This window comes from Triticum aestivum, chromosome 6A (genome assembly GCF_018294505.1).
Source record: "Triticum aestivum cultivar Chinese Spring chromosome 6A, IWGSC CS RefSeq v2.1, whole genome shotgun sequence".
Taxonomy (NCBI): domain Eukaryota; kingdom Viridiplantae; phylum Streptophyta; class Magnoliopsida; order Poales; family Poaceae; genus Triticum; species Triticum aestivum.
In genome coordinates this window covers 296,324,900-296,396,988 of record NC_057809.1, presented here as the reverse complement: position 1 = coordinate 296,396,988, position 72,089 = coordinate 296,324,900, and positions in this window count along the sequence as shown.

Genomic DNA, 72,089 nt, shown 5'->3' with positions numbered 1-72,089 from the left:
GACCAAGTTCTAACCGGTGGAGCGTACCGACTACGGGATGCATCGACTAGTCGACTCGAGCCGAACCCATGGAACGCGGCCAGGCTCCGAAGATTCTACGCCTAGCATCGGACTCTATGTTAGTCCCCTCCCTTTGTCCATTTTCTGCATATACATCACCTGTCTTGTTTCTCTTTATTTCCTTCTTTTACTATTTCTCTAGGCCTTCATGGGTCACCTTGTGCCTCGCTTGTATATTACAGATGCTCCAGCCGCACTCTTCATACATGTGGGCTTCTTTGACAGAAGCTTAAATTATTTATCTGGGCCTCATGCCCAACACATGTGTTATACTTCTGCATGTGCCTTTTTTCACCATTATATGCATCAATATGACATAAGTTTTGGCCAAGATGGGTTGCCTGGCTCTTGTATTTATGCCCTACATTCCCGTTAATTAGGCTAGGGCATAAGGGGAGCACCTCTGCGATTGTTACTGTCGGGTCAGCCGGATGTGTACCTCGGACTGGGTGAAGCCGAAAGCTAGCGTTCTTAAGGGAATATTCGGTTGGTGAACAAAAGATGATTTTTATTTATTGTCCATATCTGCCCCCAGATGTTTTTTTCTACATTTCCTATCGCAGTCCGGCCATGCACTTTAGGGCATGCTTATCCAGGGAAAGGAACCCGTAACGGAACTATTCTCCCTGGAAGAAGTTTCTTACTACCCATGTAATATAACATAACTAGTTGGGAACTTGTCTGATAAAGCACTAATGACCCCTACTCCTGGTCTCCATGCATACCCCGGTTTTATATAACTCAGCGGGTATTCGGATTCACTCCGGCCTATTGGGCCCGGATGATGTAGCGAAAAGGTCCGCAACGACAAATGATCTGCAATCCGGCTAGAAGACTGACTAAACTCCTCCTCTATACCATCCAACAGGCGGTCTAGCTTACAATCCTGTAGGGAATACTTTGCGGCTAATTCTACTTGCCCATAAACTAAGCTAACGGGGATCTCGTTTCCGTCAGGCCCCACACGTCCGACCTCGGCCATGTGATTTGGGTCTGCCTTGGTATACCGCGTCTTCGCCATGCCCGAGGCTTCTCTGGCACCCTGTCGGCAGGCTGATATCTTCCATAATCGGAAGCACCGCTGTGCTCCCTTCAGCTTCTCCGCAAGCTCTGCAATGCCTTCTGGCTGGGAGACGGATGGCCACAAGGCCTGGGCAACACCCTGCATCACCTGCCGAACTTGTTCATGCAGATGTGACAGCTCGGACAGAAGATCACCCGTAGACCCAGGCATTTCCTTCGCGGGACGGCCCGTCAGCATACCTACAGACATAACACTGTTAGTCGACTTCTTCGCCGAACTCCTTTAACAGGATTCGTTCAAGCACTTACTGAAAATGCCGCGCCGAAGCCGCTTATTCTCCTTCTCGAAGTCCGCAAGCTGGCCCCGAAAGTCTTTTAGTTCAACGCTCAGCTTAACATTGGCATCTTGGAGATTGTTTTTCTCCCGCCTAACCTCAGTCAGCACGCGTTTGCCAGCTTCTAGCTTTCGTATAACATGCTGGTCCTCCAGATTTTCCCCGAATTCATCTGCAACATCTGTTGTTAGAACCGCAGCTATGCTGATGCGGAGCATCCCAAGGACATCCCCATGGACCTACCATCGTCTCATCTAGTGCCTAGTGGACCCATGACTCGATCACATGCAAGAGCTCTTGAAACCGAGGTGACATCTCTCCTCTCACAATTCCACCTCGATGCACATGAAGCATGGCTACTGCCTCATATGGACACTTTGTCCATACTCAGGTACCATGGAGAAGGTAAGGAGCAAGGACAAGAAGAAGAGTAAGATGGACGAGAAGACGGAGAAGAAGGATGGCTGAAGGAAAAGTCCCAGCCGCCGGACGACCGGCCGGGACCGGACGTCCGGCGCCAGAAGCCTCAGCCGAACCCCAGCGAGCGGACTTCCGGTCCAGACCGGACGACCAGTGCCCTACACCCGAAGCAAACGAGCGGACGTCCGGTCTGGACCGGACGACCGGCGCACCTGCATCCGAGCCGACATCAGCGGAAGTCCGACGTTTCCGGATGTCCGGCACCCCCATCACAGAGCAGAACCAGCGGACATCCGGAGGACACCGGACGACCGGCCGCTCCTGAGACACCGGACGACCGGCCAACAGCGGACGTGCGGTACCTGGCTGCGTCCAGATTCGGGCCTGAGGCCCATGTACCCCTACTTTCGCCCCCATTTGCACTTAGACTATAAATAGACCTCTCCCACCTCCTTTCTAGGGTTAGCAAATGTTTAGCTCATATTTGTGAGAGAGAGCTTTGCTCATCCACTTGGTTACCTTCTCCTCGGAGATTCGAGCCTCCACCAGAGAAGATCCCCCAAGCGGATTCAAGCCCCATTTACGGGAAGATCCCCTTGTGGATTCAAGACCTCCTCACGGAGAAGAACCTGTTACCGTGTATCGTCCTTAGTTGACCGTGGATTCGTGTATCTCTACCTATGTACTCGAGGATCTAGCCCATGTGTGACTTATTCGTGTTGGTTTAGTGATTTCCTCTTGTGTTTTCACTCAGTTCTTCCCCGTGTTCTTCGTGATTTCCCCGGGATCCGCTCCTTTCGTGAAAGATCGGGTGATTAGGGTCTCTACCCTACATCATCTTGGTATCTAGAGCAAGGTTGATCACGATTTCAGAGCCCCCTCTTCGTTTTCTAGCTTGATTTTGTTGTTTTTCGTCCTAATCCAAAAATCCCCACAAAAATAGCCCCAAAATTTTTTCTTGTGTTTTGTGAGTTTTGATGATGTTTTGTTGGTTTTGATCCGTGACTTTGTTGTGTTGCAAGTGGATCTATCCATCCCCCACCATGTCCACCTCGAAATCCATACAAAATCCAAGAAATCCTATCAATTTTGACCCCGACCCACCGGACGACCACAACTTACCGGATGTCCGGAGCCGCAGGAACCACAGGACGTCCGACCTTACCGGACGACCAGAACCTCTAACCCGAGGTGAAATTAGAGAATTTCCGACCCGACCGGACATCCGGCGACCAGACATCCGTCCATTTCCGGACGATTGCTACTCTAAAAACTGATTTCGCTCAAATTTTGTTTAGGCTTCCACCACATCATCCGCTACACCACCACCAACTTCCGCAAACCTTTCCAATACCCCAACCCACACCACCACTTACCCACTACCTATAGCGACGCTTTTTGTCGCACTTGGTTTTGAGAATTTGAGTTGTGGTACCGTATCCTTTTGTGTTTCGGCTATCTAGGTATGGTTCGACATCGACATCAGGGCCGCTCATTTTCGTCATGGACGCGTCATCAACAATGACCACCTCGACTACGACTCGGTATTCATGCCACCATTTTGACACCATACCGGAAGCAAGACCGGTAACCTTATCTTGGTGTTGGACATATCACTCTTGCCATTACATTGATAGCCATCATAGCCTTACTCCTTTGCATTGCTTACCCATCAAGACTAGCCATTGAGTATTGCTGACAACGAGACTTGTGCACATTAGTGATCATACTTCCCATAGCATACATACATACATCATTGTTGCCTATATTGGTATCATCTCTTGTGTCAGAAAGTTGTCACCGCATACTCACTTGCTATCTTGGTTCGTCAAGCATTGCATGAGAATAGAGCTCAAACATCAAACACCCAAACAAGCTTTTAAGCAAAGAGGAAAGATAAGCAAAGAGCTTTCAAGAAATAACCATAGCATCATACAACATTAAGATTGTCATACTCGAGCATCTTGGATCATATCATAGCAACACCTTGCATAAAGCATATTTGGGATAGAAGTCGTTACATTTTTGCTAAGTAGGTTGTGCACAAGTTCTTGTATCCGCCTATCGTGCAATCGTGCTAGCTTCTCTCTAGTGTTGTGCAACAAGAGCATTTTTGTGGCTTCCACATTTTGGCTCACCCTTGGTTGCACAACCCCACTTATCTTTTTGCGCTTGTGTTTCCGTGTACTGTATATGCTTGGTCTACTTGTTACATTGCATATTGTGAATCTTTTCCAACATTATTGAATCTTGCTTACATTCACATTAAAAATTGTGCCACCATCCTAACCAACCTCCACCATAAGCTTTTACTTTTGTAGGTGTGAGAAACCGATGAGAATTCGTACCAATTGGGCTATTTGCTTGTCCTACATTGGAGTGATCATCGATTCAGTTTCAACTTCGGTCATGGTACATTTGGTATTCGTTCTTCTCTTTCTACCACACACATTTGTCATGGAATAGTGGATAGGCCAAGTACTTCTACCAACCCTCTCTTCATGGAGCAAGACGATGATATGAACTCCTTCGTCACCAAGAGTCACCTCTTTGGTGCACAACGTGCTTTGCATCAAGAGCAACAAGCTATGAGTGAACGCATCGACAACCTTGCCGTCGACTTGCAACTTTCCGAGCAACGTACAAGGGACTACTTTGACCACAAGCTCGACGATCACAAGCAAGAGAATGACGCAAGGATGTTCGAGATCCGCGCTTTGTTGCTCAACCGCTCTTCTTCCACTTCAAGAAGGAGTCGTTCAAGTCTCCATTCCGACTTTACCCTCTCCGGCTCAAGTACACCGACATCGAACACTCTTTGTCGAGCCGCGTGCATCGACCGTCAAGCAAACCTCAATCCGCTTCGAGACACCGACTCTCAAGAGCACTGACAACGTCAAACTCAAGAGGCCTTTGTGCTAGCTCGTGAATGGCAACAACAACGCCAACATGAAGACGAAGAACGTGCGCGTCTCCACCAACTTGCACAAGATGCCGAGACACAACGTCAAGAACAACAACTCCGTGACGCTCAAGCTCTTGTGGCACAACAAGCTCTACACGATTCGAGTTGAGCCATTGCCGACCGAGGCCGACAAGCCCGTGAACAAGAGGAAGCACTTTGCGAAGAAATTCAGGAACGACGATGTCAAGCTCGCATGCATCATCTAGTTCCTCCTCGAGCTCGACGCGCTCCTCCACAAGCTCGCCAAGACCATCAAGTTCATCAAGAGCAGGAAGACAATTGATGCGGAGCATCCCAAGGTCATCCCCATGGACGTACCATTGTCTCATCAAGTGCCTAGTGGACCCATGACTCGATCACGTGCAAGAGCTCTTGAAACTGAGGTGACGTCTCTCCTCTCACAATTCCACCTCGATGCACATGAAGCATGGCTACTACCTCATATGGACACTATGTGCATACTCAGATACCATGGAGAAGCTAAGGAGCATGGACAAGAAGAAGAGGAAGATGGACGAGAAGACGAACAAGAAGGAGGGCTGAAGGAAAAGTCCCTGCCACCGGACGACCGGCCGGGACCGGACGTCCGGCGCCTGAAGCCTCAGCCGAGCCCCAGCGAGCGGACGTCCGGTCCGGCCCGGACAACCGGTGCCCCTGCACCCGAAGCAAACGAACGGACGTCCGGTCCGGACCGGACGACCGGTGCCCCTGCACCCGAAGCAAACGAGCGGACGTCCGGTCCGAACTGGACGACCGGGGCACCTGCATCCGAGCAGACATCAGCGAAAGTCTGATGTTTTCGGACGTCCGGCACCCCCATCACAGAGCAGAACCAGCGGACGTACGGAGGACACCGGACGACCGGCCACCAGCGGACGTCCGGTGCCTAGCCGCGTCCAGATTCGGGCCCGAGGCCCATGTACCCCTACTTTCGCCCCCATTTGCACTTAGACTATAAATAGACCTCTCCCACCTCCTTTCTAGGGTTAGCAAATGTTTAACTCATATTTGTGAGAGAGCTTTGCTCATCCACTGGGTTACCTTCTCCTCGGAGATTCGAGCCTCCACCGGAGAAGATCCCCCAAGCGGATTCAAGCCCCCTTTACGAGAAGATCCCCTTGTGGATTCAAGACCTCCTCACGGAGAAGAACCGTACCGTGTATCGTCCTTAGTTGTCTGTGGATTCGTGTATCCCTACCTATGTACTCGAGGATCTAGCCCATGTGTGACTTATTCATGTCGGTTTAGTGATTTCCTCTTGTGTTTTCCCTCTGTTCTTCCCCGTGTTCTTCGTGTTTTCCCCGGGATCCGCTCCTTTCGTGAAATATCGGGCGATTAGGGTCTCTACCCTACATCATCTTGGTATCAGAGTAAGGTTGATCACGATTTCAGAGCCCCCTCTTCATTTTCTAGCCTTCTTTTGTTGTTTTTCGTCCTAATCCAAAAATCCCCACAAAAATAGCCCCAAAATTTTTTATTGTGTTTTGTGAGTTTTGATGATGTTTTCTTGGTTTTGATCCGTGACTTTGTTGTGTTGCAAGTGGATCTAGCCATCCCCCACCATCTCCACCTCGAAATCCATCCAAAATCCACGAAATCCTATCAATTTTGACCCCCAACACACCGGACAACCGCAACTTACCGGACGTCCGGAGCCGCAGGAACCACCGGACGTCCGACCTTACCGGACGACCGGAACCTCTAAACCGAGTAGAAATTAGCAGATTTCCGACCCTACCGGACGTCCGGCGACTGGACATCCATCCATTTCCGGACGACCGCTACTCTAAAAACTGATTTTGCTCAAATTTTGTTTAGGCTTCCACCACATCATCCGCTACACCACCACCGACTTATGCAAAACCTTTCCAGTATCCCAACCCACACCACCACTTACCCACGACCTACTCCGACGCTTTTTGTCGCACTTGGTTTTGAGAATTTGAGTTGCGGTACCGTATCCTTTGTGTTTGGGCTATCTAGGTACGGTTCGACATCGACATCACCGCCGCTCATTTTCGCCATGGAGGCGTCATCAGCAACGACCACCACGACTATGACTTGGTATTCGTGCCACCATTTTGACACCACACCGGAAGCAAGACCGGTAACCTCATCTTGGTATTGGACATATCACTTTGCCATTACATTGATAGCCATCATAGCCTTACTCCTTTGCGTTGCTTACCCATCGAGACTAGCCATTGAGTATTGCCGGGAACGAGACTTGTGCACATTAGTGATCATACTTCCCATAGCATACATACATACATCATTGTTGCCTATATTGGTATCATCTCTTGTGTGACAAAGTTGTCACCGCATACTCACTTGCTATCTTGGTTCGTCAAGCATTGCATGAGAAAAGAGCTCAAACATCAAAGAGCCAAACAAGCTTTTAAGCAAAGAGGAAAGATAAGCAAAGAGCTTTCAAGCAAGAACCATAGCATCATACAACATTAAGATTGTCATACTCGATCATCTTGGATCATATCATAGCAACACCTTGCATAAAACATATTTGGGATAGAAGTTGTTGCATTTTTGCTAAGTAGGTTGTGCACAAGTTCTTGTATCCGCCTATCATGCAATCGTGCTAGCGTCTCTCTAGTGTTGTGCAACAAGAGCATTTTGTGGCTTCCACATTTTGGCTCAACCTTGGTTGCACAACCCCACTTATCTTTTTGCGTGTGTGTTTCCGTGTACCGTATATGCTTGGTCTACTTGTTACATTGCATCTTGCGAATCTTTTCCAACATTATTGAATCTTGCTTACATTCACATTAAAAATTGTGCCACCATCCTAACCAAGCTCCACCTTAAGCTTTTACTTTTGTAGGTGTGAGAAACGGACGAGAATTCGTACCAATTGGGCTATTTCCTCGTCCTACATTGGAGTGATCATCGATTCACTTTCAACTTCGGTCAAGGTACATTTGGTATTCGTTCTTCTCTTTCTACCACTCACATTTGTCTTGGAATGATGGATAGGCCAAGTACTTCTACCAACCCACTCTTCATGGAGCAAGACGACGACATGAACTCCTTCGTCACCAAGAGTCACCTCTTTGGTGCACGACGTGCTTTGCATCAAGAGCAGCAAGCTATGATTGAACGCATCGACAACCTTGCCGCCGACTTGCGACTTTCTGAGCAACGTACAAAAGACTACTTCGACCACAAGCTCGACGATCAAAAGCAAGAGAATCACACAAGGATGGACGAGATTCACGCTTTGTTGCTCAACCGCTCTTCTTCCACTTCAAGAAGGAGCCGTTCAAGTCGCCACTCCGACTTCACCCTCTTCGGCTCAAGTACACCGACATTGAACACTCTTCGCCGAGCCGCGCACACCGACCGTCAAGCAAACCTCAATCCACTTCGAGACACCAACTCTCAAGAGCGCCGACAACGTCACACTCAAGAGGCCTTTGCGCTAGCTCGTGAACAGCAACAACAACGCCAACATGAAGAGGAAGAATGTGCGTGTCTCCACCAACTTGCACAAGATGCCGAGACACAACGTCAAGAACAACAACTCCGTGATGCTCAAGCTCTTGAGGCGCAACAAGCTCTACGCGATTCGAGTCGAGCCGTTGCCGACCGAGGCCGACAAGCCCGTGAACAAGAGGAAGCACTTCACGAAGAAATTCAAGAACATCGATTTCAAGCTCGCATGCATCGTCTAGTTGCTCCTCGAGCTCGACATGCTCCTCCACAGGCTCACCAAGACAATCAAGTTCATCAAGAGCATGAAGACAGTAGGAATCGTCCGCGATAAGCGCAACATGAGGCTGACAAACCTCCGCATCAAGAGCACCACGAGTTGAACAATCATCTACAACATGGGCGTCATCATCCCCGACCCCAAAACAATGAAGAGCAACGCTACAACAAGCTCAAGTTCACCATGCCCAAGTTCACGCGAAGCAACGATACCGAAGAATACCTTTCATGGGCATTGAATGTTGACAAGATCTTCTATTTGCACAATTATGAAGAAGAGAAGAAGATCGCGATGGCATCCCTTGAGTTCCAAGACTATGTCCTCATTTGGTGGGAACAAATCATAGAGCGCCGCGAGGCAAGAGGTGAACCACCCATCACTACTTCGGCACAAATGAAGGATGTCATGAGAGCACGCTTCGTGCCTAACTACTACAACCGCGACCTCTTCAAGAAACTCCAACAACTCAAGCAAGGAACCAAGAGCGTTGAAGAATACTACAAGGAGATGGAGATTGCAATGATAAGAGCCAATGTGACGGAAGATGATGAGCAAACAATGGCACGTTTCTTGAATGGACTCAATCATCCTATCAAGAAGATCGCCGACTTCCAACCATACTCAAATCTCATCGAGCTCGTGCACCAAGCTACCAAAGCGGAACTCCAAGTGCAAGATGATTTCAAGTATGCCAAGTTCTCATCCAAGTCCGACGGCTTCTCCAATAACGAAGCTTCAACGACTCCAACACCGACTACAAGACCCTCTACTTCCAACATCGACAAGTCGACTTCCAAGCAAGCTTCGCCAACTACAACCAATCCTAGTACGAGCAACTTCAAACCGAGAGCTTCAGCATCATCAACCCCTACCAATGAGACCGTCATGTCGAGTTCCTTCAAGTGTTTCACTTGCGGCGGCCGAGGCCACAAGTCCTATGAGTGCACCAACAAGCGCACCATGATCTTCAACGACGATGGCACTTATGATTCCATGAGCGAAGGAGAAATGGAAGCCCTTGAGCAAGTTGCCATGCACCGCCAAGTGAACAATGAAGACGGACAAGTCTTTTGTGATGAAGACTCAAGTCCAGCACTTGTTGTCTCCAAAGTCTCGACTCTCCAACATCACCAAGAAGAAGACCAACGATGCCACATATTCCACACCAAGGTCAGCATCAATGTACGATCCGTCAAGGTCGTCATCGATGGAGGGAGTTGCCACAATCTCGCAAGTGAAGAACTTTGCTCCAAGCTCCAATTCCCCAAGATGAAGCACCCACATCCATACAAAGTACAATGGCTTAGTGACTCCCGCACTATCCAAGTCGAGCACCGAGTGCAAGTATCCTTCAAAATCAGCGCCTTCGAGGGATAGAGGCCAACCCCGAAAATATCAAGGCAATCGAGCAGATTCAAGCACCCAAGACAGTCAAAGATGTGAGGCGTTTGACTGGATGTCTTGCTGCGCTGAGCAGGCTCATTACCAAGTCTGCCAAGCGTGCCTTGAGGTTCTTCGAAATCTTGAAGAAGGCAGGGCCCGTGGAGTGGACCCTGGAGGCGGACGCTGGGCTGCAAGATTTGAAGACCTACCATTCCTCTGTTCCCACCCTAGTCGCTCCTAAACCACAAAAGCCATTGCTGCTGTACCTGGCGGCAACCAATCAAGTGATTATTACAGCACTAGTGGCTCAGTGGGAAGTAGATGGAGGAGCAGCTGCAACTACCGTCCCCTTTGGAGCGGAAAGTGAACTCATCCCAACAAGATCAAATGCAGATCAGAACAAAGAGGAGTTGTGCAACGGAGACAATTCCAGGGCCACGGCAAGGAACAAGGTGGTGCAGCAGCTAGTGTACTTTGTCAGCTCCCTACTACAGGGGGCTAGATCAAGGTACTCTGGCGTGCAAAAGTTGATCTGTGGCCTCATCACGGCCTCAAGGAAACTGCGCCACTACTTCCAAGCCTACGAGATCAAAATTGTTACCCGCTTCCCCTTGTAACGCATATTGAGGAACCCTGAGGCCACTAGCAGAATAGTGGAATGGGCTTTGGAGCTATCAAGCTTTGGTTTGAAGTTTGATAGCACATAAACTATTCAGAGCAGGGCATTGGGGAGTTTATTGCAGAATGGACACCATCTCCAGATAAAGAGACGCCGGAGAGAATTATCCCCGGCAAGGAAGCACCCCAAGAATGGATCATGTACTTTGATGGTGCCTTCTCCCTACAAGGTGCAGGAGCTATCGTGCTTCTTGTTGCTCCCACTGGGGAGAACCTGAAGTACGTGGTTCAAATGCATTTCCCTCGGGAGAAGGCTAACAACAACATAGCAGAATATGAAGGACTCCTTGCCGGGATGAGGATTGCAACAAAACTGGAAATCAAGAAGTTGATCATTCATGGAGACTCACAGCTTGTGGTGAGGCAAGTAAACAAGGATTAACAAATCCCATTGATAGAGGCATACATAGAGGAAGTGAAAAAGTTGGAGGAGCGCTTTGAAGGAATACAAACAGAGCATGTGCCACGTGTGGAAAATAGCATTGTTGATCATCTGTCAAAGTGCACTGCGCAAAAACTTCCTATGGAACTAGGGACTTTTGTTCTCCATCCGACTCAGTCCTCTGTATCCCCGGCAACAATGGCTAGAAAGAGGAGGAAACTGGACTCCAGCAAGCCTCTCCCGGCAGAGCTTCCAAAAGCTCCCGGTAGAGAGCTTGGCGGGAACAACTCCCCTTCGATCAGTGAGCAGCACCCTCCCGCCTAACTACCAGTCTTTGCGGTTGAGGCATGTGCTCCCGTGAACGAGGAGGTGCCGCTGATCCTTGTTGCTGAGCCTCAGGCTCCAACTTGGGCGCGACTTATAGTCCATTTTCTCCAAATAGGAGAACTTCCCGAAGAGAAAGAAGAAGCTGAAAGAGTAGCCCGGAGGCCCAGTATGTATCAGTTCATTGACGACACACTATACAGAAGAAGGCCCAATGGTGTGAAATTGAAGTGCATTTGCCGGGAAGAAGGAAAGGAAATATTGGCACAGTTACACAAAGACATGTGCAACTCCCATATTGGATCAAGGGCCCTAGTCGGAAAAGGTTTCTAGCAAGATTTCTACTGGCTCGCGGCCCCCCAAGATGCAATTGAGCTAGTCACTAGATGTGAAGCCTGCCAGTTCCACTCCAAGAATATTCATCTGCCTGATCAAGCTCTCCAGACGATCCCTCTAACATGGCCAATTTTGGTCTAGGGGCTCGACATCTTGGGCCCCTTCCCCGTGCTACCGGGGGCTTTGAATTCTTGTATGTTGCTATCGACAAGTTTACAAAGTGGCCGGAAGTGGAGCCCGTGAGGAAGGTGACCGCGTAGCCAGCTATCATGTTCTTGAAAGGATTGGTGTGCCATTTCAGAGTACCCACCAGAGTCAGCACTGACAACGGCAACCAATTCACAAGCCGCGCCTTCATGCAATACGTTCATGCCCTCATAAGAAAGGTAGCATTCGCCTCTGTTGCCCATCCCAGAAGCAATGGGCTAGCTGAGAGGGCGAACACTGAAGTGCTGCGAGGACTCAAGACAAGAACATTTGAAGGGCTGCAGAAATGTGGCAGGCGATGGATCGACGAGCTGCTGGTGGTTCTCGGTCCCTCCCTACGACACTAAATTGAGCTACCGGCCAGACTCCATTCTCCCTAGTCTATGGGGCGGAAGCAGTGATCCCCACGGAACTCATATACAGGTCACCTTCAGCACTTGCCTATGATGAAGTAGCGCAAGAATAGCACAGAAGTGACGACACCGTGCTACTTGAGGAGAACTGTCTCCGGGCTGCTACGCGTGCTGCACGCTAACAGCAAGGTCGCTATCATAGCCGCATGGTTCATGCCCGGAGTCTTGAGGAAGGCGACCTTGTCCTTAGGCGTGTTTGGTATGCCAAGGGTGCAAACAAGTTGACGCCGAAGTGGGAAGGCCCTTACCGGGTAGTACGAGTCACCAGACCTGGCGCAGTCCGTCTCGAGATCGGAGATGGAATTCAGTTGGAAAACTCACGAAATATTGAGCTTCTCCGTAAGTTCTAGCCATAAGGCGCGGCTGTCGGGCCCTTCCCGACAGCCGCCCTTTTGTACAAGCCTTGCCGATGTTGCATGTAACCCTTTGTACAAAGCCAGGCACAGACCCTCACTAACAGATAAATAAATGAAGCGCTGCCCCCCCCCCCCAAACTGGCATGCATGCATAAGCATAACATGAGCATCGCATGATCAGGTAGATAAGGGAAAATGTAGCAAATTTTCCTCTACATTTAACTGCAGGGCTCTTGTCATGGACCCATTCCCGAAGAGAAGAAATGAAGACAAGTCTACATATGGGTCCTCGACAAGCCAAACAGATAAGTTCTTTCTTATCCATACATGTTCTGTAAGGTGAAAACTTGTGCATATGAGAACCTCGTCACCTTAGAAGCATAGGTGCTCCCATCCTGTGTCCCGAACATTGTTTCGGTCAAGGTGGTTGCAGTGGACTTTGATAGAGGAGGTTCAACAGGGAGATGGTTCCTTTCCATAGTTTTGTGCCGAGCATGGCAAGATAGCTTGCCGAAAAATACTTGTTTACTTAAACGTATAGAGGCATCTCACCTCCGCATGGACATGGTACATGCACAAGTACCCGACAAGGTTGTCTTTTTTTTCATTAATATGCGAATAAGCAACTACAGATCTTACATGACACAAACATGGATAAAGCAGATTACACATTTTAGACTGAAAAAGATAAGTTCCCCGTAATCTCTTTCTTGTCCCTCTCCTCCTAGGAACTACAGTGGGAGGTGAAGAGGGCAAAAGGAGTGCCTAAGCAGAAGCCCAGCTCGATCCCATCAAGACCTGCCGGGTGCAGCCTGATAAGATCGGGAGTGGCGAGGCTGCGAAGGAGGGGGGCGGAGGGAGCAGCTCGACGGTGCCCTGGTCACCACGCCGAGGGCCAGCAAGAAGCCCCAGCACAGGCGCCGGCGAGGAGAGCCACCGGAGCTCAGTTGGAAGACTACTCGAGGAGGTGAAGGCACCAAGAGAGCGTCCCCTCCCCAGCAACCGTCCGGAAGAGGCCGGTGATCATGGTGCCCGGGAAGGAGGGGAAGAGCGGCAAGATGAGGCAATGGGCCAGCAATATAAGACGAAGGCGTCGGTGCCATCGTACTCTGATCTGATGGCTACCCACCCGCCTTCTCTGTCTTCCCTTGTTTTTTCGTCATCACCATCACTCCAGGAGGACGCCGACCAATCAGCCCCTCCGGAGAAGCGGTAGAAGCCGGCAGCATCCAAGGCACCTGAAGAGTGTCGCTCCCCACCTTGGTGAGCAGGAAGATACCGCCATCTTTAGCATCAATCCTGACCTTGTTGGAAGGAGCAGTGATGGGATTACCAAGTATCCCGAGAACGGCACCACAGGCGGGTGCCGAAGTCCCAGAGGCCTTGCCGACGGCATGACAAGCCCCAACGGTTTGCGGCGAAGGCAAGTGCTCCCCTACGGGCAGCTGGCTTGCTTGGGGGAACCGAGCGGTCCACTATTTTGAAGAAGCGCAGCGCTGATACGTCTCCAACGTATTTACCTTTTCTCACGCTTTCCCCCTTGTTTTGGACTCTAATTGGCTTGATTTGAATGAAACTAACCCCAGACTAACGTTGTTTTCGGCAGAACTACCATGGTGTTGTTTTTGTGCAAAAATAAAAGTTCTCAGAATGGAACGAAACTTTGCGAGGATTTTCTATATCAATAATAAGAATTTCTTGAGCTAAGAGCTACCGGAGAATGGCCCCTGGGTGGGCACAACCCACCAGGGCGCGCCCCCCTCTCCTGGCGTGCCCAGGTGGGTTGTACCCACCTGGTGGCCCCGCACACCTCAACCATAAATTCCTATTTTTGAAGAAAAAAATAGAGGAGAAAGTATTATCGCGATCCACGAGACGGAGCCACCGCCAAGCCCTGTTCTTCCTCGGGAGGGAAGATCTGGAGTCCATTTGGGGCTCCGGAGAGGGGCGGTCTTCGTTCTTCGTCATCACCAACCCTTCTCCATCGCCAATTCCATGATGCTCCCCACCGGGAGTGAGTAATTCCTTCGTATGCTCGCTAGTCAGTGAGCAGTTGTGATAGAGGCAAAGGTGTCCCATCTTTCGATGAGATGATGGATATCGCTTTGGTGGAAGTCAAATTTGACGATCCGACTACGAACGTGCGAGGACGTCGCACCTTAGCAATTGCTAAACCAACTCTGAGAGGTTATTGACCACGCTAGAGCACGATCAACCTGACCACGAAGGTCTATTTCCTGAAAGCAAATGAAGAACGAGCAAGAAACTAAGATTGCAATCTGGATATTGTGAATATAAGATGAAAGCTTTATTGATCAAGGTGAGGTTCTGTGACGTCTTGGTCTAGTCATTGAACACAAACGATGTACGCAAAGTTGCAGCTACGACAAACTTTTAATCTAAACAAAACCCAAAGTCTAAACGATGCCCTAAGGGCTGTATATATGGAGGAAGAGGGGGAAATTTCGTGGCCCTTGGAGGAGGGGTACGAAACCAACCCTAACTCCTGTTTCCCCACACATAAGGACTCTAAAAACAACCTATACTTAAGTATTTTGAAATTACATGGGCCTGGCCCAATAATAAAGTGACGCAGCACCTAGAATATCCTTTGGACGAAATTTATGAAGTGGCATCTTGTATATTTTGTCCAAGGCTTCATGCACTCCTTATGGTGGCTTCAAAGTCCTAAAATCATCACTTGCAACTCCATTCTTGTCCCCCTTGCGCATGCCATCATCTCCATGCTTGGTTTTGCTCCAGTGTTCATTCCCCTTATCCATGCCAGGCCCTTCACTTGTAAGAAAAACAAATGTATCCAATTTAGGCAGCATCATATTGTCACGAACATTAGAATCATTACCAAGAAACGAAAGTACCTGATAATTTAATTGGCGTGTGCGAGCTCTAGTAATTGGTCCAGTATATGTAGAAGTAGGGGCTGTGGGTGTAACAATGGTATTGATGTCATCATCAAGTTGGATGAGATTCATCATGTAATCGAGTTAGTTTTGTTAGGGCATGATCCCTAGTATCCAGTATGTTCTTAGATTGATGTTGCTATGACTTTGCTATGCTTAATGCTTGTCACTTTGGGCCCGGGTGCCCTGATTTCAGATCTGAACCATTTATGAATCCATCATTATATCCATGTTCTAGATCCGATCTTGCAAGTTATAGGCACCTACTACGTGTTATGATCCGGCAACCACTACAAAAAAGACACATCCATGACATTTTGGGCCAAACGAATTTTTTTCTGTCATACATATGACACTTCTATGACGATAATTGTGACAAAACCCGGTATCATCATAGATGTGGTGGGCTCCTACTTCTATGAGAAAAAATCATGACAGAAAATGGGCTTTTCGTCCTGGGCGGGCCGGAGACGCAGCTGCATGACATTCTTTGGGCCGTCCATGACAAAAAAAACCATGGTAGAAGCGAGGGGGAGGAAAATTTCGGGGAGTTCCCAGTTATGGTGGGAGGTCGGGGGCCGAGCGATGCGCGTTTCTCTCATACATGTATGCGCGTGTGTGCGAGGTGTTGGCTCTAACTGAACCCGAGCGACGCGTTGGGATCTAACTGAACCTGAGCGATTGCACTGCAGGCTACGCGTTACTGAACCCGAGCGATCGATCGATGGCTATTAACTGAACCCGATCGAGCGATTCCTTGGCTACTGCTGCTAACTGAAGCCGATCGGTGGGATGAACAGTGAGCGTTGCGGGGAGTTTGGATGAATAGTGAGCAGTGGCGTTGCCTCTGGATGAACAGGACCCCGTGGTGTGGTGGAGGGCTGGATGAACAGTAGACGGTGGAGGGGTGCCCGTGGAGGGGTGGATGAACAGGCCCTCATGGTGTGGAGGGTAGGATGAATAGTAGACAGTGGAGGGGTGCCCGTGGAGGGGTGGTTGAATAGGACTCCATGGTGTGGAGGGCTGGATGAACAGTAGACGGTGGAGGGGTGGTTGAAAAGTAGCCGATGGAGTAGCGCGCGGTGGAGGCTAGATGAACAGGAGCCCGTGGAGGCTGGAGGTGGTCGACGGTGGATGAACAGTAGCTCGTGGAGGCTGGAGCGGGTCGACAGTGGAGATGAACAGTATCCCGTGGAGTCCCGTTTTGCGGTACGCCACACTCCTCCCGATGAACAGGACCCCCGTTTCAACCGTAGCGCTCCAACACAAGTCCGTTTCCTCCGTTTTGCGGTACGCCACACCCCTCCCGATCAACAGGACCCCCGTTACGACCGTAGGAGGTCCGTTTCCTCCGTTTTGCTGTACGCCACACCCCTCCCGATCAATAGGCCCCCGTTTCGACCGTAGGAGGTCCGTTTCCTCCGTTTTGCGGTACGCCACACCCCTCCCGATCAACATGCCCCCGTTTCGACCGTAGGAGGTCCGTTTCCTCCATTGTGCGGTACGCCAGGCCTCGTTTCCGTCGCCTCTTCCGTCCAAGCCCTCCCGATGAACATGACCACGCATTCCGTTCCGACCCATGAACACGACGACAACGCTGTTTCTCCGTTTTGACCCAGCCATGTACACGAGCCCTCGATGTATGTATGCGCGAGTAGGCGTTCGAGACCTCGCCCATATGTACACATACATGGCCGTATTTTCTTTCTTGCACCCTGGCCGCTATACGTACGTGTACATGCTACGTGCGCGCCTCTACTACGACACGTGCGCGCCTCTACTACGACACGTGCGCGCCTCTACATCCACCAATATATATGTACGTACATGTTCGCGGCCAGAATGACAACGCTATGTACGCTTCGACCAGGTGGGTCCCGACTGTCAAGCACTTCCTTGCATGCGAAGATGTAGCTGGTGGGTCCCAGCAGTCAGGGGGCGAATTGTTTTTTTTGCCCGGACGCACTTCCTTGCGTGCGAAGATGTAGCTGGTGGGTCCCAGCAGTCGGGGGCTGGTGGGTCCCAACAGTCAGGGGGGCGAATCGTTTTTGTTTTTTTTACCCGGACGCACTTCCTTGCGTGCGAAGATGTAGTTGGTGGGTCCCAGCAGTTAGGGGGGTGAATCGTTTTATTTTTGCCCGGACGCACTTCCTTGCGTGCGAAGGTGTAGCTGGTGGGACCCAGCAGTCAGGGGAAAGGTTTTTTCATGAAATACGGTGGCCCGTCCAGTGGGTCCCAGCAGTCAGGGGGGCGAATCGTTTTTTTTGCCCGGACGCACTTCCTTGCATGCAAAGGTGTAGCTGGTGGGTCCCAACAGTCAGGGGGAAACGTTTTTTTTGTGAAATATGATGGCCCGTCTGGTGGGTCCCTGCTGTCAGGTGGAGGAAACATTATTTTCCGCGTAATAAGGAGGCACTTCCTTGTTGCGGCCGTGGACCCAGCTGTCAGCGTCTATACGTACAGTCCACGTCTGATGGAACTCGTTCCTTGACCACGTTGACCACGCCGCACCAAGAGCACCAGGGCAGTGGACGACGGTGAGGCCTAGGAAGGGGACGACGCGGAGCCGGGGAAGACGCGGTAGTGGAAGCCCACGTAGAGGGGAGTACGAGGGTTCACTGGTTCGGCTGCGGTGTGAGGCTGTCGTCGTCGCAGAATAACAGCGGGTGTGGGTGAGTAGAGGGATTTTCTGGCTAGCGGTGGGAGTAGTACGGGGCGGTGAGGCCTCTGCGGCATCACAGCCGGCCACGGGAGGCAGGAGCATGCGACACGACCGACGCTGCTTTGGGCGGCTGGAGCAAGAAGACTAGAGGTTGAAGAAGCACTACGGCCGTTGGATGGACATCGTATGATCACTGCAGCTAGAATCGTTTATATTGACTAAGTTGACAAAGCCCTTGGTACGCGTCAACTTAGTAGGCCCACAGCTCGGATTTGGCAGAGAACATATAGCCCATTTTTGATTTGTAAGAATGTACATCCCATTTTTTAATTCTAATGGAATTTACTATAGCCCATTTATAGTTTGTTAAAAGTATAGCCGAACTTCTAGCTAGGACAATGATTAATAATTTCAAACAACCGCTCAAAATAGAATTCAAAAAAAATTCCCACATTTTGATGGGATCCGAAATATTTCTATCCGAAATTTCTAGTCAGGTTAAATATAATTTCAAAATAAAGTTGTATTACGTTAAAATCCAACGAAATATTGCGCGCGCAACAAGTAATGAAATTAAAATTTTCAAATTCCAAAAATAATATATTTTTCAAACTAATTACATGTTTGGTGCATAGTAATTGTCCAGCTATTATAATTACATCCCATTTATTAGTTCTTAAAGTCCATTTTCTTGTTAAGCCTAATGCATACCTCCTAGGAAAGTTTGCAGCCCATCGGGGCGGAGAATAACAAGTTGACCCGGATATTGTGTACAACTTTCGACCCAGTTGCATTGCTGATGTTGAAAAAAAGCTATTTTTTATACACACATTTAAAAAAATTTGTATAGATAAGGAACATTTTTTATACACACATTTAACAATTTTTAAATACATGATTAACACTTTTTAAAACATATTTTTTAGTCAACAGTGGGCCCACATCGAGCGGAGGAGGTCACAATACACATATTTTTTAAATACATGATTAACACTTTTTTAAACATATTTTTTAGTCAATAGTGGGCCCACAGCGAGCGGAGGAGGTCACAATACACATATTTTTTAAATACATGATTAACACTTTTGCAAAAACAATTAGCCCACAGTGAGCCAATTAGCTCTAGTCGGCCCATAGTGGGCCGACAGGACCCAATCAGCCCACAGTGGGCCAACAGGGGCCAGTCGGCCAGCTGTAGGCCGACTGGAACCCAATCGGCCGGCTGTGGGCCGACTAGGCCCAGTCGGCCTGCAGCGGGCCGACGGTGTATTATTTTTGAAAAAAATTTACCCAGCGTAATATTTATGAAAATTAATAAAAAACTGTATCATTTTAAAAAAATAGCTAAAAAAGGCCTGTGTAGTACAATACAACCTAAAATGGTTACTCAGCCCACATTCAGCGACGCCGAAAGGCCCAAACAAGGCTTCTGTACAACTTTTTGAAGTCACTGAGCTCAATTAAAAACTTAAGAAAAAAGTTAGATTACAGTGGAACCTAATTAAAAGCTGTCATGAGCAAATAAATAATTCAACGGGTCCCTCTTGTGCGTGTGCGTGTGTGTGTGTGAGAGAGAGAGAGATAGAGAGAGACCCATCGGCCGATGCTCGTAAATACATCTTTTAGCCATATGCATTGCTGATGCTCAGTAAAAACTTATATAGTTGACACAATCATATAGAACATCATAGCACACTGAACTTGCATACAAAAATTTCACGCAGGCGGCACAATCAGGATGGAAGCAGTGGATCGCTATGGGAATGGCTATGTTGAAACCAACGAAGTCGTACATAACGGTTCATTGTCTTTATCAATGACAGAGAAATATCTTGAATGTTGTGCAAACAAAACAGACAGACAACATAATAAGTTCTGCTAGCACATTAAGTTGACGTACAGCCCTTTCTAAAAAAAGTTCAGGTACAAAATTAGAACAAGTCACAATTAAATGTACTGGCATATCGGTGCTTCACACCCATAGCTCCGATTTAACTAGTATCTGACAAGATTCAGTTGTTACCTCAAATTAGAGCACATCCAGGCAGCCAGCCCTGCCTCTTCTCCCAAAGAAGCAGCGGCCTCCGCCGCGCGATGGAGTAGGCCTTGTGCCATCAATCGTTCCGAGCAACACGGGGAAAGTCTGACGTTGACTCCTGTAATGGACGTCGTCGACGGACCCTGGCACCAGCGGCGGCGGCAGGACTTCGATTGATGGATTGACCACTTCTTTGACATGCACGAACACTCGATACAGGTACATCCCTAACATGGTCCGTGGCGGCCTTGGTGGCGACGAATAGTACAACCCCGGTTCCTGCACCGGTATCTCAACAGCAATCACCTTTGGTATGGTGCACGGCTTCTTCATCCATGCCATAACCGTCAGAGCCCGGCTGTCTAGAGGAACAAACATACTTACGAGCTCACCTCCAAGGTCATTGATAAGCTCGTTCATGGACTCGTTGTTCCAAGCACGTTGAGGCATGCCGTGGAAGGTAAGCTTTGTTAAAATCTCAAGCTCAGAGGGCACCGAGCCCCATCCTGGGTGCCACCGATCAAAGCTCACCAGCGCGCCTGCATAGAACAAACGCCGGGAAGATTCGAACACACGACTGCAGTCGAAAGTTGTTCAGAACCTGACGAAGAAATCAGCCGGTGGCGGACACACTTCGATGAGCAAGTCACTTATTTGGATGTCGTGCGCAATGCCAAGAGCTTTGACAAGGTCATCTGGCGAGACGGGAGGCTGGTCGCCATTGATGGTTACCATCAGCACTTTGCCGGCAAACTGGTCGTCCAGCGCTGCCATGCCACTGTTGAGCGACAGCACGCAGCGACCGAAGGCAGGACGGACCTCAGGATCTCCGGCTCGGAGATCCGCATTGACCGGCGACATGATAGTGCGCTTGAGTACAGGGAGTACAGGAGGGGGATTTGGGGGAACTGGAGTAGGAATCGAGATTCCAGAGGTGGGGGAGGGGCGGGAGACTGGGGATGAAAAGGTAGCATGAATTTCGAGCACGCGCCAATATGCTCTTGGCGCGCAAACGCACAAAAACACCGGTGGCGCTCACATGTCGGCCTAAGAGTCCTTATTCTTTCTTTTTTGGAGAGCCCGGCCTTTTTTTCAGGATCTTTTGAGAGCCCGGCCTGAGAGTCATAATTGACCTGTTTGGCATTGCGTTACTACTCGGCCCATATTCAACGACACCTCACTGGCCCAAACAAGTGTACATCATCGAAAAGACACTGAGCTCAAATTATATAACTTGAAAAAAGGATATATACTCTGAACACTGGAGAATGGTGATGCCCTCATTTAGCCCACCAGTAGTTCGAGACAATAAACAGTTCGAAACAACGATATATACAACATTCAAACACTGACTAGTGACTACTACTGACATAAACAGCAAGACATGATAGTTCATAAGAAGTCTTGCTACACCACCAAAACGCACCTATCTGCAGTGCTCAGACTCTCGTGATCCAGACGAGAATGACATTCTAAACAGAAGCAACTATTACATAGTAAGAGTGACATAGACGAGGATGACCAAATGACAAGGAATATGCATAACAAAAGAAAGAACTACCCATCCAGAACCAGCAGCAAAGACAACAAAGTCATTCAAAGAGATGATCCAACACCATCATAATTTGCAGCCCCGCTTCAGCGACCAGTGATCCGGGGACACCAGTACTCCACCCTTTCTATGCAACAGCCCAATTACCTATCAACCTGAAGGCTCGAACCACATCACTGCCTGTCGTAATTGAGACATCCAAGGATCAAAGTTAATCCGGATGCCTTTGTCATTCTCACCTTCTTTTGGCTGCAGGCTGTATCATTGACAATCAGGGGAGTTTGCTCCCGAACTCCTAGTGCTCGCCGTGTAGACACAGTTTTCCATAGCAAACAGAGCCTCTCTGCCATCAAGGTCCATGTGAACGGTGATCTCTTGGTTAATCGGATAATTGAGTCCGAGAAACAGAGAGTGTGAACCAAGGCTGTTTACCCGCCTCCAACTAAAAAATCCTAAAGGCCCCAACAAGCTAGTATCCTGCTCAGACGTAACAGCCACTGTCCGGATACTCACGTATTACACGGTGCTTGTATACAGTGGGGTTTTTGCAATATAACTTTTCCTGCTCATGTGTCCGAATGATCATCAGTCTTTTGTCGTCGTCTGATCGAGCGAGGAACCAGTTGTGCTTCCCTGTTTTTGGCAAAGGTTGTGTGATTACAAAGGGCAGTAACTATAGGGACACTGCATCATATCAAAAAGGACAGGCATTGTTAATGTAAAATCATCATTGTTCAGAGTATGAGTAGGATAATGCAAGAAATATCATTGATATGTCCCTGTTGGATCTGGGAGGAAAATACAGGGAAATGTTTATTGGGTTCGAAAATATAGAAGTGCCATGCATGGTTATACTCATGTTATCTCGCAATCGATTCTTCACAGGAAACTACCATGTCATGCATGTTATGTAATCATGTTCTGTCCTCACAAAGAAATTCTTCAAGGTAATTAACAGACCATGCATTGTTATATACTCGTGTTCTGTGGGCAAAAATTTTGTGAGGATATTATTCTAGCCATTGATTGCTGAAGGGCGAATATAGGTATGTACACATGGTAAGCACTGCAGGATGTCACTACTTCCAAATATAGAGTTCTCCATATGCACAATTACTTCCCTAATGTATGGTTAGATGAAACCAACAGTGTGGTGCATGTTTCTACATCATGAAAATGAGGAAACTAACATGAGAGGAAACAACTTACACGCGTCGTCCCAGCAATACGTGGTGCCATCTGCTTTGTCGATCGCGTAGATGATGCCATTGTGTTCAATAGCATCACAGAAGTGTGTATCAACTTTGACGATGATCCACTGCGAGCCGAGTTGTCTCCAGCTAAAGAAGGCACCGGTGTAAAGATAGGTGAGTCCGCGGTCGAACAAGGCAATTAGCTTGAAGTCTGCGTAATTCGCATGTCGTGTGGGCACTTGGCAGATTACAATCTTCTGCAAAACAAGGTCCGTCCAACTGACGTAGTAATCTAGATGACTTGGACCACGATGGTAATACTCTATATAATCCAACGGAGGAAGGATAATCTCATGGGAGGTCTGGAAGTTCACGAGCACCAACTTTTTACCGTCTTCTCTGAAGGCAGCCATCCAGTGGGAGTTCATGCCGACCCAGTACATACCTGCTAAGAAGTTTCGGGCGATGGTGATCGGATCGATGTCGAGGGAAATGATGTACGACGACCCACTACATACCTGCAAAGAAGTTTCGGCTAATGGAGATCGGATTGAAGTCGAGGGGCATCATGCACGCCTCCGTATCATGGTGAGCGAATCTCGCAAGACCAGATAGCAGCAAGCAGGGTGTCTTGAAAAGCTTAGGCCTCACTTCGATGATGGCCGTGTGCATGTCCTTCGAGCATGCAGGCAGCCGCAGGGCGCTCAACATATCCATACACAAACAATAGAGGTCGAGGATGTCACTTGGGAGATTGCTCCAATCGCAGCTCATATGGATGCTGCGAGGTTCGCGTTCGGCCATGGTGGAGTTTGGAAGGGGGCTTGATTTACGGGGGAGAAGGATGTCGGTGCTGGAGCGGCAAGCGAGGGAATAGTGGTACTGGGGAGGCGAGTATGGCAACGGTACATGGGGGCACAGTGAGATGGAGACGGAGAAGGAGATGGAGATGGAGTGGTGCTATGGGAGCGGAGAGGGAGACGAGGTGAGGCGCCAATGTGCTGTACAGCAGCGGTGACAGACTGCACTGTGCATAGGGTGAGGTTGACTTTGGTAACCCGAACACGCCGCCTGGACTAGTGCCAGGCGCAGGGTGTTGTCACTTCACTGTGAGGACCGGATGAATAGTATTTTGACCATCAAGTGTACCACAGTTGTACTACTACTACTACTACTACTAGTAGTAGTAGTAGTAGGTACATGAGTACTCCAGTATTGTATAGCGTAAATAGGTCTCCCGTGCTAGTATGCCTGTTCACTTCATCGTTCAGGTATCATCCATATTGCGAGCAGAACCAAATTCTCGTGCATGCCCAATCAACGCTCTGCCGAGATGCATGCAGTGGTCGTTCTGGTGCATCAAGGATGGCATGCAGATCGTTCCACACTTGTGAAGAGGAAAAATGGAAAGGTAGAACGCGGCATCAGAGGAAGAGAACGCTGGCTAACGAGGCTGGGACGGGATCGAGCAGGAAGTTAATGCTCCACACCTAAAGGTTTTGGGAAAACCTGATTTTCATGTGGTGACTTATACTCACCTAAACGGAGGGAGTATTCCTTAACCAGAGAATGTTGTGTCTCCCACTCACGCGCTCAAAAGAAAACTATGACACATTTTTTTATCTGTTTGCATAGGTCCCACCTATCAGGAAGGATGGGCATGTACACGAACAGGTACGACTCATCAGTCTACCCGCATTGCCTTTTCGTTTAGTCTACCTAGCCGTCTAATCAACTGCATGCACGCCACTTCTCTCGTTTACTCCTTCTCCGTCGGGAACCGATTCTCCTCGGCTTCTTCACCTCACCTTCATCTTCATTTGCATCCAAACCCCACTACGTTCACATTGTTTTAACCTCTTTAAATAATCATCTACTACTTCAATTAGACTAGCCATCTAATCCTAATTCTCCAAACCATAGCCCTCCATTCCAGCGGTTCCAAATGGCGAAAGAGATCGAGATGCAGGTTTTTAGCATCCAACATGTCCTCGTCGAAGGCTCGATGCGCATAGTTGCCACCGTCACTGTCGGTGTCAAAACCGGCGGATCTCGGGTAGGGGGTCCCGAGCTGTGCGTCTAGGCCGGATGGTAACAGGAGGCAAGGAACACTTTGTTTTACCCAGGTTCGGGCCCTCTCGATGGAGGTAATACCCTACTCCTGCTTGATTAATATTGATGATATGGGTAGTACAAGAGTAGATCTACCACGAGATCAAGGAGGCTAAACCCTAGAAGCTAGCCTATGGTATGATTGTTGTGTATGGAGTTGATTGCCTACGGACTACAACCCTCCGGTTTATATAGACACCGGATAGGGTTAGGGTTACATAAAGTCGGTTACAATGGTAGGAGATCTTGAATATCCGCATCGCCAAGCTTGCCTTCCACGCCAAGGAAAGTCCCATCCGGACACGGGACGAAGTCTTCCACGCCAAAGATGATGTTTTCGAAAAATGCGTTTTTTTTTTCCGAAACCTACTCCGGCAAGGAAACACGAATCGGAATCTAGATTGATCCCGAAAACAAACCTAATAAGCAAGGAACTCGGATTGGTGGTGGATATATGGTGGTGGTATATGGCAGCGGTGGTAGCATATGGATATGGATCGGTGGTGGTATATGGACACGGATTGGTGGTGGTATATGGATACTGATTCGGAGCGGTGGTGGTAGATGGCAGGGCGATGATGATGCTGCGGCGACGGCGTGACAACTTGTGAACAGAACTCGAAACTCTAAAAGACTAGACGCTAAGACCAGCAACTGAACACGACGATGCAACCGCAAATTCAACAAAGCAAATACAGAAAAGATTATGCAAGGCTCAGATTGGTTCGGATGGGATGAACTAACCCTAATTTTTTTTTTGGCTTTTTCGTGGACTATAGGTATGAAGAACAGACTCGATCTAAACTACGAAAAACTGTAAAATCTCACCGAGCAACCTGGAAATCTGATACCACTTGATAGAGGCAAAGGTGTCCCGTCTTTCGATGAGATGATGGATTTCGCTTTGGTGGAAGTCGACTTTGACGATCCGACTACGAACGTGCGAGGACGTCGCGCCTTAGCAATCGCTAAACGAACTCCGAGAGGTTATTGACCACGCCGGAGCACGATCAACCTGACCACGAGGGTCTGTTTCCTGCGAGCAAACGAAGAACAAGCAAGAAACTGAGATTGCAATCTGGATATTGCGAATATAAGATGAAAGCTTTATTGATCAAGGTGGGGTTCTGTGACGCCTTTGTCTGGTCGTTGAACACAAACGAAGTACGCGAAGTTGCAGCTATGCCGAACTTTTAATCTAAACAAAACCCAAAGTCTAAACGATGCCCTAAGGGCTGTATATATGGAGGAAGAGGGGGGAATTTCGTGGCCCTTGGTGGAGGGGTCCGAAATCAACCCTATCTCTTGTTTCCCCACACATACGGACTCTAAAAATAGCCTATACTTATGTATTTCGAAATTACATGGGCCTGGCCCAATAATAAGGTGACGCAGCACCTAAAATAGCCTCGGGACGAAATTTATGAAGTGGCATCTTGTATATTTCGTCCAAGGCTTCATGCACCCATTATGGTGGCTTCAAAGTCCTGAAATCATCACTTGTAACTCCGTTCTTGTTTCCCTTGCGCATGCCATCATCTCCATGCTTGTTCTTGCTCCAATGTTCATCCTTCTCCAAGCTAGGCCCTTCATTTGTAAGCAAAACAAATGTATCCAATTTAGGCAGCATCATATTCTCATGAACATTAGAATCATTACCAAGAAACGAAAGTACCTGGTAATTTAGTTGGCGTGCACGAGCTCTAGTAATTGGTCCAGTATGTATAGCAGCAGGGGCTGTGGGTGTAACAATTGTATTGATGTCCTCATCACCCGCTGCCTCCCCACGCACTGCGGACGATGCCGAAGTGGCGTCGCAACGAGCTCCGGGGCAGGAGGAGGTGGTCTTGGAGGAGCCGCAAGGCGACCTCCCGTACCCCAGGAGTAAAGGGGACAAGACCCCCCAGGGCTCCAAGTCCGGCTTTGTGCCGGACACCGCGCCGGAATCTTCCACAGTTCTGGACCGCGGTAGGCGAACTCCTTCCAAGAGGAGCAAGCCTTCTGAGCCGGCGGCCACCGTCCAACCGGAGTTGTCGGACAATCTGCTGGAGGTGCTTGACGGCGTCTCCAACGACAAGGGGCACCGTACTATTATGAGTACGGTGATCCAAAAGGTTCAGTCCGCCAAGAGCGGACTGACTGAAGCTTGCGCTAGCCTTCTAACAGGCTTCGAGGTAAGTAAAAATATGTAAAAATATAACCGCATAGACAGTAGCCCCTAATGCTCTGTTTGGCATTCAGAAAGAAAAGCCGAATAGAGGATCTATTAAATTTCGCAGGAGTCTAACAAAAAGAGTCAATATGCGTATGCAGGCTTCGCTGCTATCCACCGCCGCACTGACTGCGGAGGTGGGTGTCCTGAAGAAGGAACTCGAGCAGACCGAGCAAGAGCTCGGCCTTGCCAAGCGGCGGCTCGAGGATAAAGAAGGTAAGAAATACCTTACAGAAAAAGTGCCTATAGAGAGGCGTGATTGCAAAAAATAACAGGATTGTACTGCTTATTATAGGGGCCACGACTGAGGTGGCGACCCTCAAGCAGGCGCTGTCCGAGGCCGAAAAGAAAACGGCTGCGGAGCGCACCAAGCGAGAGAAACTTGGGGCTTAGGTCGGCGAGGTGCAACAAGAGCTTCAGGCTCTCATGAAAAAACATGAGAGTTTGGAGCTTGAGTCAAAAGACCCAAGCGTCCGAGCTCACGGCGGCCCTTGAGACTGCCAAGTCTGCCAAGGCCGAAGCCCAAAAGGCCCTCCAAGAGTTGGAGGAGATTAAGAAGATAGCAGCGGGTAAGGAATTCTTTATGCAAAGCAGAAATATAAAAGTAAACTACTTGTTACTTACCCGAATCCGGAGTTCTCCAGGGGCATTCGCAGATCTTCCCCGCAGCGTATCCGACGCCGCCGCATTCTACTGAGCTGAAGAGGGCAACTCGACGGAGAAGGTGTTCTGGTCTCAGTATGCTGAGGCCGGACACCCCGTGCCCTTGAGCGACCAGCTGAAACCGCTGGTCGAGCTCCACAAGGCGGCCGAACAGGCCATGAAGGGCTTCATAGTTCGGATGTGGCCCGGAGAGGTCCTACCTGGGAGCTACTTCGGGCTGGTGCGGCGGCTGGTGGAGGCATGTCCAAGGCTCGAGGTCATCAAGCGCTCCGTCTGCATCGAAGGTGCCCGTCGGGCCCTTGCCCGTGCAAAGGTGCACTGGGGTAAGCTGGACGGTGAGAAGCTTGTGAAGGACGGGCCGCTGCCGGGGAAGGAGCATCGCAAGCCCGAGAACTATTTACAAGGATGTTCTTGCGGGTGCTCGCCTTGTGGAGGATGAATGTACCAAGGATGTAAATTTTGAATAAACTCGCTTGTTTTTATCCTATGTGCTGAAAACTTGTTCATAGGCGCTTAAGCAATGCTTGTTGAATTTAAAATATTATTTTCTATGCGGTCGTTTATCAAAAAATTGAGAGATGGCCCGTCGTCGGCTTCTGCCCCCATGCCACTAGTGCTGGGGTGTTCGGGATAAACCTGAGCGCTCTTTTTCCCATAGTTGGGTCCTTCGAGGGAGGCGCTCAGCACAACGAACCAGGCAATTGAACTATAATGCTTGAACACTCTCACTTAGCCATAGAACTTTATAATTTTAAAATTCGGCGAAGCCCCTAGTTCGGAAGACCGAGTTCGGGGCGCTATCCACGCCTTGGCCGGACAAATCCGGCTCCTCGCTCGAAGCGGCATAAGTCTTTAGGGACTCGAAAAACCTCTCGAACAGCGACCGGTCTCTCGCCTCATCATGACAGTCAGTTTTAGCTTTCTCCACTGAGGTGCTTAACCCAGCTCAACCGGGGCACAATCGCAGTGGTTCTCCTAGTGCTACCTTAGCCGATATAGCGGAACGTAAGGCACCAAAACATAGGAGCCGGGCAAACCCAACTATTGACCCAAATCATGATTCGGAGCCGATGCATATAGTGCTATAAGTTCGGGGTGTCGCACTTGTGAAAGTGTATGGACTTCTCACGCCATATTAAAGGGTACTGAAGCCCCTGGCGTACTTGCCGTACCACAGTGTACGGGTGCAACATGTCATTAATGAACATATATAAAAGAGAGTAATGCAGCAAATAGACAAAAAGCTATGCATTGTTTATAGAGAGGCTTATTTATCAAAGCCGAACGATACAAGTAGTGCGATAAGCAAAAAGATATTGGACTATTTAATATGTCCTGACCAGGGGCAGGCCGCGGAATTGTATTTAAAATAGGTATACCGCTCGTAACAGAGACAACCTAGGAGTTCCATAATGCGGCATGGCTTGTCTGCCTCCCTGGATCTTGCATCGTTTGTGCGGCAGTCGAATTGCCGAACAGGTCGTCCGAAGTATGGAGTCCTGAAAGTAAGAAAAAATTTAAAAAAAAGAATCCGGCAGCCCCTTAGTACGTTTTAAGCCGTATTTTGGGCGTGCCGTTATTGTGCCCCTTCCCCTGTGCCCATGGTATTTCAAGGGCGTAGTTATGTACGCGAGGTACTGATTTCGCTATGTCGCGAAAGCTGGGGTTGGGGCTGCATTGCTACGCTTGCTCATAGTGTGCCAGGCGGCCCTACTGTGGGTTACTCCGGGCACGCTTGGCAGTGTCTGGCTTTTGAATGGCCGGACTGGAGAATTGCCTGAGAAGGCTACTTTGTACCTCCGCTGCGAGAGCCGCCATATGCTCCTTCGTACGGAGGGAGCATTCGGTGTCTCCGTTGACCGTAATTACTCCTCGAGGACCTGGCATCTTGAGCTTGAGATATGCATAGTGTGGCATCGTATTGAATTTTGCAAATGCGGTTCATCCAAGCAGGGCGTGATAGCCACTGCGAAATGGGACTATATCGAAGATTAACTCTTCGCTTCGGAAATTGTCCGGGGATCCGAAGACCACGTCAAGTGTTACTGAGCCTGTACAGTTGGCTTCAACACCTGGTATAACGCCTTAAAAGGTCATTCTTGTGGGCTCAATCCTTGAGGGATCTATGCCCATTTTCTGCACTGTATCCTGATAAAGCAGGTTCAGGCTACTGCCGCTATCCATGATGACTCTTGTGAGATGAAATCCGTCGATGATTGGGTCGAGAACCAATGCGGCGAAGCCGCCATGACGGATGCTAGTGGGATGGTCCCTTCGATCAAAAGTGATCGGGTAGGAGGAGCATGGGTTGAACTTTGGGGCGACTGGCTCCATCGCGTATACGTCCCGTAGCGCACGCTTCCGCTCCCGCTTGGGAATGTGGGTTGCATATATCATGTTCACCATCCGCACTTGTGGGGGAAAGCCCTTCTGTCCATTGTTGTTCGGCGGCTTGGGCTCCTCGTCGTCGCTGTGCAGCCCCTTGTCTCTGTTTTCGGCCCTTAACTTGCCTGCCTGTTAGTGTGATTGGCTGGCCTTTCGGGCGTGCCATGTATCTGGCACAAGCGATCGAGTATTCGGTCCAACCTAGACGGGCCCTGAGTATTCTTTTTGAATGGCTTTTTCCGCTGACCGGATATATAGCCTTTGAATCTGGCATTGACTGCCGTGTCTTCATTGCTGTCATTGTTAACGCGGCGTTTTTCCTTATTCCGACGTGTCCTGCCACTTTTGTCCTTGGTATCCGAATTACCAGGGTTCTTTGATAAGTTGTTACTGCGAGCTAGCCAGCTTTCTTCTCCCGCGCAAAAGCGGGTCATGAGTGTCGTGAGGGCTGCCATGGATTTCGGCTTTTCCTGTCCCAGGTGCCGGGTAAGCCACTGTCGCGGATGTTATGCTTGAAGGCTACTAGGGCCTCTGCGTCCGGACAATCGACTATCTGGTTTTTCTTTGTTAGGAACCGTGTCCAGAATTGTCTGGCCGATTCTTCTGGCTGCTAAATTATGTGGCTTAAGTCGACGGCATCTAGCGGTCGCACGTAAGTGCCCTAGAAGTTGTCGAGGAATGCGGCTTCCAGGTCCTCCCAAGAACCGATTGAGTCTGCTGGCAAGCTGTTAAGCCAATGCCGGGCCAGTCCTTTAAGTTTGAGCGGGATGTGAAGGACATAATCCTCGATCCATACCGCCGGATCTGTTGTGCCATCGTATGATTCGATGTTTATGGGTTTGAAACCCTCTGGGATTTTATGATCCATTACTTCATTCGTGAAGCATAGCGGGTGTGCGGCGCCTCTGTACTGGGCTATATCACGACACAGCTCGGAAGAGCTATGTCTGTTGTGTTCGGCCTGGCCGCATTTGTTGTATCCGGCGTGAAGATCATTGTCACATGCCGTAGGGCGCCTACGCAATCCGTAGATCGATCTTGTTTGTCTTGCCTTATCCTCCAGTATGTCTCGCAGGTCGGGCGCATTTTCCCGTGCCTTAGTTGAGCGGCGTCGGGGCATGGCTTGGGTGGAGGGCCGAGAGGCCTCTCTGTCGCGGCCGCGAGGTGGCCGGTCTGCCATGTCATGCGCTGGTGATGTAGGTGCTTCCTCCTCTGATCGGGGTAGTGGCCTGCGCTTCGGGTAACTCTTGGAGGGGCGTTCGAGTTCATACTCTTCAGCCGCAAGGACTTCAGTCCATCTGTCAGCTAGCAAATCTTGGGCAGCTCTAAGCTGTTGCTGCTTTTTCTTGAGGCTGCTTGCCGTGGCTAAAAGCCTGCGTTTAAAACGCTCCTATTCGGCGGGGTTTGATGGTATGACGAATTCGTCGTCATCGAGGCTTGCCTCGTCTTCGGAGGGAGGCGTATAGTTATCATCCTCGACCTCTCGGTCTGCCGCTCTCTCATGAGGGCTGGCTTCTCCATCTTCCCGTGCCGAATCTTGCTGAGGTGGGTGTTCTTCGGCGCTATCCGGGGTAGTATTATATCCCGTGCCGGAATCACCGTTTTTGCTTTGCCGGGATTTAGAGCGGCGCCGCTGACGCCTGCGCTTTGGCTGTTTCTTGGGGGCATCATCCCCCATTGTTCCATCGCCATCTCCATCTTTTGGAGTATCCACCATATATATGTCATATGACGAGGTGGCCTTCCAGCGCCCTACAGGTGCTGGTTCTTGTTCATCTCCTGCATCGTTGTCCATGCCGTCGATGTCTTCGGAATCGAAGTCAAGCATGTCGGTTAAGTCGTCGACAGTGGCTATGAAGTGGGTGGTGGGTGGGTTTTGAATTTCCTTATCGTCCGCATCCCACCCTCGCTGACCGTAGTCCGGCCAGGGCTCTCCTGATAAAGAGAGAGACTTAAGAGAATTCAGGATGTCGCCGAAGGGCTAGTGCTGAAAAATGTCCGCGGCGGTGAACTCCATTATCGGCGCCCAATCGGATTCGATCAACAGGGGCGCGGGGGGCTCGGAGTTCAGAGAGGAATCTGGCTCCTCGGAGTCACGGGCCATGCGGAGTGCGGGGCTGGAGTTCGGCTCGATCGCCTCTGAGATCGCAGCCCCTGAGGCAGTGTCCAACCGCTGATCCTTGATCGGTGCAGTAGGCTCCGAATCAATGGTCGAAACCGATGCGTATGCGGCCTCCAAGGCGCTGTTCGGAGGCAGAGCTATATCATGCCCATCGAGACAGTGTGGCGTACTTGGCTGTGGCTCGAATCTGTCAAAGATCAAGTCCCCGTGGATGTCGGCCGTATAGTTTAAGCTTCCAAACCTGACCTGATGGTCAGGGGCGTAGCTTTCAATCTTCTCCAGATGGCCGAGCGAATTGGCCCGCAGAGCGAAACCGCCGAAGACGAAGATCTGTCCGGGGAGAAAAGTCTCACCCTGGACCGTATCGTTGTTGATGATCAAAGGAGCCATCGGGCCTAAAGGCGATGACACAGAGGAACTCTCAATGAAAGCACCAATGTCAGTGTCAAAACCTGCGGATCTCGGGTAGGGGGTCCCGAACTGTGCGTCTAGGCCGGATGGTAACAGGAGGCAGGGAACACTTTGTTTTACCCAGGTTCGGGCCCTCTCGATGGAGGTAATACCCTACTCCTGCTTGATTAATATTGATGATATGGGTAGTACAAGAGTAGATCTACCACGAGATCAAGGAGGCTAAACCCTAGAAGCTAGCCTATGGTATGATTGTTGTGTATGGAGTTGATTGCCTACGGACTACAACCCTCTGGTTTATATGGACACCAGATAGGGTTAGGGTTACATAAAGTCGGTTACAATGGTAGGAGATCTTGAATATCCGCATCTCCAAGCTTGCCTTCCACGCCAAGGAAAGTCCCATCCGGACACGGGACGAAGTCTTCAATCTTGTATCTTCATAGTCCAGGAGTCCAGCTGAAGGTATAGTCCGGCTACCCGAACACCCCCTAATCCAGGACTCCCTCAGTCACCGTCCACCCAAGGGTTGTTCGGCAGTGGATCAACAATGTATCCAACTCCCTTGAGAAGGTAGAGATGAGGGTCATTGGTCTCGACGCAAAGTACACGGAGCGTGCCCCTGGGAAGATCCAGCGCGCCGCCGTCCTTCAGCTGTGCCTCAAAGATGATGTTTTGGTGTACCACATCATACACTCGCCCTCCATACCAGGTGAGCTTCATGATTTCTTGTCTCGGGAGGACGTATACTTCTGTGGGGCAGCCATCGAAGGGGACGAACAGAAGTTGGAGCCGTACAACCTTTATTTGAAAAGCATCGCTGACCTACAAACCAGAATCAAAATTCCTGTAGTTGTTTGTGATAAACAGACACCATCCCTATTCGACATAGCAAATTTTGTGCTCAGTACAAATCTTCAGAAGGGTGACGATACGGTGGCATTAAGGTCGTATGGATGGGAGAATTATCCCTTGACGTACGAGCGGATAAAATATGCTGCCCTCGATGCCCGTGTGAGTTTCGAGATAGCTGCAAGGTCCAAAGAGCTTCTTGCGAAGCCGTCTCCGACAGAGAATGAGAAGAAGAAGAAGAAGAAGAAGAAGAAAAGGATGCACCAGCAGGAGGGCATTATGGATGGATCAACTATTTCCTCTCTTGTAAAAAAATTATTCCCTCTCGGTGTATATTGATATAGATGGACTATTTCGATGGTGTGCATGTCTTTGGAACAGAGTTGTAGCGTGGGTCCGCTTGACTATAAGGAACTATTTATCCGCATATATAGCTTTCTCTGCTACTCCTTCCGGTGATCGGTATGCAGTGCATGTGTCCGTAGACATGACAGCTTGTCCATGGAAGTTCAACTACGGCGACCATCACGTTTCATCTCACGATTCCCACGACGCCTCTCCAAACCATGGCACCACGCCCGCCGACGTGCGCCTCACCCCTCTCGGCCGCTCCGCCCCTCTGCCTTTGTGTGCATGACATGTGGGCCACCTAAAATGCGGCGAGCATCAAGTTTCTACCACAGCCACCCGCGATTCCCACGACGCCGCTCAAACCCATGAAACCTCACGTCCCCCGACCTGTGGCTCACCCCTCTTGGCACCACTGCCCCTCTGCCTACGGGAGCATTACATGTGGACCAACCACCTATCAGGTCCACATGTTATTGACTCAAAGGTAGGTGTAGTAAGGCGCTGAAGCTTAGTCTTCACGGCCCTGACAGGGAAATGTAACTCCTACGCCAGGGCTTGTGGTGCTCCCGCAGCACAAACTTGTGCCAAACTCGAGATTTATTTCTTTACTATACATGCACGCAACGATTTAATGGACATTGTAATCTCAACATGTGATGGGGAGCTCTAAATTTGAATTTGAAACTTAGAAAATGAAAAGATTCAAAACAAATAAACTGGGAGAGAGGGAGTATATCGTAGGATGTGTCCCATACAAAATAAGCCCCTAGTTTGTCACCACGAAGATGCAGTTAGAAAGGAGCACAACGTCTTCCTACTCGTACGGCATCAAATCGGCCGCAGACAGCATGGTCCGCCTTTGACCGCCATGTGCAAGGTTCGTGCTTTCTTATTGAATCTCACCGTGGTTCCATCGTACCAATTCATGCGGTGGCCCGTTGCATGGCTGATCCCAATGTTGGACAAAGGTTCTACGGGAATGATGTCACCGTTATAAATGTTGTGCAAATTGATGTTGGTACCCTCCCGTACATATGCAAGCCAATCTCCACTCGCACCGAGCCTAACCTGTGAAACAATGGGAAGGGGGAGAATTAGGAAATGGACACGGAAGTAGTCTTTATAATGCATTTACTACATGATCAAACTCATCTTACCTGCTCATTGGAGGAAATCCGAGTGCCCCTCAACGTCGGCATCTCAAGGGGCGTTAACTTGCAACTACGGCCACGCCGCGCTGGAGAGACCCCCAAGGAAACATCCTCGTGCGTTGCACGGAACATCAAGATGCATTTGTATGAGTAGTTTATCTTGTGAGAGAAAAGGATGAACGAGGGAAGGCCTCTAGAGATAGAGATAGACACTACTACTACCAATGTGCTGGCCCGTGTGTTGCAATGGATCCAAAGTAGTAGAATAATACTTGTTCACATGCTTGAAATATAAACACTCTTGTTTTGATATACATGTCTCAGCAGACATGACAGCTTGTCCATGGAAGTTGAACCACGGCGACCATCACGTTTCTTGTTTCTACCACTGCCACACCCACACGCGATTCCCACGACGCTGCTCCAACCCACGGCACGACGTCCCCCGACGTGAACATGGATCCTCTGACGTGGCTATCACTGCCTTGCCCTGCCTTTCCTTCACTTACAGGTGGGACCCACGCTTATGGGTCCCACATGTCAGTGACAGAATGGTAGGATTGTTCGTGTCAGGGGATCCTCATCCCCTCGACGTGCCCCTCATCCCTCTCAGCCCCACCGCTCCTCTGCCTTTGTGTGCATGATATACTCCTAATATATTACTCCCTCCGTACCTAAATATTTGTCTTTTTTGAGATTTCAAATGAACTGTCACATACGGATTATATAGACATATTATAGTGTTTCTAGCAAGATGCCCGCGCGTTGCACGAAGTTGATGGAAAAGGTAAGCACAACTTATAAATTGACGGATCAAGTACTAGTTATAGTGATGCATATAATTAAGCAAAGGGATCGCACATGTCGGTATTGACTGGAACGAGAATGCAACAGCACAATAAGAATTAAGGCCACGATGATGCGATTGCAGTGGTGGTTACAGAAGGCAAGAAGAAAGATGGATCCACGAACGTACGACCTCCTCCTCCTCAACTTAGTGAGCCGGGCCACCGACTGGCGGCTAAGGAGCGGCGGCTTTTGTGGCGAGGTCGAGGTGCTTCTCAGCAAAGGCATCCAAGGCTTCCAGCCGGTTGAGGAAGGCCAACCTCGTAGCGTCCTCACTGGCATTGTAGATACCTATGTACATGAATTGCTCGTACACGTGGATGTGTAGGTCGACGAATTCCTGCAGGGCGAGGCACCTCGCGGCGAGCGCGGCCTCTAGGTGGACATTCTTCATGGCGTCGGCGGGCAGTCGCAGGGCCACCAGTGCTTGAAAGAGGTTCCGGCCATGGAGGCCGATTAGGGTGGCAGGCAATGAGGAGCCCGGGCGCGCGGGCTGGAGGAGTACGGCGATGTCATCCTCAAGCTTCTTGATGATGGTGAACTTGTTGGTGTCAATGATCATCTGGTCCAACTGAGAGTCATAGTTGGAGTCGACGGCGGCCATCCACCAGTCGGTCTCCAACACCGTCTGGAGACGATCCTCGGCGCCATGCCGCAGGCCGGCGTCGTGGACCATCTGGTGCAGCCGCTGGCCGCTCATGCGCATCGCCGCCATGGGTCTGGAGTGAGCTCTTTTGCGCTTAGTGTAGGTGCTTAGGCAAATGCTTAGGTGCGTACGATGTGGTAGATGCATTGGAATGGAGGGGCGCCTTTATATGAGAGCAATGAGAGAAAACTGCGTTGCATTCACATCATGCAGCCTCTTTTCCCGGACCTCCTCCCATTACTTCCCTCATGCATTAATTGAGGAGGATGCATTGGCCGTTCAACATATCGGGAACCGCTACTCCCTCCCTCGTCTGCATGAAAGCCGTATCGGGAAATGCGCTGCCCGCTTTCAAATCAAATACTCCCTCCGTCTAGGTGAGTATTAAGTCATCTTACGAAAACCAAATAGTAAACACATAGGCGTGGTGCATTAACTCTCACGTTGTTTCTTAGGCTAGCCATAGTGAGAGTAAATTAGGTAGTAACTTAACACATCCCAAGACAATTTTGCTTATGTGGCAACTATTTAATGAGGAAAGAGGTGCTTGTGGTAACATAATATGTTACTGTAACATAGTGCTTTAGTCGCTTCAACAGAGATGCGAGAAGACGAGGGAGTAGGCTGCTACAAACATACGGTTGTGTGATTTGACAGCGGGTTATTGCTGGACAGGTGGGGCCCCGTGATTTGACTTGCCATTATCATTTTAACTGCGGCGCTACGACCGGCGTGAGTCTCCCAAATTCCTGACCACCTCCATACAGGTGCCTCTCCCAATGCTCCACCATGTAGTAGAGGCTGGCTCTTGCATGAGAGCCCACTTCTCCACTTTTTCCTTGCCTCTATTTCCTCCACATATGCAAAAATGCCATGTAAAGCGCACTATTGTACTTACTTTTACTTTCTCCTACAGGTGCTTAAGCTTGCCACATAGGCATAATGTCTGATGTGGCAAGTTATTCAAGAAGAGAGAGACTAGTTTGGTGACCCAAGGAAGAAACGGTGCCGAGCGTGTGTACCTAGGTGAAAACACAATTTTGAGTCTATAGCTAATTAAATGAAGCAAACTTAGCAACACCATTTCATTGGAAGAGGTCACTCCTTGGCAAATGTAATAAATACTAGTACTCCATGTGTCCCATAACATAAGAACGTTTTTGGCACTACACTATTTGTCGAATTTCGGGTTCCGGAAGACCCTTGAGATTCGAACACTGGGTGCGCACAAAGATTTCGCCTTCTACCTACCTGCACCCCTCCGCCTCACTAAGATCTAAGCTATGGAAAGAACAGCAGAAGAGACACAGGGTTTATACTGGTTCGGGCCACCGTTGTGGTTAATACCCTACTCCAGTGTGTGGTGTGGTGGATTGCCTCTTGGGCTGATGATGATGAGCAATACAAGGAAGAACAGCCTCACGAGGGTATGTTCTTGGCTGGGGGGATGAACTGCTAGGAGGAGTTCAGTCGCCCTTCTCTCTCTGTGTGTGTGATGCTACTCGATCCGATCCTAGCTAGTTTCTCTCTTGGCTTCTAGATTCTCCCTTCTTGATTGCCCCCTACCCTGGGGGTGGCTAGTCCTATTTATAGGCAAAGGCCCTGGGCCTCTTCCCAAATATTTAGTGGGAAGGGCGCCAACAATTGGCCATTTTGAAGGGGAACATCTGGTACACTTGTACTGACTAAAGTTGGTCCTCGCCTGCCAAAGGCTCTGGTGGTGACGCTGGCTTGGGCTCCACAATGACTTTCTCCCTGCAGTTGGACTGGTCTTGGTCTCGTTGCACCGAAACGGGTGCCTTTACTTGATGCTCTCGCCTGCGCTTGCTCCCTTTGCACCAAAAAGGAAAGGAGGACACTGCGTGGGCTGGCGCCTGCCTGGCGCCCTTGGTCGTCATGGCTTGCGTCACGGGCACCTCGTGAGGTACCCCGCCTTGATCTCTCCGCCTCCTTGCGAGCCAGCCTGAAGAGGCCGTGCCTGAGGAAGCTCCGTGTCGTCCGCCCCACGAGGCTTGGCCCCTCGCGAGGGTCCTTGGTCTGTGTTGATGAAGATGGGCCGTACAGGGCCCCTCCTCGAGCCACGCCGCAGGCCGCAGGTAGGCAAGTCTGGGGACCCCCGTTCCCAGAACGCCGACAGTAGCCCCCGGGCCCAAGGCGCGCCCGGACTTGGCCGTGCAGGGAGGCGAAAGGGCAAGAGCGAAGCGCCGCGGGCCCTAACAGCCTGCGGCCTTGGGCGCCACGTGGCGGTTGATTGGACGTGGGCGTCTCCACTTCCCCACGGCGCCTCGGCAACTGCACAGATTGGACAAGTCCATGCATGCAAAGCAGGTCATGATTACCTGTGATTGTAGGGGGCGACGGTTGGCCCTCGCCGGCTATAAGTATGGAGCGGCATGCGCCCTTCCAGTTCATCCCCCCCTTGCTTCTCCTTCTTCTTCATGGCTCCGTCGAGGAGGTTTTCGGCCGCAGAGAAGGGGAAGGCTCGCCAGGTTGAGCCTGCCACTCCCCAGCCCAAGCGCGACCGAGGGCGCCCTCGCAAACATCCTGTGGCCTCCATGCAGCTCCCCGCGGCCGTGGAGATGATTTCCAGCATGGTGACGGACGGATTGCTGCGGCTGGGGGGCGCGCTTCGGTCGCGCGTTCCCCTAGGACGCGCTTTCGCGCTGCAGAGGTGCTGCCGGAGTTTGTTGTGTGGTCGGCTGAGCCGACTAGCACCCGGCTTCAACTTCCTCGCTTCCTCCTCGGCGAGCTCCCGGCCGGCGCCCCAGGCGGCCTCTGGCTTCAGGCAGACGGCTGCTGCAGCCGGGCCTCATGGGCTTCACTGGAGGTCTCCACGGCCGGGAGCCTGGCCTTGACCCGCGGTTGGCAGACGTTTTCCCGCGTGCGTGGCCTGAGCCGTCGGTGCACCCTGCACTTCAAGTTTAACGGCGATGCCACCCTCTACGTGAGGGTGTTTGGGGAAGATGGTAGCCGCGCAGGGTGCTTCCCTAACGACGACGACCGCGGCCGGGGGCCCAGCCCCGGCGATGATGGAGAGGACAACGCTCGCGTGATTGGCAACGCTCAGGGTTCCCCAAGCTTCACCGGTTGTTCTTCAGGCGGCGACTCTTCTAGCGGTGGCCGCGGTCAGCCTCCACGCCGTTGTACTTGCTTGGGAGGTGGTAGCGCGTCTGCCCGCCGTTGCGCCTCGGTGAAGCGCGAGAGGGAGTCTGCCTGAGCCCCGGAGGCAGCTCGAGTCTTCCCTGCAGGCCGGTGTGAGGCGAGCTGCGCCTGATTTGTTCTTTCTTTTCCTTTTTCCTGCGTAAAAAGACAGTAGCGTGGAGCCCCGCGGGGGCGTGTTTGGGTTATTGCTGTTAATCATCGCTTTGCTTCCGTTATCGTGCCTTTCGGCTACGTGCCCGCGCGTGGATAGTTCCCGGCCCCAGCCGTGGGGTGGGCGACTGACCCAGGCCCTATGTTCGTGTCGCGGTGCGCGTGGGGCATGGACTGGAGGGGTGCTCCTGTAATGGACCCAGGTCGTGAAACCTTTGAACGACTAGGATGGAAACACTCACGAGGGCGCTCGACTGCCCCCCTCGCGAGGCCTTGCATAAGAGAAATCGAGGCAGGAGAGTGAAAAGTCGAAGAACCACAAGCCAAAGACGGCAACAACTTCAATAAAACTTCGAATGAGAATGAACAATCCAACTGCGGAAAGCAAATGAAAAAGCCGCATCCGGCACCTAATCTAGTCTTCGACGTCTTCTCACCAGCGCGGAGCTAAGTGCTGCCACTGGGCGTGGGAGGGAGCCCCACGGCCTGAGGCCGGCGCTCCTGAGACTCCGGGGCGTGTACAGCCCCAACTCATTATTGCGTGAGAGTGTCACGGGCGGCGAGCTTCACAGGCGTTGGCCTTCTTCACAGGCTCCGGGCCTTTCTTGGGGGGAGCAGGCTTCACGGGCATTTGCCCTCTTCACAGGCTCCGGGCCTTTTCCCAAACGCGACAGCTTCACAGGCAATCACCTTCTTCATAGGCTCTGGGCCTTTTCCAAAAAGGATAATCTTCACAGGCGTTCGCCTTCTTCACAGGCTCTGGGCCTTTTCCAAAAAGGATAATCTTCACAGGCATTCGCCTTCTTCACAGGCTCTGGGCCTTTTCCAAAAAGGATAATCTTCACAGGCATTCGCCTTCTTCACAGGCTCTGGGCCTTTTCCAAAAAAGGATAATCGTCACAGGCATTCGCCTTCTTCACAGGCTCTAGGCCTTTTTAGGGGTAGAACCTTCGGAGGTGCTGGATGTTCCATGCGTTCTGGACCGGCACCCCCTCCCGAGTCTCCAAGCGCGCGGAGCCAGGCCTGGAAACATGAACAACCTTGAACGGGCCCTCCCACATGGGAGAGAGCTTGGGCAGTCCCTCCCTGGAGAGAACCCGCCTGAGCACGAGGTCGCCTACCTCGAGAGTTCTGGGGCGGATGTTGAGTGGGCAACTAGGTCAAACACATTAGCCGTGAAGGAGTGGATTCATTCAAATAGATGCTGGGAAGGCGGACATCACTGGGTCAGGCCCGAGCGACTTGGTGATGATGCAGCCCGTGGGGCGCCCCCAACAAGGTAAGCTAACAACATGAAATAAAAGGGATACATGCCGCAGGGACGGACCCACGCGGCCTGGGAATAATGCAGCCCTGGGGGGCGCTCCCAGCTGGAAATGAAACTTGAAAGATGTCACCTGATGATGTTGAGGATGAAGGAGTGTTGGCATAGTAGACTCGGTGGGCTGCGGAAGCCGATCCTCATGAGCCCTCAGGCCCAAGGGCCTCGGGAGGCTCCGGAGGCGCTGGTGGCTCCTCGCGGACCATCTCCATCTCCGCCAGGGCTGCGGAACGCCTGGCCCCTTGAGCCTCCATGATGCCCCTCATGAGGCACTGGTACGCGGCAGCCGCGTTCGGCAAGCCGTAAGGCATGCGATCGTAGCTGTGGGGTGGACCTTCGCAGCGCCCCACTCGCGAGGGCCAGAGGCGTTCTAGAGAGGCGACTCGATTGAGCCCTGGTATGTCAATGCAGATGCGCAGCCCACCATCCTCGCCTGGATGGGGAGCCACAGCTGGTAGGCGGCGGCCGCCTTTGATGACTCTTGACTCCTGTAGATCCTAAATGGCCTTGCAGACGAACTCCTGAGGGTCTGGCTCTCCTTGCTTTAATCCTTCTTGAGGGAAACGTGCTTCGAAACACAACTCCATGTGGTGCCCAAGCGCCTCCCTCGTGACCTTAGCCAGGTCGGTGGCCCTCCAGGGGAGAGCCCCGGAGCCCTGCCTGAGGAGGGCGCCGTGCGTGCTTTCTTATGCGATGGAAGGAGGTTCCCCCTAGGCAGGCGCGGGCCCTGAGGGGCCTGCCTCCTGAGGGGCCGGGCCAGACGATGTCTTCTTCTTCTTGGGGGCGGTCTCGAGAAGCCTCCTGCTTCCGCGATCCGGGTCTTCCAGTGATGCGGCCTGAAAGGCTCGTTCCAGGGAACACACCGCGTCCTTCACTTCACAGGGCACCGTGATGACTACGCCACTTCCTGGCATCTTGAGGACGTTGTAGCCGTGGTGAGTTACGGCCATGAACTTGGCCAGCGCTGGGTACCCAAGGATGGCATTGTACGGCAGGCGAATGTGAGCGACGTCGAAGTCGATGAGCTCGGTGCGGTAGTTGTCGCGTGCCCCGAAGGTGACAGGGAGGCGGACCTGCCCAATCGGGACCGTGGAGCCGTCGGTGACTCCGGAGAAAGGCTTGGTTGGCTGAAGCTGGTTGTAGGGCACTTGGAGATTGTTGAATGTTTCCACGGACAGGACGTTGAGCCCTGCCCCGCCATCGATGAGGGTCCTGGTTACCACCATGTTGCTGATGATTGGGGAACAAAGCATCGGGAGGACTCCGGCTGTGGTGCACACTTGAGCTGATCTGCTGAGCTGAACGTGATGGGGCATGCCGACCACCTGAGAGGGCGCGTGGCTTCGAGCTTGGGGAGGACTACATTCACTTCACGGGCGAACTGCTTGAAGATGCGTTGAGAGGCTGGGGCTTGAGCCCCGCCCAGGATGCAGGTGATCGCGCGCGGCTCCTGGAAGCCCCCAGCCCCCTCGTCCTGATGGAGGTCCTCGTTTCTCCTTGGCTGCGGCGGCAGCGGAGGGAGGCCTGCATTGCCTTGCAGGTGATCCTCGCGAGGCTGATCCCTCCAGTCTCCCTCGCGAGGCGGGTCTTGCCAGTGATCCTCGCGAGGTCGATCGCGCCACCCTTGGTGCGGGCAGCGGTCTTCCCAGCGTCCTGCATTCCTTCCTCCTCGACCATAGCCCCGATCACCGTGGTCGGGGCGACGGCTGATCCTTCCTTCTCGCACGGCTCGGAGCTCTTGACATTCGTTGGTGTTGTGGGTGTGGAGGTCGTGGTACGCTCAGTACCGACTGGCCTTGGAAGATTCGGGCTGATCTCTGCCCCGCTTGGTGTCTGGTTCTGCCCCGAGCACGGCAGCCCCCTGCACTTCACATCCTTGGCCATGGGCTTCTTCTCTTCTGGGTCCGCGGCAGGCAGCTCGAGGAGGGAGAGATGCCCTTCCTCAGCCCTGGCACACTTGGTTGCCAAGTTGAACAACTCCAAGGAAGTGCACAGGTCTTCATGCATCGCCAGCTCCTCCTTCATCTTGACATCGCGCACGCCGTCGGAGAAGGCTGAGATGATGGCCTCCTCAGTCACCTTGGGAATCTTGAGGCGTGCGTTGTTGAAGCGCTGGATGTACTTCTACAGGGTCTCTCCGGGTTGTTGCTTGATGCGGCGCATGTCACTCACGGCGGGTGGCCGGTCGCGAGTACCTTGGAAGTTGGCGATGAAGCGGGTGCGCATCTCGTCCCAGGAGGAGATCGTGCCTGGAGCCAGGTTCATGAGCCAGGTGCGGCCCCTTCCTTGAGCGCCATGGGAAACCAGTTAGCCATGACCTTCTCGTCTCCGTTGGCAGCTTCGATCCCCAGGTCATAGAGCTGGAGGAACTCTGCAGGGTCGACCGTGTCGTCGTAATGAGAAGGTAGGTCTGGCTTGAACTTGCCGGGCCACGCGACGCTGCGTAGCTCGGTGGTGAAGGCATGGCAGCCTGCTGTGGCCACGGGAGGCCTTGGGTGACGGAGAGCTTGGTCTTGCATGTCCCCACGCGCTGCGGCTGGGAGCAGCGTGGGGTCTTGACGTGGGGGAGCAGGAGCATGGTCGCGACGTGCTGGAGTAGGGAGCGCCCGGGCAGCTTCTTGCGGGCGAGGGACTTCTTGGCAGCTCTGCCCTTGCCGCGCTGGCACCTGACGGAGCGGGTTCCGCCCAGGGGCCACGCGCCTTCGAGCCATGGCGCCTTCTTGAGGACGAGGCGGCTGGGGCGCCCCCGGAGCTTCGTCGCCCGCGCGGGACGGGGTGCGGTGCAGCCGAACGGACGGCGCAGGAGAGCCCCCTGCGGCGCGGACGAGCTCGGCGACGCGGTCGAGCCATTCTTTGTAGACATCGTCGACGGGACGGTAGCACAGGAGCTTGTTTGCCGCGATGAGTGCAGCTCGAGCCTCCATGGGTGCGCGGAGCGCGCGGGACGAAGAACCAGCTGGGGTGAGCGAGGGAGGAGCGGTGCGGCCGTCTTGCCGCACGGACGGATGCTGAGACGACGCTTGCTGCTCGTTCCCCGCCGGGCCGGTGGCGGCGTTGACGGCAGGTGAACGGGAATGGCGAGGACGCCCGCCGACAGGAGCCGTCTGGGCGACGTGGGAAGCGAGAGCGGCCCGGCGCTCGGCGCGGTCCCGACGAGCGTCAGACATGGACGCGATGGTCGGAGGAGAACGGGGTGGTGGAAGACGAATTCCGGCGCACCCCTACCTGGCGCGCCAAATGTCGGATTTCGGGTTCCGGCAGACCCTTGAGGTTCGAACACTGGGGTGCACGCGAAGATTTCGCCTTCTACCTACCTGCACCCCTCCGCCTCGCTAAGATCTAAGCTATGGAAAGAACAGCAGAAGAGACACAGGGTTTATACTGGTTCGGGCCACCGTTGTGGTGTAATACCCTACTCCAGTGTGTGGTGTGGTGGATTGCCTCTAGGGCTGATGAGGATGAGCACTACAAGGAAGAACAGCTTCGCGAGGGTCTGTTCTTGGCTGGGGGGATGAACTGCTAGGAGGAGTTCAGTCGCCCTTTGTCTCTCTCTCTGGGTGATGCTACTCGATCCGATCCTAGCTAGTTTCTCTCTTGGCTTCTAGATTCTCCCTTCTTGATTGCCCCCTACCCTGGTGGTGGCTAGTCCTATTTATAGGCAAAGGCCCTGGGCCTCTTTCCAAATATTGAGCTGGAAGGGCGCCAACAATTGGCCATTTTGAAGGGGAACATCTGGTACACTTGTCCTGACTAAAGTTGGTCCTCGCCTGCCAAAGGCTCTGGTGGTGACACTGGCTTGGGCTCCACAATGACTTCCTCCCTGCCGTTGGACTGGTGTTGGTCTCATTGCACCGAAACGGGTGCCTTTACTTGATGCTCTCGCCTGCGCTTGCTCCCTTTGCACCAAAGAGGAAAGGAGGACACTACGTGGGCTGGCGCCCGCCTGGCGCCCTTGGTCGTCATGGCTTGCGTCATAGGCACCTCGTGAGGTACCCCGCCTTGATCTCTCCGCCTCCTCGCGAGCCAGCCTGATGAGGCCGTGCCTGAGGAAGCTCTGTGTCGTCCACCCCGCGAGGCTTGGCCCCTCGCGAGGGTCTTGGGTCTGTGTTGATGAAGATGGGCTGTGCAGGTCCCCTCCTCGAGCCACGCGGCATGCCACAGGCAGGCAAGTCTGGGGACCCCCGTTCCCCGAACGCCGACACTAGTGTCAAAAACGTTCTTATATTATGGGACGGGGGGAGTACGAAGAAAGAGATAGAGAGGAGTAAAAAATACACTTATAGCCAACCTTGTTGTAGTATGAGTGACTAAGTGATGACTATGTATAACATGCCAAACATCATATAGCCTAATGCACCGTGTTAAATCTCCAAGGGCGCGACCGCACGAGCGACGCGACGGTCGTGGTAGGCGTGACCACGATACGGGCTGCTGGCAGCACTTGGGTCTGAGATCAAACGGTCACATGCTAAGTTGCTGAAAATTTGTAGAATAACCCTCCAAGATAGGATATTCACCCATAGGTCTAGAATCACGCCATGCAACCGTTCGATCTCAGATCCAAGGGCTCTCGGAAGCCCGTATCATGGGAGAATGGAAAGCCACTACCCTGCCGTTGGCACACTGGCAGTTCGCTCCTACTCGTCCCCGCACGTCCTTCAATACTATGGCGGTTCGCTCCTAGTCGTCCTGTCCATTCACATTACAGTTGTTCCACTAATCCTAACCCTCCTCCCAAATCCATGGCATCCCAAATCTCCAGGATTGGCGGTGAGTACAAGGTTAGAACCATCACCGGCGATGAGTTTGACGTCATCTAGACCCGTTCTTCCACGACGGTGAAAGGATGCCTTTCTCGCTTTAGACGCATGTTCGAAAACTCAGATGATGAGTGGGTCGCTGGGCTAGATGTTGAGTACACCACAGTCCTGGGACGAGAGAAGGATCTAAAGGACAAAGAGAGGAAGAAGCCCACCGTGATCTAGGTTTGCGTGCATGACTTATGCTTGGTCTACCACATATGTCATGCCGACGTTGAGTGCCAGGATTTTAAGGACTTCCTCAGGAGCAACCTAGTCAAATTCGTTACTGTAGACTTTGGTAATGACAAAAAGTCATGCGTCGGGTAGGCCTCATTGTAGGCAACACCTTCGACATCCAGAAGAATCGGCTGGTGTCCTCTCTTCAGCCTTCAATGCCGACCCTGGCAGGAGCCATGGTTCATCCTTCATACGGTAAACTGGAGAAACCTCCATACACGTTTCATCGTCATGCATGGCAGCGGAATGTACTAGATATAGACCACATCCAGTACGCTGCAATGGATGGCTACCTTTGCTTCAATATCTACAAGGGTTGGATGAAGAGCAACAGCCAAGTGTGCGGTTCAAGCAAACAAGTATTGGCCAAGAGGAAGAGGGACAAGGACAAAGTCAAGGACGTGGACGAGGACTCCGAGTAAGGTGGCAGTGTCGTTGCTCATGGTGGTTCTAATGCAGTGTCTACCGAAATAGTTGCAAAGTTTAATTTATGGTGTGCTTAATTTAATTTGAGGGGTGTGTTGTGCTGAGCCCCCAGAAGAACTATGTTATGTTTCTTCTTGTTACTTTAACTCTTCAGTACGTACATACAAGTATTTCTTACATTTCATCTTTTAGTTGGTACAGTACTACCACTCGTTTCTTCACATTATATACGTACAATATATATGGCCAACATCATATAGCCAGCAGTTTAGTTGTCAAAGAATTTCAGGGTGCTTAGTTTTGTCAAAGAATTCCAGGGTGCTTAGTTTTATTTGAGGGGTGGGTTGTGCACTTGTGTTGGACACCATTATTGTGACAAGCCTTTTTAATAGTACTATATGCATAATCTGGCGACGAGCGCTCTCTATATGTACCACCTTTTTTTTAGTTTCGAGTTTTGCTCTATGGCGCAATCCATCGATACTACTACTGTACAGAAGTGGAGTATATACATTTTTTAAAAGGCTAGAGGGCGGGGTAGTCTAGCTCGGTCGGTCTCCGGATACGGGCAAGGCCACTCCGTGCTTCACCAACCTCGCTTGGCCTGACGGAGCCAGTTGCCGCCCCAAGCAGGCGCGTGGTTCAGCAACTCGCCGCTCCAGTTCAGCTCGATGAGGAGTAGCGAGTTGTTCCATGCCGGCACGGCGGCGAGCACGCCGTTATGGGCGCCGTCGCTGCCGCATCGTACCGCGTCACCAGTGTCTTCAGTGGCCGCGCCTCCCGTGCCTGCGGCAGCACCATGCAGGCAGAGACAGAAGCCGGGTGCATGGAGAGCGACGAGTTGGTGGCCAGCTTCTCCGTATCCGCCGCCATCATCGAGGAGAAGTAGAACACGGGAGGCCGCCGCCACTTGGGACCCATGAAGGCCACCGCTGAGGCGACAACCGCGGATTCAGGTGGTTTCTTTGCTGCTTCATCTCTTCTGAGGACCTTCGTCGACCCCGCAAGTGTCTGACGGACATGAGGAAGACAAAGGGATCCACGGGAGGCCATTTAGATTATGTACTCCCTCTCCAGCTGGCAGTGAATTTTTGTTCTAAGAATGGATAAATTTTATGTATCTACAACTAAAATAAGTCTAGATACATCCATTTCTAGGAGAAGTATTTCCGGACGGAGGGAGTATTAATTATACAAGAGAGCCGGATTGGCACCTCTTAGTTCATGTAAATGTAATCAAATCAATGATGTTTATATGAAGATCCGGCTTTTTTATACTAAATCCTTCATGCTTATATGAAATCAGTCCGTGTTTGCACGAATTTCATCTGGTTGGTTAGAGTTGTAAAAATGTATGCCGCTGGCGTTTGATGTCGTCCTCCGCTTAAGGAAGCGGGAGGAAATTTGCCGGCTACTGTTGGAGATGCTCTTTATGCTGGAAATAATAAAGTGACATCCAGTCCATTTGAGCTAATTGCCTGTATGATTGTCCCGCTATAAAAAGTTAATTGCATGCACAGTGTACACGTGACTTGCAGGGTGGCTACAGCTTCGTACAGAAAGTTAAAAAGAAACAAGTCCATCCTTAATCTTGTATTCTAAGTACTCTGTGGGTTCCACTATTAGTACAGTGGCGAAAGAAGTATATATCAAATAAGTAGAGTAATATATAATATAAAAATATAAAGTTAAAAGACAGAATACAAACTCATGTCATCGTGTTGCGAGCATCCAACGCTAACCAGCCCAGCACATTTTTGTTGTAGACCATGCTGGAGATATATCTCCATGTCTACTCTTATATATACTCCATTTGTTCCTAAATATTTGTCTTTTTCAGATTTCAAATGGACTACCACATACGGATGTGTATGTAGACATATTTTAGAGTGTAGATTCACTCATTTTGCTCCGTATGTCTTTTCAGGAAGGGGTCAGATTTGTCCTTGATTTATTTATGAGGTAACCAGATGGCACTGCACCGCCAAGAAAAGAGGGTAACATCAAAATTATGGACTACTTTTTTGAGTATGTTGGTAAGGTCCGGTCATAGTCACTTGTTGAAATCTCTAAAAAGACAAATACTCCCTCCGTCCGGAAATACTTGTCATCAAATTGGATAAAAGGAAATGTATCTAGACGTATTTTAGTTTTAGATACATCTCTTTTTATCCATTTTGATGACTAGTATTTTCGTATGGAGGGAGTAGAAAAAGAGTTGGTGATGATGGTGTGCGTGCCATCCTGCAATATAGGCTGTCGGATTTATATCTAACGGATAGGAAAGAAACTATGGCAATTTTGCAAAAATATACCCACACGTCTCTCCACATTTGCAAATAAGGCCTTCCCTCGTTCAACCTTTTCTCTCACGAGATAAACTACTCATACAAATGCATCTTGATGTTCTGTGCAACGCACGGGCAGCTAGCTAATTTCTTTTAAAATAGTTGCTGCGACAATTGGGTTGAAGTGATATAGTTTAAACTACTCATACAAATGCATCTTGATGTTCTGTGCAACACACGGGCAGCTAGCTAATTTCTTTTAAAATAGTTGCTGCGATAATTGGGTTGAAGTGATATATTTTATGTCTGCCCCGAATGACTTCAGATTCACTAGTAGTAACAAAGAAATGGTTGCCTTGTTAATTAACAGAAAAAGGGTGAAAACTATCACATGAGGCCGGTAAAAACAAGGCACACTAGGTTTAGCATCATCGTCACTACAGCTGTGCGTGCGTGAGAAGTCTACATATCGAGGGGGCTACCGAGCGAGGAACCGAGACACAATGTTTGAGAGAGAAATCAATTGACAGATTATGATCAGATCGAGTTGTCACCCTTCTGCTGTCTTTGTTGGGGGGGAGGGAGAGAAAGACGTATTGAGAGTGTGTGCGATAGACACAGAGGCACAACTAGCAAGTGTGTATGTGTGTCTTTGAAAGAGGAGTAGATAGATTATTATCAAGATCGATGTGCCACCCTACTCCTTCGGTGCCGGGTAGTGTGTGTGTGTGTGTGTGTTTAGAGAGAAGCCAGTCGATAGATCGGTATCAAGATCGAGGTGTCACCCTACTCCTTCGGTGTTGGGAAGTGTGGGTGTGGGGGGGGGGGCAGTGACACTCACATATCTCTACTCTTATAAAAAACAGAGTTGGTGATGATGGTGTTCCCGCCATCCTGCAATATAGGCCATCCGATTTATATCCGACGGACAGGAAGGAAACTATGGCAGTTTTGCAAAAAGATATCCACACCCCTCTCCGCATTTGCAAATAAGGCATTCCCTCGTTCATCCTTTTCTCCTACAAGATAAACTTCTCATACAAATGCATCTTGATGTTCCGTGCAACGCATGGGCATCTTGCTAGTAGGGAGAAGGAGTTTGTGTGACACATATCTAGCTATATTAAGGGATAGGTAGATAGCATATGTGTGAGAGACATTAGTGGCTGTGGGTGGGCGGAATTAAAGGGGTGGGCGTGTTAGACATAGAGAGCGTGTGTGTTTCTGTGTGAGAGACTTGTAGGATGGGGTAGAAAGACGAATTTAACCCTGACGGAGGGAGAGAAATACACGAAGTGCACGTGTGTGATTCCGATGCCCACAGGGAAATGAGATATGTATACGTGTGAGAGAGATTGCACAATTCATTGACGTATCACTATCTAGCGATCGTGGACGTGCATCGCTTGAACATAAGTCAATATCTACTTCATATCGTGGCCAAAGGTACAATATTGATTCAACGCTATAAATATTGGACACTCACATATCACATTTTTTCTATTTAAATAAGCCTTTTTGGTTGTGCATGCCAAAGTTACAGTGATGTTTCTTCAAACAAGCAATGTAGCTATCATGAACATGCACCATTGTTACTCTTGCATTCAAATTCATTAGTCTTGGATGATTTAAGTTTCTATTTTGAAGTAATATATGTAATATTCATATATGAATTCAACGGGTACACAATTTATGAAATGGAGGCTATGTAATCATATGAGGTAACACTTTTAAGTAGCTGACTACAATATCCATTTCTTTTTGTGCGCCTCTACACTAACACGTCAATGCATTATGTTTAAAGTAAATAACCAATGGCACTAAATTATCTATTTACACGAGAAATACATAGGCTGAGCGTTTGATCCCTTTTTTGTGAACGCGCCACTACACCCGTACGATTGGCCACGCCCGTGTGAACGTCCAAGTTATCGGCGCATCATCCCGAGTTATTGTCTTTTTTCTGGGGTGGACTTCACACCAGTTATTAACTGCTGACGCGTGCCCCGTGTACACAATCTAGCATGACCTTCCCGCTAGCACGGTCCAAAATTAGTTGAAACTGGATACGAATGATCCCGCAGGCGGCAAAATCTCCCGCCTCCTTCTAAAATTTCTGCCACCTTAGTCTTTAGCATGCGAAATCCCCCTTTTGTCCTTGGTGCACGGAGACCAACAGTTACAATACGGCCCTCATCTACATGATAGGTCGGGGCTGCTTTGGTAACTTCTGGTTCCCCCACTACACGGCACCCCCATTTCCTCTCCCCCTCTCGCAAAAACGATGAACTACATGGCATGTCGTCCGTACTTCATCCCCCTTTCTCCCCTCCCCTCTCGAAACCATAGACTGCTCATCCACTAGCGTACCATAGCCCATTCACTGCCAGCGGCGTCCACCTCGCCGGATTTGCTTCTGCGACCGCATCTACCCCTCCCACCTCCCCTAGAAACAAGTAGACTGCTCATCCACCACCATACCACAGCCCATTCAGTGCCGGCCTTGTCCACGGCGCCGGATCTGCTTCGCCGGTACTCTCGTCAACCGCCGCGCATCTGCAGCGGCTCATTCGTACTCCCCACCGGAGACGCTTCGTCCACACCCCCCGGAGCCGCCCCACCGACGCCCTCATCGACGGCCTCTAATCCTATTCGCCGACACCTTCCTCAACCCTACCGGAGCCACTTCGCCGACACCTTCCTCAACCCTACCGGAGTAGCTTCGCCTATACCATTCTCAACCCTACCTGGGCTGCTTTGCCAACTCACAAGTCCACGGCCTCAGATCCGCTTCCTCGCACCCTCATCCAACCTACCAGAGCAGCTTCTGACGCCCCATCCACGGCCTCAGATCCGCTTCCTCGCACCCTCATCCAACCTACCAGAGCATCTTCTGACGCCCCGTCCACGGCCGCAGATCCGCATCGTCGACACCATCCTTAACCCAACCACCGGAGCAGCTTCACCTACGCTCTCGTCCACAACCATAGATCCGCTTCGCCCACACCGTAGTCCACCCTACCGGAGCTGCTCCACAAACACCCTACTCGACGGTTCTAGATCTCCTTACCGGACCCTGACAGCCAGCGCAGCGTCATCACCCTCGACGTTTCTAACCTGATTCCCATAGTCTGGAGAGATGCCAAGCACCCGCCACGGCCTAGGTACTTGTCACCTTTAAACCCGTCCAGCATCACCTGCCCGATGTACTTCAAATATACTAACCGGTCATTGTTACCTGTTATGCAGCTGGCAAAAACTACAAGGACGATGTTTCTTCTAGATCTAATAGATTAACCAACCAAGATCCTAGACTGAGGCATTGCTATGATCTTGTAAGCGTGTCTCTCTCTCTTGTATTGTTCTGTGCCTGCCGGTGTGCTTTGCTAGGATTTTCGACTAGTAATCCCTTTGTGCAGACAATGATTTCTACTACTGGTTGCTAAATTAGATATGTAGATGTCATACATGATACTACCTCGTACCTCCGTTCCTAAATATAAGTTTTTCTAGAGATTCCACTATAGGCTACATACGGAGCAAAATGAGTGAATCTACACTCGAAAATGCATCTATATACATCTGTATGTGGTCCATACTGGAATCTCTACAAAGACATATATTTAGGAACAGGGGCAGTACATTACACAAAATCGTAGGTGGCATGTAGGAATTCCAATGCACTACATTAGGCTCCCTTAGAGTGCCTGCTAGTCCAGCATACAGAGTCATGGCTAGTTTATGGTACGCACACAATCGTTAATTGGTGGTTTAAATATGCGCAAGGGATATGCAATGTAGTATCATGTAGAGATGTCTGAAATTAGCCGTGTCAACTTGCAGATAGGGTTACACAATGAAAAAGTACAAGATGTATGTGGCAATTTCATGGAACATCGCAAAAAAAGGAGAGGCAGCGGTGAGCCTATATAGTGTGCTATGGTACGTCACTCCTCCATTGCAATCATCATGACATGTTATTTGTATGCCAGTTCTATTAGCCAAGTTTCTTAAGGACAATTATTATGAGTTATCCTAAGAAAATAAGCACCTGTGAATATAAGTTCCATGTAATAAGCCAACCAGTTCTTTTCATTGCTTTTCAGCTTATCTTTGGTATGATCAGTGGAAAGTCTAGATTGCATTATATTTTTTTCATTTTGCTGCCCATATGGAAATTAATTGGACTTGCAAACATCACAAATTTAACCCAGTGCAGTAATTAATATGATAGGAAAACAGACCATCACTATTTGCTCAAAATGCAAATACAAAGATACCATCTACTTGGCACAATCTACTTTGGTCAATGTTTTCCATAGAGATCCCATTGCCTAATTTAAACGAAGAACGCATGACCCACATTTAAATGAAGAACAATTATTTATTGAAATTCGATGGTCCAAGTGGCTGGTTATTATCGTATAGCAGCACCACTTGAAAGCATCATATAGCAGCAGCAGCTCATAGCAACTCATCATACAGCAGCAGCAGTCTGCAATTCATCATATACCAGCAGTAGCTCATAGCAATTCATCATATAGTAGCAATAGGAGCAACTCATAGCAATTCATCATATAGTAGCAGCAGGAGAAGCTCATAGCAATTCATCATATAGCAGCAGTAGGAGCAGCTTGTAGCAACTCATCATATAGCAGCAACAGGAGCAGCTTGTAGCAACTCATCATATAGCAGCAGCAGCAGCTCATAGCAATTAATCATATAGCAGCAGCAGCTCATAGCAACTCATCATACAGCAGCAGCAGCTCATAGCAATTCATCATATAGCAGTAGTAGGAGCAGCTCATAGCAATGCATCATATAGCAGCAGCAGAAGCAACTCATAGTAATTCATCGTATAGTGGCTTAGAATGAAAATTTGGCAAAAAATTAGAGGAGATCCTCACCTTGTTGGATGAGCTCATCCTTCAACAACACCTCAAGGCCATGGCCTAGGAGGAGGGGAGGGGGAATAAGGTGCCTTCTGCCGCAGTGTGGCATCAGCCGTAGTTGTGCAGCGCCCGTTGGAGTAGTGCGTTGGACGAACCACGGTGGAGCAGCTGCTGGGGACCATGAGAATGAGGGGCGGCGCCAGAGGGAGGAGAAGTCAAGGAGATTTGCCCCTACCCGCCGGCCATGTAGCCTAGCTAGACATAGCATCGTTGAGGACAAGCCCAGATGGGACCAGTGGCGACGACTCGCTGGAGGAACCCTAGTGCTACAGGCAGGGGATCGAGGTGGAGGGAAAGGGGAGAGGAGATGTAAGCTGATGAGGACATCAATACCATTGTTACACCCACAACCCCTACTGCTACATATACGGGACCAATTACTAGAGCTCGCGCACGCCAATTAAATTATCAGGTACTTCCATTTCTTGGCAATGATTCTAATGTTCATGAGAATATGATACTGCCTAAATTGGATACATTTGTTTTGCTTACAAATGAAGGGCCTAGCTTGGAGAAGGATGAACATTGGAGCAAGAACAAGCATGGAGATGATGCCATGCGCAAGGGGAACAAGAACGGAGTTACAAGTGATGATTTCAGGACTATGAAGCCACCATAATGGGTGCATGAAGCCTTGGACGAAATATACAAGATGCCACTTCATAAATTTCGTCCCGAGGCTATTATAGGTGCTGCGTCACCTTTTTATTGGGCCAGGCCCATGTAATTTCGAAATACATAAGTATAGGCTATTTTTAGAGTCCGTATGTGTGGGGAAACAAGAGATAGGGTTGATTTCGGACCCCTCCACCAAGGGCCACGAAATTCCCCTCTCTTCCTCCATATATACAGCCCTTAGGGCACCGTTTAGACTTTGGGGTTTTGTTTAGATTAAAAGTTCGCCATAGCTGCAACTTCGCGTACTTCGTTTGTGTTCAACGACCAGACAAAGGCGTCACAGAACCCCACCTTGATCAATAAAGCTTTCATCTTATATTCGCAATATCTAGATTGCAATCTTAGTTTCTTGCTTGTTCTTCGTTTGCTTGCAGGAAACAGACCCTCGTGGTCAGGTTGATCGTGCTCTGGCATGGTCAATAACCTCTCGGAGTTGGTTTAGCGATTGCTAAGGCGCGACGTCCTCGCACGTTCGTAGTCAGATCGTCAAAGTCGACTTCCACCAAAGCGATATCCATCATCTCATCGAAAGACGGGACACCTTTGCCTCTATCAAGTGGTATCAGATTTCCAGGTTGCTCGGTGAGATTTTACAGTTTTTCGTAGTTTAGATCGAGTCTGTTCTTCATACCAATAGTCCACGAAAAAGCCAAGAAAAAAATTAGGGTTAGTTCATCCCATCCAAACCAATCTGAGCCTTTGCATAATCTTTTCTGTATTTGCTTTGTTGAATTTGCGGTTGCATCGTCGTGTCAAGTTGCTGGTCTTAGCGTCTAGTCTTTTAGAGTTTCGAGCTCTGTTCACAGGTTGTCACGTCGCTGCTGCCATATATCACCACCGCATCATCATCGTCGCTGTTGCCATATACCACCACCACATATTCACCGCCAATCCGAATCCATATATGCCACCACATATCCGCCGCCATCACGCCAATCCGAGTTCACCTGCAACATATATCCGCCACATGTCCGTGTTCCACCAGATTTATCTCCGCCACCAGTCCGAGTTCCACCAGATTCATCTCCGCCACCAGTCCTAGTCCGAGTCTAGTAATTGTTGCATTGTTCTCGATTTCCAGATCACGCGATACTCCGAGTCGTGACAGAGAAGGACTCCCCAACTTCCGAGCCATCCGCAGAAGAAAAATAGTTCCAATTTCAAAAAAAAACTAAGTCTGGAAAATTCTGGCTAGGCAGTTTTTAGACCATTTGTAGACTTTTTCGAAAAAAATTTGTTGCGGAGCAAAAAAAAAGAGGAAAAAAAAGTGCAAAAAAAAGAGAGAAAAAAAATTCAGTGTGCTCCTCCCTTGTTTACGTGCCGCGCCGTGATTTTGTTGGTGTTCTAGGCTCGCGTCTCTAGCACAGACTAGCCTAGGACTAGCACAGTACCGTCGTTGAGCGTTTATTCAACTTTGCATCTCTGAATTGATTATTGCTGACCCTTTTTGCTACCATATTATAAGCCTTCCTAGCTCCACATACATCTACGTCGTGCGTTTGACTCTCCCTGGTAATCGCTCTATCCAAGCTTTGAGAGTTTTGACTACAATGGTTGCCGATCACCGCCTGTTGCTGGGTAAGAACTGGTAAGAATTTGAGTTTTGCTTGACGGATTTGTGACACCCACCACCACCACTTGTTCGTAGTCTGTAGGATCATATTCTTGTGTGTTTCTATTGCTGCTAACCATGCCAGGATCACAAGCCGACGAGATTGACTAGGAGAATTTATCGAACAAGGAGCTTCATGATAAGTTTCAGCAAATGATGACTGAACAGGTGCAAGATGTGCTGAACAATTTTGAAGAGGCCATGGAGAAGATCACTGGCCTTGAGAAGACTTTCGAAACAAAGCTCGATAACAAGTTTAATGAATTGCTTGCGCGTCTTCCACCACCACCACCCGCTGCACCTAACGCACCTCTCCAACAACAACAACAACGACTACCTCCATGTCGCGAAACAGACCTTCGCCGAGCGAGCCGTGTTCCTCTTGCGTTTGGCCAAACTGTTGGTGCTACTGTTGATACTTTTGTGGCTCCTGCTGCTGATGTGGAGGAGGATGATTATGTGGGAGATTATGAGGATGAGGTTGATCAAAATCAGCACTACATGCAGCCACCTGCACCACCACCAGCAGGTCGACCTTAGGTATATATTCGTAATGGTAGGCCTGCACCACCACCTCAGGTACGAGATGATGTCCATATTCCTAAACTGAAATTGAATATTCCACCATTTGAGGGTAGATATGTTCCTGATATATATCTTACTTGGGAGTTAGAAACTGAACAACGTTTTACATGTTTACAATATCCCGAGGAGAGACGGGTTGCTGCTGCTGTTTGTGCTTTCACTAGTTTTGCATGTGTATGGTGGTCTGAACATTGTAGATTATATCCTATTCCCGCTACTTGGGCTGCTTTGAAAACTGCTATGCGTACTCGTTGGGTTCCACCATATTATCAACGTGAATTGCTTCAAAAATTACAGCCTTAAGACAAGGAAAAAATTATGTAGAAGAATATTATCAGGAATTACAAACTGGCATGATTAGATGTGGTATTGTTGAGGAGAATGAATCTATGCTTGCACGTTTTATAGGTGGATTAAATAGAGAGATTCAGACCATTCTAGAGTATAAGGAGTATACTAATATCACTCGTTTATTCCATCTTGCTTGTAAAGCTGAACGTGAAGTGCAGGATCGACAAGCATTGGGGCGAACTAACTTTTCTGCAGGCCGACCTTCATCATGGACACCACGTGCATCTTCTACTTCAACTGCACCAGCACCTCCATCAGGTGCCACCTCCAGCCGTGATACAAGAAAACAGGCACAACCACCATTATCTGCCAAGAGCGCACCTGCGGGGCCTGCACAGCGTTCTTCTTCTTCCATAGCATCAACGGGGCATACAAGTGATATTATTTGTCGTCGTTGTAAGGGAGGAGGTCATTATGCGAGAGAATGCAAATCTCCGCGTGTGATGATTGCTACCGCGGATGGTGGATATGAGTCCGCTAGTGACTATGATGAGGAGACTTTGGCTCTTATTACACGTGAAGAACATGGTGGAGATGATTCTGATCATGAGACGCAATACATGGCTCCTGAAGACGCTGACGGGTATGAATGTTTAGTTGCTCAACGTGTTTTGAGTGTGCAGGTCACACAAGCTGAGCAAAATCAGAGGCACAATTTGTTCCATACCAAGGGAGTTGTGAAAGAACGTTCTGTGCGTGTCATCATAGATGGAGGGAGCTGCAACAACTTGGCTAGCATGGAGATGGTGGAGAAGCTTTCTCTCACCACAAGACCACATCCACATCCTTACTACATCCAATGGTTCAACAACAGCGGCAAGGTTAAGGTAACACGTACTGTTCGTGTGCATTTTAGTATCTCTACATATGCTGATTATGTTGATTGTGATGTGGTACCTATGCAAGCATGTTCCTTATTACTTGGTAGACCATGGCAATTTGATAAAAATTCTGTACATCATGGTAGAAACAATCACTATACTCTTGTTCATAAGGATAAAAATCTTACTTTGCTTCCTATGACTCCTGATTCCATTTTGAAAGATGATATTAATAGAGCTAATAAAGCAAAACAGGAGAAGAATAAGAGTGAAAATCAGATTGTGGCAAAAGAATTTGAGCAACAAATGAAGCCTAATAATAAACCATCTAGTGTTGCTTCTGAAATTAAATTGAAAAGTGCATGTTTATTTGCCACCAAATCTGATATTGATGAGCTAGATTTCAGCAAATCTGTTTGCTATGCTTTTGTGTGCAAAGAGGCATTATTTTCATTCGAGGACATGCCTTCCTCTTTGCCTCCTGCTGTCACTAACATTTTGCAGGAGTTCGCTGACGTCTTTCCACAAGACATGCCACCGGGATTACCGCCTATTCGAGGGATTGAGCATCAGATTGACTTAATTCCCGGTGCTTCACTGCCAAACCGTGCACCATACCGTACTAATCCAGAGGAGACGAAGGAGATTATGCGTCAAGTACAAGAGCTTCTCGACAAAGCTTATCGCGAATCCCTTAGTCCTTGTGCTGTTCCTATTATTCTAGTGCCGAAAAAAGATGGTACATCACGTATGTGTGTTGATTGTAGAGGCATTAATAATATTACTATTCGTTATCGTCATCCTATTCCTAGGCTAGATGATATGCTTGATGAATTGAGTGGCTCTACAATATTCTCCAAAGTTGATTTGCGTAGTGGATACCATCAAATTCGTATGAAATTGGGAGATGAATGGAAAACAGCATTTAAAACTAAGTTTGGATTATATGAGTGGTTAGCCATGCCTTTTCGGTTAACTAATGCACCTAGTACTTTCATGAGATTAATGAACGAAGTTTTACGTGCTTTCATTGGACGATTTGTGGTAGTTTACTTTGATGACATATTGATTTATAGCAGATCTTTGGAAGAACATTTGGAACATTTACGTGCTGTTTTTATTGCTCTACGTGATGCACGTTTGTTTGGTAACCTTGGGAAGTGCACCTTTTGCACCGACTGAGTATCTTTTCTTGGCTATGTTGTTACTCCACAGGGAATTGAAGTTGATAGAGCCAAGATTGAAGCTATTGAGAGTTGGCCGCAGCCCAAAACGGTCACACAAGTGAGGAGTTTTCTTGGCCTCGCTGGATTCTATAGGCGTTTTGTGAGAGATTTCAGCACCATTGCTGCACCTCTCAATGAGCTTACAAAGAAAGATGTGCCTTTTCTTTGGGGTACCGCACAGGAAGAAGCCTACTCGGTATTAAAAGATAAGTTGACACATGCTCCTTTACTCCAACTTCCTGATTTTAATAAGACTTTTGAGCTTGAATGTGATGTTAGTGGAATTGGATTAGGCGGTGTGTTATTACAAGATGGCAAACCTGTTGCATACTTTTCTGAAAAATTGAGTGGGCCTAGTCTGAATTATTCTACTTGTGATAAAGAATTATATGCTCTTGTTCGGACTTTAGAAACATGGCAACATTATTTATGGCCCAAAGAATTTGTTATACATTCTGATCATGAATCTTTGAAACATATTAAAAGTCAAGCTAAACTGAATCGTAGACATGCTAAATGGGTTGAATTCATTGAGACTTTTCCTTATGTCATTAAACACAAGAAGGGAAAACAAAATGTTATTGCTGATGCATTGTCTCGCCGCTATACTATGCTTTCACAACTTGACTTCAAAATATTTGGTTTGGAGACCATCAAAGATCAATATGTGCATGATGCTGATTTTAAAGATGTAATGCAGAATTGTAAAGAAGGAAGAATGTGGAACAAGTTCGTCGTTAACGATGGATTTGTGTTTCGTGCTAACAAGCTATGCATTCCAGCTAGCTCCGTTCGTCTTTTGTTGTTGCAGGAGGCGCATGGAGGAGGATTAATGGGACACTTTGGCGTGAAGAAGACGGAGGACGTACTTGCTACACATTTCTTTTGGCCAAAGATGAGACGGGATGTTGAGCGTTTTATTGCTCGCTGCACTACATGTCAAAAAGCTAAGTCACGACTCAATCCTCATGGTTTATATATGCCTTTGCCTGTACCTAGTGTTCCTTGGGAGGATATATCTATGGACTTTGTTTTAGGTTTACCTCGAACAAAGAAGGGGAGGGATAGCATATTTGTTGTCGTGGATAGATTCTCGAAAATGGCACACTTTATACCATGTCATAAAAGCGATGATGCTGTTAATGTTGCTGATTTGTTCTTTCATGAAATTATTCGCTTGCATGGTGTGCCAAATACTATTGTTTCAGATCGTGATACTAAATTTCTTAGACACTTTTGGAGATGTTTATGGGCTAAGTTGGGGACTAAGCTGCTTTTTAGTACTACTTGTCACCCCCAAACTGATGGCCAAACTGAAGTAGTCAATAGAACATTGTCTACTATGCTTACGGCTATTTTGAAGAGTAATAAGAAAATGTGGGAGGAATGCTTGCCTCATATTGAATTTGCTTATAATCGTTCATTGCATTCTACTACTAAGATGTGCCCTTTTGAAGTTGTGTATGGTTTCCTACCTCATGCACCTATTGATTTGTTGCCTCTTCCATCTTCGGAGAAGGTTAATTTTGATGCTAAACAACATGCTGAATTGATTTTAAAAATGCATGAGTTAACTAAGGAAAACATTGAGCGTATGAATGCCAAATATAAACTTGCTGGAGATAAGGGTAGAAAACATGTTGTGTTTGCACCTGGAGATCTTGTTTGGTTACATTTGCGTAAGGATAGATTTCCTGATTTGCGCAAATCAAAGCTCATGCCACGGGCTGATGGTCCCTTTAAGGTGTTAGAGAAAATAAATGATAATGCATATAAACTTGAGCTGCCTGCAGATTTTGGGGTTAGTCCCACTTTTAACATTGCAGATTTGAAGCCTTATTTGGGTGAGGAAGATGAGCTTCCGTCGAGGACGACTTCATTTCAAGAAGGGGAGGATGATGAGGACATCAATACCATTGTTACACCCACAGCCCCTACTGCTACATATACGGGACCAATTACTAGAGCTCGCGCACGCCAATTAAATTATCAGGTACTTTCGTTTCTTGGTAATGATTCTAATGTTCATGAGAATATGATGCTGCCTAAATTGGATACATTTGTTTTGCTTACAAATGAAGGGCCTAGCTTGGAGAAGGATGAACATTGGAGCAAGAACAATCATGGAGATGATGACATGCGCAAGGGGAACAAGAACGGAGTTACAAGTGATGATTTCAGGACTTTGAAGCCACCATAATGGGTGCATGAAGCCTTGGACAAAATATACAAGATGCCACTTCATAAATTTCGTCCCGAGGCTATTATAGGTGTTGCGTCACCTTTTTATTGGGCCAGGCCCATGTAATTTCAAAATACATAAGTATAGGCTATTTTTAGAGTCCGTATGTGTGGGGAAACAAGAGATAGGGTTGATTTCGGACCCCTCCACCAAGGGCCACGAAATTCCCCTCTCTTCCTCCATATATACAGCCCTTAGGGCACCGTTTAGACTTTGGGGTTTTGTTTAGATTAAAAGTTCGCCATAGCTGCAACTTCGCGTACTTCGTTTGTGTTCAACGACCAGACAAAGGCGTCACAGAACCCCACCTTGATCAATAGAGCTTTCATCTTATATTCGCAATATCTAGATTGCAATCTTAGTTTCTTGCTTGTTCTTCGTTTGCTCGCAGGAAACAGACCCTCATGGTCAGGTTGATCGTGCTCCGGCGTGGTCAATAACCTCTCGGAGCTGGTTTAGCGATTGCTAAGGCGCGACGTCCTCGCACGTTCGTAGTCGGATCGTCAAAGTCGACTTCCACCAAAGCGATATCCATCATCTCATCGAAAGACGGGACACCTTTGCCTCTATCACAAGCGGGCAGGGCAATGAATGCTTGCGTGTTTGTTTTTACTTGAGGGTCAGGTGTGACATGGGCGTCAGCAGTTGCATGTTGAGTGTAATATAGGCAGACAACAGAGTCATTTCACTATTCCCCTTCCCTTCAATTTTTAGTGAGGTTCTACCCGAAACACCCCCCTCCAAAGCGAAATTAGTTAAGCCGAAGCCCATAACTCAAAAATGACTTCTTTACATCTTTTATGGCTTATTTTGACAATATGCCCTGAAAAGGCGGAAGCGAACTGGCCCTTAACCTGCAATTCAATTGCGCTGCAATGATGAATCACTCATGCCTGCTATCTATACATTTAGGCATCATCATACATGGCATAACCTAATACATGTGCATTCCATTGTAGAATCTGGAATATGCAATGTTTATGTTAGTTCATACGTTGCACATGATGTTTAAATGCCCCTTAAATCTAGTCAGTCAAGCGATGGTCTTTAAGCCTCCTTCTTTGCTTCTTTTGTTGATATGTAAGATTTTCTCACACTTCTGTTCAATTGCTTGTTTGCATCAGCCAGCCATACTAGGACTGTTTGCTTTGATTACTTGCTGTTCTTGACCTAACACTCTAACAGAGCTTGTCAATGATTTAAACACTAAGGGCTGCTGTAGTGGGGCCTTGTCTAACTCATAGGTGACATAAAAGTTTGGCTGTACACTACATTAGGCTCTCCAAGAGTACTTGGAGATCCAGTTCGAAGGTATGCCTAGTTTTTACATAGTGCAGACATAGTAAATGCTCATTTCATTGTGTGCAAGTGCAAGAGATGCGGCATGTTTCATTATGTGGTGTTGTTTTGTTATAATCTCATCCTTTTGTGTTCACAGACTGGAAAGTATGCATATTTATCTTCCAAGGAGATGATTAACTAGTTAGTGTCACCTTGAAGAGGGGGTGCAATGAAGATAAGATTGAGGATTTCCAAGTACAAGATGTTAGGAAGGAGCCTTGTAAGAGAAGTAGGAGCTGCACTGCGCCTCTTCAACCTGCTAAGGTAAGTCACTATATGCAACTGAACAGTTCAATTCCTTGTTTGTTTCAGGCATAGTTAATTTTCTCTTTTCAATTGCTTTATTTGTCCTCAGTTAATGAGATGCCCAAATAATCATGCCTGATGTTAGGTACTTGTATCACTATTAGTTGACATAATTAAAGGCCTTACCATTTAATTACTCCGCCGAAGTGTTCCTGAAGCTTTGAAGTCTATTAACCAACTATTATTGCATGAGGCTCACAATCTAGTTTATACTACGCTAATGATTGCATAGTTTTGTCTGCTGTAGTATGTTTGTATGAAACCCTCTGCTATTCATTATGCTCCCTAAGACTTTAATTGAGGCGCAGAATGGCCAACTGCTTGCTTACTTATACACAACATGTTGTCTAAATTTGTAACTTGTCTGTGTTTTCGATTGGGCCCCAACATCATGCTCCTCTGGTTAGCTAAGATGGATTTCTATATGCAGGCTGCATAGACTATCTTTTTTATAATTTTTAAAATATCACCTGCTTATGCTTCATGACGTGTAACATTTTTTTAAAGTGACATGTAACATTATTGTTAGTCCTGTTTTGCCATGTAGTACAAAAGAGTGTCTTGTTTGCTTCACTGTTGTAATTATATTTTTGCCCTAGTCATGTGTACTTACAGAAACATTTCAGGATGAAGTGACATCAACACAAAGATCTGCGAGCAGTGCGACATGGCCATTATCGAATGATTATGGATTGGAATTGGAATGTGCTGATGTTCTCGAGCATCAACTAGAGGTGGCAAGACAACGTGTACATGATTGTCAATGTATAATCAACAAGTTGAGACTGGACATGCAGGTATTAGATGCAGGAGTCAAAAAATGAAATAAGACACTGAGGTAACCATGAAGGAATTGGAGATTTTGCAGACTGAAATTTGTGCTATCTGAATCCGGCCAATCCTATTTTCTGAAGAGATTATAGTTCAAATGGAGTTAAGTTGATGCGCGTCCATGATGTATGAGCTGTATTTGCCTAGTGTATGTAATTTGCTGATGAGGACATCAATACCATTGTTACACCCACAACCCCTGCTGCTATACATACTGGACCAATTACTAGAGCTCGCGCGCGCCAATTGAATTATCAAGTACTTTCGTTTCTTGGTAACGATTCTAATGTTCATGAGAATATGATGCTTCCTAAATTGGATAAATTTGTTTTGCTTACAAATGAAGGGCCTAGCTTGGACAAGAAAGATGAACCTTGGAGCAAGTTCAAGCATGGAGATGATGGCATGGGCAAGGGGAACAAGAATGGAGTTACAAGTGATGATTCCAGGACTCTGAAGCCACCATAATGAGTGCATGAAGCATGGGACGAAATATACAATATGCCACTTCATAAATTTCGTCCAGAGGCTATTTTAGGTGCTGCGTCACCTTATTATTGGGCCAGGCCCATGTATTTTCGAAGTACTTAAGTATAGGCAGTTTTTAGAGTCTGTATGTGTGGGGAAATAAGAGTTAGGGTTGGTTTCGGACCCCTCCACCAAGGGCCACGAAATTCCCCCTCTCTCCTCCATATATACAGCCCTTAGGGCATCGTTTAGACTTTGGGTTTTGTTTAGATTAAAAGTTTGCCATAGCTGCAACTTCGCGTACTTCGTTTGTGTCCAACGACCAGACCAAGACGTCACAGGACCCCACCTTGATCAATAAAGCTTTCATCTTATATTCGCAATATCCAGATTACAATATCATTTTCTTGCTTGTTCTTCGTTTGCTCACAGGAAACATACCCTCGTGGTCAATAACCCCTCGGAAGTTGGTTTAGCGATTGCTAAGGCGCGACGTCTCGCACGTTCATAGTCGGATCGTCAAGGTCGACTCCCACAGAAATGATAGCCACCATCTCATCGAAACATCGGGACACCTTTGCCTCTATCAAATGGTATCATATTTCCAGGTTGCTCGGTGAGATTTTACAGTTTTTCGTAGTTTAGATCGAGTCTATTCTTCATACCTATAGTCCATGAAAAAGCTAAAAAATTAGGGTTTGTTCATCCTATCCAAACCAATCTGAGCCTTTGCATAATCTTTTCTGTATTTGCTTTGTTGAGTTTGCGGTTGCGTCATCGTGTCAAGTTGCTAGTCTTAGCGTCTAGTCCTTTAGAGTTTCGAGTTCTGTTCACAGGTTGTCACGTCGCCGCTGCCATATATCACCACCGCATCATCATCATCGTTGATGCCATATACCACCACCACACCAACTTCATCGTCGCTGCCATATTCACCACCAATCCGAGTCCATATATGCCACCACATATCTGCCACCATCACGCCAATCCGAGTCCACCTGCAACATATATCCGCCACCAGTCCGATTTCCACCAGATTCATCACTGCCACCAGTCCGAGATTCCACCAGATTCATCTCCGCCACTAGTCCTAGTCCGAGTCTAGTAATTGTTGCATTGTTTTCGATTTCCGGATCACGCGATACTTCGAGTCGTGACAGAATAGGACTCCTGAGATTCCGAGTTACCCGTAGAAGAAAAATAGTTCCAAACTCAAAAAAACTAAGTCTGGAAAATTCTGGCTAGGCAGTTTTTAGACCATTTGTAGACTTTTTCGAAAAAAAATTGTTGCGGAGAAAAAAAAAAGAGAAAAAAAGTGAAAAAAGTGAAAAAAAGTAAAAAAAATTCAGAGAGTGCTCCTCCCTTGTTTACGTGCAGCGCCATGATTTTGTTAGTGTTCTAGGCTCGCGTCTCTAGCACGGTCTAGCCTAGGACCAGCACAGTACTGTCATTGAGCGTTTATTCAACTTTGCATCTCTGAATTGATTATTGCTGACCCTTTTTGCTACCATATTATAAGCCTTCCCTGCTCCACATACATCTACTCGTGCGCTTGACTCTCCCTAGTAATCGCTCTATCTAAGCTTTGAGAGTTTTGACTACGACGGTTGCCGATCACCGCCTGCTGCTGGGTAAGAACTGGTAAGAATTTGAGATTTCCTGGATGGATTTGTGACATCCACCACCACCTCTTGTTAGCAATCTATAGGATCATATTCTTGTGTGTTTCTATTGCTGCTAACCATGGCAGGATCACAAGCCGACGAGACTGACTGGGAGAACCTGACGAATAAGGAGTTTCATGATAAATTTCAGCAAATGATGAGTGGACAGGTGCAAGATGTGCTAAACAGATTTGAAGAGGCCATGGATAAGATAGATGGCATGGAGAAGACGTTCGAAACAAAGCTTTGTAACAGGTTTAATGAATTGCTCGCGCGTCTTCCACCACCACCACCGGTTGCCCCTAACGCACCTCTACAACAACAACAACAACAACGTCTCTTTCCAAATCAAGTGGGACGAGCACAGCACAGTCCCATTGACCCTGGGCAAAATTCTGGTGCCGTTGTTGATGCTTCTGCCGCTCCTGCTGCTACTGCAGAGGTGGAGGACCACTACGAGGATGAGGTTGACCAAAATCAGAACTACGTGCAACCACCAGCACCACCACCACCAGGTCGTCCTCATGCATATCATCGCAACGGTAGGGCTGCACCACCACCTGAGGTACATGACCATCTTCCTAAACTATAATTGAATATTTCACCATTTGAGGGTAGATATGTTACTGATATATATCTTACTTGGGAGTTAGAAACTGAACAACGATTTACATGTTTACAATATCCTGAGGAGAGACGTGTTCCTGCTGCTGTTTGTGCTTTCACTAGGTTTGCATGTGTTTGGTGGTCTGAACATTGTAGATTATATCCTATTCCATCTACTTGGGCTGCTTTGGAAACTGCTATGGGTACTCGTTGGGTTCCACCATATTATCAACGTGAATTACTTCAAAAATTGCAGCGTTTAAGACAAGGAAAAAATTCTGTAGAAGAATATTATCAGGAATTACAAACTGGCATGATTAGATGTGGTATTGTTGAGGAGAATGAAGCTATGCTTGCATGTTTTATTGGTGGATTAAATAGAGAGATTCAGACCATTCTAGAGTATAAGGAGTATACTAATATCACTCATTTCTTTCATCTTGCTTGTAAAGCTGAACATGAAGTGAAGGATCGACAGGCATTGGCGTGAACTAACTTTTCTACAGGTCGATCTTCATCATGGACACCACATGCATCCTCTACTTCCACTCCACCAGCACCTCCATCAGGTGCCACCTCCAGCCGTGATACAAGAAAGCAGGCACAACCACCACTATCTGCCAAGAGCACACCTATCGGACCTGCACAGAGCTCTTCTTCTTCCATGGCATCAACAGGGCACACAAGTGATATTATTTGTCGTCGTTGTAAGGGAAGAGGACATTTTGCGAGAGAATGCCAATCTCAGCGTGTGATGATTGCTATTGAGGATGGTGGGTATGAGTCCGCTATTGACTATGATGAGGAGACTTTGGCACTTATTACACATGAAGAACACGGTGGAGAGGATTCTGATCATGAAACGTAATACATGGCTGCTGAAGATGCTGACAGGTATGAATGTTTAGCTGAAAATTCGCGTACTTCGTTTGTGTCCAACGACCAGACCAAGACATCACAGAACCCCACCTTGATCAATAAAGCTTTCATCTTATATTCACAATATCCAGATTGCAATCTCAGTTTCTTGCTTGTTCTTCGTTTGCTCACAGGAAACAGACCCTCGTGGTCAGGTTGATCGTGCTTCGGCGTGGTCAATAACCCCTCGGAAGTTGGTTTAGCAATTGCTAAGGCGCAACATCTCGCACGTTCATAGTCAGATCTTCAAGGTCGACTCCCACAGAAACGATAGCCACCATCTCATCGGAACATCGGGACACCTTTGCCTCTATCATTTGCTGTTTGTGTATCTTTATTATCACCTATGCCGAACCATAATGCCCAATGGGTATAATCGGCTGTAATTTCTTTATGGTATAGTGTAGGATTATTCTACCTTTCTATGCCTTGATCTCTTTGTTGTAATAGTGTAGTCTTTTTAGAGGTGATAGTATTGAGTAGGATAATTCTTTGAATATGCTATATCGTTCAAACGGGGGCCAATTCGCCGGACCATGGCCCTTCACAGGCCATCGGATCCATGGGCCATCTACGTCTCGTAGGATCCATGGGCCTTCTACGTCTCGTAGGTTCCATGGTCCTTCTACGTCTCGTAGGATCCATGGTGTAACACCCTCGATGCGACTATAGCTCCCACGTGTCGAGGCACGACTTAGAGATATAATCGCATTGAAGGCATATGTCGCAAGTTAGGCAATCTTCACAAACAACCCATGTAATATAGTAATAAAAGGGGAGATGACAATAGTTGGCTTACACTCGCCACGTCAATCAAGTACAAAAATAACATTACATCATCCAAACACTCATGGCCCGACTACGGCACCAAAATGAAAGATAACCCAACATGCGATGCGACACGGTCCCAATCACCCCCAATTGGGCACCACTACTGATCATCGGGAAAGGAAACATAGTATCGTTGAGAGTCTTCGTCGAACTCCCACTTGAGCTCATACGCGTCTCCTGGAGCGGAATCATCAGGCCCTGTATCTGGTGTAATGGTAATCTGTGAGCCACAGGGACTCAGCAATCTCGCACCCTCGCGATCAAGACTATTTAAGCTTATAGGTATGGCAAGGTAAATATATGGAGCTGCAGCAAGCGACTAGCAAGTATGGTGGCTAACTTATTCGCAAAAGAAAGAGAGAAGAGGGGGCAAAGCACGAACGAGAAACTAGAGAGCAACCTGCGCAAACATTACTCCAACACCGTGTCCACTTCCCGGACTCCGCCGAGAAGAGGCCATCACGGTAACACACTCAGTTGATTCATTTTAATTAAGATAAGGTTCAAGTTATCTACAACCGGACATTAACAAATTCCCATCTGCCCATAACCGCGGGCACGGCTTTCAAAAGTTCAATTCCTGCAGGGGAGTCCCAACTTAGCCCATGACAAGCTCTCACGGTCAACGAAGGAATAGACCTCCTCCCAACACGTTCCGATCAGACTCGGTATCTCGGTAACTCAAGACACTTCGACAGGTTAAAACAAGACCAGCAACACCACCCGAATGTGCCGACAAATCCCGATAGGAGCTGCACATATCTCTTTCTCAGGGCACACTCAGATGAGACATCCTACGAGTAAAACCAACCCTCAAGTTGCCCCCAGGTGGCCCCACAGTCTACTCGGTCGGACCAACACTCAGAGGAGCACTGGCCCGGGGGGGTTTAAAATAAGATGACCCGCGGGCTCCGGAAACCCGAGGGAAAAAGAGGCTAGGTGGCAAATGGTAAGACCAATGTTGGGCATTGCTGGAAAAGCTTTAATCAAGGCGAAAAATCAAGGGGTTCCCATTATAACCCAACCGCGCAAGGAACGCAAAAATCCGGGAACATAACACTAATATGACGGAAACTAGGGCGGCAAGAGTGGAACAAAACACTAGGCGAGAGGCCGAGCCTTCCACCCTTTACCAAGTATATAGATGCATTAAGATAGCAAGATAATATAATGATATCCCAACAAGTAAATAAAAGATGTTCCAACAAGGAACGGCCTCCAATCTTCACCTGCAACTAGCAACGCTATAAGAGGGGCTGAGCAAAGCGGTAACATAGCCAATCAACGGTTTGCTAGGACAATGGTGGGTTAGAGGTTTGACATGGCAATTTGGGAGGCTTGCAAGAAAGTGGTAGGCATCGTAGCAATGGCATAGCAAAAGAGCGAGGAAACTAGCATAGCAAAGATAGTAGTGATTTCGAGGGTATGATCATCTTGCCTGCACAGTTGTCAGAGTTGACTGGATCCTCAAAAGCAAACTCAACGGGCTCCTCGTTAGCAAACTCGTCTCCCGGTTCTAAACAAACAAGGCAAACAAGCAACAAGGATACAATCAACCACGTGCAAACTCAAACAACACAATGCAAAGATGATATGCTATGCGGGATGTGATGCGGGTGCAAAATGCAAGATATGACAGGAAATGCATGAACCTGGCCTCAACTTGGAAATCCAAGTGTGCCACTAGAAAGATGAGATGAAATTGCTTGAAAACGATATAAAGAACGCCGGAATCAGAGTTACGGTTTGGAAATGGTAAGCGATTCAAAAATGACACCGGTCTGCGATTTACAGCAAGTAGGCGTCTAAATGCAACGAAATGAACATGCTACAGCACCCAAACATGACAACAAAATACATGGCAGGGAAGCATTCAAGATGCTTAACAAAAGTCTAGCACTGAGCTACGGCCAATTCATCCATTAGGAGGTTCAAACAAGCATGGCAAAAACGCAAATGGTAAACTAGATCTCAGACTTAGTGAAATTAACACTTGTCTGGAATTTCAGATCATATAGCCCTCTTCGGAGCAACAAAACAACATGCTACAGGACCTTAACATGGCAAAGAAAGACATGGAATGGAGGTACTCAACAAGCTTAACAAAAGTCCCTTAGTGACCTTGAGCCAAAAGGGATCAGAAAATACAATTGCAAGCATGCGAACATAGCAAAAACATAACCAGTTTTCAGACTCGGTGAAAACTGGGACATGCTGAAACATAACTCACGAAGGCATGTTTACAAGCTCGATGCACTCACCACGGTGCAAGTCATGGCAAGACAAGCACACATCCATCAATAAGGCACAATATGCAAGCTAGACATGGCAAGAACAATGGCATGGCATGCACGGATGGACTACAATAACATCGGCAAAATCGCAAACAAGTTGACGATCTGCCCAGACTCGCAACGAAGCAAAAGTAGAGCTCGATTGACTCAAAATAGGGTGCTCCATAATTGCAAACAAAGACATGGATGGATAGAGCACTACAAGATTAACAAAACTCCCTTACTGATCATCCTCAAAAGAGGCATGGATCACTTGGAAACAACATGAACATATGGCATCGTGAGATAAACAATCCCAGGACTTAGTGAAACTACTAAGTCCCTAAAAACAGAATTAGCAAGTGCACCACTTTGCAAGCTTGCACAAGTCACCTCACACATCCTAAAAATACATGGGTTGCATCTCTGGAAAGATGACAAAGCCCTTATCAAAACACATGTAGAACTCACGGGCATAGCATGCACACATTAATCATGGCAAAAATGACAAAAGTGCAAAACGGAGTAGCAGATCTGGCAAATAACTCAAGTAGACCTCTTCTAACAGCCTTTCGGGCATCAAGATGAACTCAAATGAAAATGATGCAATGGAATAAAATGATGTACTCTCTGAGATGAACATTTTGATATGCTATATGCATGAATCGGAGCTACAGGTGCAAAGTTACGGGGCCTCGAACATGAGCACTTGGACTGAAAATTCCGAGGACTTGGAAGAATTTTGACCTAGGGTTTGTCCCAGATCTGGATCGGCATGCGAACCGAGGAGCTCCGGCGAGGGTGGACTCGCAAAAACCGGCGGGGAGGAGAGGGAGAGCCGGACCCGGCCGGATCCGGGCCGGATCTGGCGGCGGACGGCGACGGCGGCCATCGGGGACGCGGGGCGGTGAGCTCGCGGCGGAGGCGGAGCCAGCCGACGAGGTTGCGCGGCGGGGCAGCGACGGGAGGCGGCGGGCGGCGCGCGGTGGCGCTGGGCGGCGTGGCAGGCGACGGGAGGCGGCGGGCGCGGGCCGGGGAGGCAGGTGGCGGCGGGGAGCCTTCGGGCCGCGGGGGCCTGGCCCGGGCCGCGCGGGCTTCGGCGGGAGGCAGTGGCGGCGCGCCACGTGGCGGCGGGGGACTGGTGTGGGGCGGCGGCGCAGAGCGTCCGGCGCGGGCGGACAATGTAACTAGATTATTGACTCTAGTGCAAGTGGGAGACTGTTGGAAATATGCCCTAGAGGCAATAATAAAAGCATTATTATTATATTTCCT